We start from the raw sequence: 72,089 nt of genomic DNA on the forward strand, positions 1-72,089 counted from the left end.
CTGACACCTGGTGGTCTGGACAGTTTTCAGATTTGTGTTCAGTACTATCACAGAACAGGCAGTTTTGTGTCTTCTGGCTGGCAGTGTGTAGTGCAGCTGTGGATGTCATGCTTGGTTTCTTTAGTTTCATGTCACTGGCTGAGTATGATTGGCTGCATGTTTTGTTAGTAGAATGGTTCCCTCTCTGGTTATATGATCTCATCATCTGCAACGCTCTCTCTTGGCTCTGAACCTCCTTCTGCAGGAACTTGAGCACATTAGGCACCTTCCACTCATTATCATCCCCCCTCTGACGGCTGTACTCAAGAGCCATTTCCTCTGGCATCATCTGGAGCAGTATTGGGCATAACATACCTCCATAGGTGTCTGATACCACTCCCAGCGACTCTAGGCTTCTGATCTGAATTTCACAGTCATCATATAACTGCCTCAATGCACTGACATCAGATGCTTTCTTCACAGGAGTGAGATTCAGTAGCTTTGACATGTGTGCGTTTACAATGAGATCCTTCCTTCCAAATCTGCTTTGGAGTATATCAACTGCAGCATCATAGTTACTGTCTGTCAGTGTGAATCCTGCTACTGCCCTTGCAGCTGTTCCAGTGAGGTAGGTTTTCAGGTAGGTAAACTTCTCTCTTTTGCAAAGGGCATCATTGCTATGAATAGCAGTCTCAAACTGGTTCCAAAACTCCTGCCATAAACTTACATCTCCATTGAATTTCTTGATCATCAGTTTCAGCAGTCTCACAGTCGGGTTGCTGTGCTGTGAGCCGGCGGCGTTTGTGCTAGCATCACTTAGCCGAGCGGGCCGGGGGTTGTCATTGCTCACAGTCTCATGTGCTCTGATCACTCGGTGAGCCCGCGTCTTCATGCCGATGATGCGGTCTCTGTATTCCTCCCCGAGTTCGACCTCTGCCTCCACGTCTTCCAGCGAAGTGTTTTCCTCCACTACGCGGTCAAACTCATGCAAGCTGTCCTCCTTTGCTGACAACACGGCTCTTCCAGGTCTTCCTTTGATAATTCAACATCAATCTGATTCAGCAGTCTCGTGGTGGAACTCCGTATTGTCCAACGCTTTCTTTTTAACCTTTCAGTACGGTGTTCCCCACTGTCCAGTTGCTCCTCGTGGTCTCTATCTTCGTCAGCCATAGTCTCCTGCTTCCCGGGTTTCACCAAAAAATGTTGCAGATTCAACTTATTACTAAAAAATGACGAAGCGAGACTCTTGATTCAAATTAGACGTTCTTTAGTGAATAAAAAAAAAGGAAACATACATTTAGCGTGTCGCGTCCACACTTTTTCCTAGAGCATCCTGGGTACTGAAGTCCATTACATCTAAGTCTAAATCAAATGAACTGAAAAAATGCAGTCCCTTATTAAACTACATTCTAACTGCTTATGAATATTAACAGTAACTTATATTTTAACTTATTTATCCTTACAAATAATATGTTCCCTCAAAATAAATTCTCAACATCCCCCTAGATAAAAGGTCACCATTATTCCATAGTGGGGATGATTTACACCAAACACTTTTAGCTTTGAGGAATTTTTCTGCCGCTTTAAACACTTGTAGCATATGAGTTAAAATCGGATGTATTCTCTTCTTGGGCTGGCAGTAGTGATCTTGGGGCACTGCAGACCCGATGGTCTGCAAGATGCAGTGTCTGGACAGGAATGTTAGCATCAATTTGTAGCACAATTAGCCACAACTTCAGCATCTTTTTTTTTTTTTTTTTTTTTTTTTTTAATCGATATAGTGAAACTCTCAACTGCACTCAGGGACAACCAACTCCACTCTGACCGGCTCTCAGTCATGGTTCCTTTGTTTTCTTCTGGCAACACACTAAGATCCCATGAGATTTTGTCACACACAGCCTGGAGCAAGTGAAGGTTAAGAGATGTGCTTTGCATGCTGTTAACCGAGTTTACACTGGTGATCTGAGCTGGTCTGTGGTGGAAAAAAAGCACTTTCAATGCATGAACTTTTACAGGAGGCATTTACCCCCATATATACTGTTGTAACTTGTTTCGTGACTGCTGGCTGCATCTGCATCCCTCAATACTGGACCAATTTCAAAATGAGTTGTCCCCATCAATCATACACACACATACACATGGGGAAATTAGACCCAGGCTGAAAAATACTGAAGTTATCCTTTAAGAACTGAATACTTTGTAAGCCTAATTGTACTTCCTGTGTCCATGAATGCCATTTTGTGAGCCTGGCAGATGTGGGCATCCAGTGGAAATGAAATCAACTGTATCACCATGTAAGACTGTGAAAGCACTGTAATTGTGTGATCACTCTGCTGATGGAAAGTTGTAACAGACCAAAGTCTCCCTGTTATGATCACTTTAATTTCTGGCATCATAGTGTTATTGTTATTGTTGTTAAGGAAGATTTATCAGCCTTGTCTAGTTTTATTTTATCTTGTAAAGTACTTGGTAACATTAAAAAAGTGGTACATAAAAAAAAAAGTTGATCATTATTATTGTTACATGAGCATGTCTCTCATGAGATCGACCACAAATGTTATCCCCGCACAGTCCAATCCATAGCGTTTTACTAACTCACTGTCACTCATCAGTTCTTTGTCATGTTCTCCTCTGCTTAAGAAACAGTTAAGCCTCCTCCCTACTCTGACTGGAATCAAACCAGGGCCGCTGCAGTAAGGATGCAGTGTTTGCATATGTAACATGTGTAATTACAGTTGAGCTAATGAGGAATCCGAACATAGATTGACTTGAGATTCTTTTCAAATCTATTCTGGACATGCAAAATTTAAAATATATCTCCTAACAGTGAGATAAGCTGGTATAAAGCACTTCATTTTCCACTCAGGGGTTAGAAGCTAGTTTCCACATTACAGACATTAAAAATCATGTCTTATGTATTGAATAACATTACAGCTTGATTTTTTTGGCTTTAATAACAGGGCAGACTGAAGAATGTGATAGGAAAGGTGGCAGAGAGAGAACAGATGACATGCAGGGCAGACTGAAGAATGTCATAGGACAGGTGGCAGAGAGAGAACAGATGACATGCAGCACATGTCCAAGGGCTGGAATGAAACCCTCTGCAGCAAGGAGTCCGCCTTTGCAAATAAGGCATGTGTTCTACCAGGTGAGCAACCAGATCTTGATCTTGAAGAGGGGTCTATGTATCATCCCTCCCAAACTGTATTTAACTTTGATAATTAGGATAAACAAATATACAATATATCATTATATATCGATATGTCAAACAAACAACCAACCAACCAAACAAAAAATAATAACAATGAAAAATCCACTTGCTTTTTGGTCCATGTCCTCAAATCAGCAATTGAAATAGAAGTTAAACCAAAACCAGAAATGACTTTATTGTCACTTTAATTGTGTTATCTCTATTTTCTGATATGTTCAGGCATTGCTTATTCTGTTTCATTTCATTATAGCTAAAGGCACTGCTAAGATTAAACATATATCATTTGTTGAATTATGAATAAAACTATAGGCTAGATATTTATTTACATATTTTTTTTAAATTAATGAGTCTAAAAACTTTTCACCACTCCACTTGTGCCACAGACCCCTGTTTGAGAACCACTGCCCCAGAATATCTATACGAATGAAAAAAAAAAATCAATTCCTCTAAAACTTTGTAGGTGGCAGGAAATGGTAGCTGTATCTGTCTGACCCTTGAATAAAGAATTCTTATTTTTTTTTCTTTTCATGGTTGGTATTCTGCAAAAAAGCCAGAGTTTGCAGTGTTTTTATACATTTCTGCCCAGCCTTTCTTTTATAGCACCACATCATAAGGTGTGTGATGTATGTAATTCCTTGAGCTCATTAAACATATACTCCCTCTTGTGGCATAAAGGGACAACAACTTCTGTCTTAAGATGTGCTGTGCCTCAGGTTATTTATGTATTTACTGGGTAAAAATTACAGATTTATTTTTTAACTTATTTTTAATTTATTCTAGTTAACTCAGCTACACTGTAAGAAAACAATCTGTAGAGTAATGAATGATGTCCTGGCAAAAAATTATCAGTACATATTCTGTTAGGTTTGTGGACATTTCTTTCAACCCTAAAATGGAAAATTCTGTAGATTTACAGTATATCCCCTGGGCCGTTCATGGACACTTCTGTTAATCCTTAAGTAGACATTTCTGTAAAATAAAAGCACATCTAGAGCAGCATTTGCTGAAAATTTCTTCACCGCTTTAAAGTTCTAATCAAATATCAAATCTGTACAATTTTTATGGGCAGTTTCTTTGAAAGTGAAACGTAAATGGTGACTTACAACCACTTACATTTTCTGGTAAATACAATTGTATTTTCTTCCACGTTTTAGACCAACATCATGTTCTAATAATCTAAAATGAAAGACACCAGATTCGACCACCACAACAGAGTTCAAGGTCACTTGCTAGACTCTTCCATTCTGGTGGAACGATTGTCAGAGTCTCTCAGTCAGACTTGAACTTTGCTTCATGGGACTTATTCGTGTTGTTCTCTCATGACTAGATCCTTGCTTGTGTGTTGTATCAGCTCTCAGATGTACGTGACTTTAGATAAAAATGTCTGCTAAATTAAATTGTAAATTGTAAGTTGTGATGAAATAAATCTTTACACAGCGAATACAGCATCATGGTCCAATAAATCCACCACAATATAAAAATATTTTATGTCTACATCTGCTAGTGGGCCATCACAACGACATGAGGAAAGATAATATATTAGTTCAGTCCAAGAGAATCTTGATATTGCCAACAAACTGCCAACTATTTTGATAATCTGTTAATTGCTTTGAGTAATTTTTTAAGAGAAAAAAAGTCAAAATTCTCTGATGCACTTTCTCAAATGTGAGAGTTGTTGTTGTGGTTTCTTTAACCCTTTATTACAGTTTACTAAATATCTTTGGGTTGTGGACAAAATAAAACATTTGACACCATAATTGTGCACTTCGGGAGACACTAAACAAAACCCTTTTTTTTCACCATTTTCTGGCATTTCACAGACAAAACAACTACTTGATTAATTGAGAAGATATAATCAGCATTAATCAACAGTGGAAATAAGCGTTAGTTGCAACCCTAGTTTTAAACTTTGAAACAAGTGGAACTGTCTAAATGGAAAGAAAAACAACCGTGCAAGCATGAGACTATTTACACCATCACTACAGAACATTTCAGTGTTAGTGCCATTTTCTTGAACAGGACATGTAATGTTCTCTAGTTGGGCTATCTTATTCATTCAAGTGCTAAGTAATGGTTGTGGGACAAACTTAAATTGGCATGTTTCTGCAGCAATCCTTTCTTGTATCTTGCATTCATACATGACAACAATATTTCATGTAAAACTACAAAGAAAATGGCATAATCAGAGTTTGAGGGAAGAAGAAGGTGAAGAGGCAGAGCTCTATGCATGCTTGTGTGTGTGCTCCTGATACCTCTCTCGGTGTGAGCAAGGTACTGAGTACAGCCTTCTGTCTAACAGTCATGGAGGAATGTATTGTTGTTTCATCCCCTTATCACAGCTCTGTTGCATGTTTGGAAGATGGATGTATGGATGTATGGATGTATGGATGTATGTATGTATGTATAATATATATATTTGTAGTGGAGCCCCAGTATAAAGTGTTTGCAGGCCAAGATGATGTCTAAATTGAATCCATATTTTAATACTGGAGGACACTATCATAGTATAACAGTCAGTATAACAAGAAATAGAAGAATACAAGGGTGAGTACAGGAAGGGTTTCAATGATACCGGGTGAAAAGAATTTGACTCCAAAATCAACCATGACGGAGGGCCCTCAATATCCCCATATTTGACCCAATAGTTCAAATTTCTTATGTTTGTTGCCTAATAATAGTACAGAAAGTTTGGTAACACCATTCCGCCCTGAGCTTTGGGCCTCTGTAAAACTTGTCGACGTAACCTTGGAGACTTCTTATTCCAAACAAAACCGAGAATAAGACTGTCCATTTTATGGAAAAATGAAAGAGGAAGAAATATCGGAATACATTGGAATAAGTATAAAAAGTGCGGGAAAACATTCATTTTAATTGCATTGATTCTGGCAGCTACAGAAAGATTTAGTAGGGAGCACCGCTCAAAATCCTGTTTAATTTGTGTGAGCAGCAAGAACTTATATATATGCAACATTCTATATACTGTCTATTTGTCTGAGCCAGGAAAATATAACTCATAGCACATAAATTAAGCACATATGAAGACAAAGAGTTGTTGTCCGTTTATGACACGTTTATGAAATATACCCTTAAGTGTGCCCTTTCTATATTTTAAACCAAAATTGAAAAAAGGTCATTTTTACATCTAAATTACTTGAAAGATTACATTCTAATTAAATCTGAATCTGAATCTGAAATAATTTATATGAAAATTCTTACTACTAGTCCAACACGCATAAACCATTATAAACCAGCATAAGCGAGTATTTTGTTTCGATATAATGTAAATATCTTTAATACATGTGTTTGTAATCTCCAAACATTAACTCTGTGTTTACCTTCATAGTTCAAAAAATAGTATTTTGTCTCTTATAATGTGTCCTGAAAACTGAAGAAACTCAGCAACTCATGTCTTCATATATGCTATGCCTGAGTTCAATTCTCCTGGCTCTTATTTTGATAGAGCTTATTTAACTTCCGGGTCAACTGTCTGCCTTTCTGCTGTTTTCAAGTCAACAAGTAAGAAATAAAATTACACTGAAACTGATCCCTTTTTTTAGTATCATTATTTAGATTTTTACTCTTGTTTTTATGTCTGCTGGCAAAAAAAAAAGAAAATTAGCTCTCTTTACCCATTTTTGTTTTCTGGTTCAAAGCACTAACTTGAGGGTATACTCCCTCTTGTGGCAAAAACAGGCAATAACTCAGGGTTTCATCTGTACAATGTGTGAGTATACCTATGAATTGCTGGCTAAAAATTACACATTTATTTTTCAGAGAGGAAACTGGTGCCCAGTGACTGTTTAGCTATCTCTGTTACATCTGAACATAAAACAATAAGTCCCTGAGTAAATGGGACAACACAACCTTCAAATACTATTTCTGTATTTGCTTTTAACTAATATCTTGCCTTTAACTTATAATATTTGTGCCTTTAGTGATGCTTTGCCTAACTGACACAAGCGATATATATATTATATATATTGATATCTTGTTTATTTAATGTAATTTCACTGTAGTTGAAGGCAAACACAGAATTAATGTTTGAAGGTTGCAATGTCCTGTTTGCTAAAACATACATGTATTGTTTTCCATTGTGATATGACTGACGGGAAGACTTGACACAGAAGTTAAAGTAACTTTATGAAAAAAAAATATATTTATATATATATATATATATATATATATATATATATATATATATATAAATATAATAAATATTCATTGGATATTGGTTAAAGGCAAATACAAAATTAATATTTGAAGGTTGTAATGTCCTAAAGCAGTAGTTCCCCCAAAAATGAAAATTCACTGAGTGAAGATCTCCAGTTCACAAAACACTCCCGGGGTTTCTGTGGAAAACAGTGTTGCAGCCAAATCCAGTACAATTGAAGTGACCAATTTTAAAATGTTAAAAGAGTACACACAAAACCCCCCACAAAATGTCTCATACTGCTCATGTGGTGTAATCCAAGTGTCCGTAAGTCGCGACATTAAAATTTGACCCAAAAAGACGCCATTTACACCATGTTTTTAGCCTAAATGTCAAGTGTAGCCTCTCAGACTGTAGCTGCTTGCACAGAGATAACTGAACAGTCATTGGATACCAGATTCCTCCTTGAAAAATAAATATGTAATTTTTAACCAGTAATTCATAGGTCTACTCACACAATGTACAGATGAAACCCCAAATTGTTGCCTATTTCTGCCACAAGAGGTAGTATACCCTCAAGTTAGTGCTTTTAAGCCAACAAAGAAAAATTGGTAAAGGGAGCTAATTTTCTATTTTTACTGGCAGAAATAAAAACAAAAACAAATCCAAATAATTATTGTAAATCATACTGGTGTTATCTTATTTCTTACTTGTTGACTTGAAAACCGTTGAAAGGCAAACATCTGACCTGGAAGTTAAATTAGTTCTATCAAAATAAGAGCCAGGAGAATCGAGCTTATGAAGAGAAGAATGTTGCTCCTCAATACTACAGGAGGGAATATATGCTTCAAAGTGTGCCCTTTTTGGGTTTTAGCTTTAAACCTATGGAGCTATATTGGGGCCAAATGTTTTGAACTTGAAAAATAAAATTTGAAACTGTTTTGATCTTGAATTTTGAAAAATACATCAGTGTATTCAAAATAAGTGTTCAAAAAGTTTTTTTCAGGTTAAATATAATTATGATTCACTCTGGTAATTATTTTGAATAAATTATTTTTATTTTTCACTTTCATATATTTAGATATTTGAGATCCTATTTCTTTCAGTTACAAATTTTATCTTTTCAGATTCGAATCTTATTTTTTATAGTTTCAAATCTTTTTTTCACTTTCGGATCTTTCTGTTTCAGTTTCAGATCTTTTCTTTTCAGTTTCAGAATTTGGTATGTACTCCTTACAGCAGTGGTTCCCAACCTTGGGTCAGGACCTCAAAATGGGTTTGACAGATACTTAAATAAATAATTGCTAAATTAAAATTAAGGAGGAACTGATGCTCTGTGTTACCTGTTCTCACAGTGACATGACGTCTCTGTGGGTCAGACTTGTGGCTCTGTGCTTTTTCACTCACAAAAACAAGCCCTCCCTCCTCCCTCTCCTGTGTCTCCTCTTCATTTGCTCATAACAGACGGTGCTGAAAACAGTGACAGAATTGACATTGTACCGCGTTGCATCACCAAACTTTCATAAGACTCAAGTGTAGAATAAGTTTGGGTTTTATAAGAAAGATGAGAAATGCTGCTGCAAATCATTTATGCAAAACATGAAAGTAACCGTATATTAAAAAATAAAGCCAGTAGGACATAGTATTCATTGGATTTTAGTCAAAAGCAAATACAGAATTAATGTTTTAAGGTTGTAATATCCCGTTAACTCAAAAACGTATTGCTTTACTCCCTGAAAAATCAATAATTAATTTTCTACCAGTAATGCATAGGTATACTCAGACATTACACACATGAAACCCTGAGTTGTTGCCAAACCATGCCACAAGAGGGAGTATGCCTTTAAGTGAGTGCTTTTTTTTTTTTTTTTTTTTTTGTGGTTTAAACCAAAAAAGAAAAATGGGTAAAGAGAGCAGTTTTTATTTTTTGCTGGCAGAAATAAAAACAAGACAGGTTTGTAAGTTTACATTCATGAATATGGAATTTACACAGTAGTAATATTAGATTAATAAAAAAAAAAAAGCATCTTTTTCTCTATACTCAACACTTCCTAATATAATATTCCTCTCCTCAAGAGCAAAACCTCATCTTGTCTACTATATAGTCATACCAGAAAGATGTGAGTTTTGGACAAGACCAGAAAAGATGGCCTAGAGTACCATCACCTGACTTACACTTATCACAAGTAGAAGAGACAGAATGAATGACTTTAAACTGAATGAGTTGAAGTCTAACATTGATAGAACATGCTTTAATCCTGCCCAGCCCTTTTGCCCATAACTTGTTTGAAATGTCTACAACAGTGTCCTTAATCCATGCCTCTTTAATGTGGAGAGAGGAGGTTGCCGATGAGAAAAGACCTACAAATTGTGAAATTAAATGTTTGGAGGTAGGGGTTTTAGTTGTAAGCTCATAAAAAATGTGTTATTTGGGGATCATATCAAAGTGAGGGAGTGACTGTCTGACAAAATTTCTAATTTGCAAATAGCGAAAGAAGTGACCAGGAGGCAGATTAAATTTCACCTGAAGTTACGCAAAAGAAGCAAGATAGTTGTTAATATAGAGATCCTTAATAGTGGACAGTCCCTTATCTGACCAGTGTGAAAAAACAACATCCATCTGGCCTGGCTTAAAAGGGGTTCTGACATATAGAAGCATAGATGGACAAATCTGGGAGGCTCAGCACACCTTTGATTTGTTTTAGGATCTTAAATGAGTTACGCAAAATAAAGTAATCCTTTAGCCATTTGATAATTGGATTTGGCTTCGAAAATAAAAAGGCCATTAAAGAGGCTCCAGTGAGTAAGACTGCATTACAAGACTCAATCTCAGGCCATCTGAGACAGGTACTGCTCTCCTGTCTAGCAGCAGAATGATGAGAAAACCCATGATCTGGCATTGCAGGCCCAGTAATAATGTTGGAAGACAAGAAAGCCCTGGCCACCTTCGTTAGCCCAAATGAAGGGCATATTTTAAAGAACGAAGATGTAAGAAAAATCGGGACATGTTGAAAGAGAGAAATAAATTTGGGGAGTACTAGCATCTTAATAATATTAACGCATCCGATTAAAGAAAGAGAGAGAAATTTCCTTACTTAAACAAAACTTTACTTAAAAAAAATATGCAAACTTGCTGCCTCACAAAAAGTAATTTATGTTGACTTAGATAAATTACATTGGATTTACTTAATTATTATGACTGTGCAGTACTTAAATTAACCTAAATAAGTGGATTATAGTAACTTGTTTATTTAGAGTTTGCAGTTCTCAAATTATTCTAAATAATTGGATTATAGTAACTTGCTTATTTTGAGTTTGCAGTACTCAAATTATCCTAAATAATTGGATTATAGTAACTTGCTTATTTTGAGTTTGCAGTACTCAAATTGGATTATAGTAACTTGTTTATTTTTAGTATGGAGTACTCAAATTAACTTGAATGAATTAGATTACAGTAACTTATTTATTGTGAGCTTCCAGTACTCAAGTGATAGCTTAATTCGCTTTAGTGTTGCTCATCCATCATATTCAGGTCAACTTAATGTAATCTAACTTTGTGAGAGCCACACTTGGCCACTGTACTCAGGTTCAACTCAAGGAGCGAGGGAAGGATTAGTGTAAAAAGTAAACACATGGGCCTGGTTTTGGTGTTGACGAGGCTAGTTCAGCTAGTTGGCTGAGGTCATAAAAATAAAGCGTTTAGCTTCTCAAAACAGTATGCGTTCAAGAGTGAAACATTGGCATCACAAAACCATTGTCCATGAAAAAGTCTGACCTCACAATCGCTTGGCACTATTTTCTCTGAGAGAGAGGAGAGAGAGAGAGAGAGAGAGAGAGAGAGAGAGGTGATCCAAGCTGAAGTTGGACCCACAACTGTCTCTCATGGCTACAGCTGTGGGTCCAACTTCAGCTTGGACCACTTCTCTGTCCTTCCTCTCTCTCTGCCCGTTCCAACTCCGTCTGATGAAGTTCGGCATCTGTTTATTCAGGTTCATAAAGGTATCCCTGGCTCTGTGCTAAAAGTTTCTTGACCTAAAAGAATTACAACAGCACATGTTAATTTCATTAAAAAAAAACACACACAATGAAGGGAGAACACTTAATGGATTAACTCAGTGGAATTAAAATTTATTTTAAAATGCTCAACAATGCATTTAACAGAAGACATTGGCTCTTGACAGGCTGAAGAGTGTTTTGTTAATGCTCAGTATAAAAGTGAACAATCAATAGTTTGATTACAAACCTACTTAACATTCTTTTATGAATTTTTATTCATCAAACTATTCAATCCAGGTGTGCCTTGCTGCAACAGCCAACAGATGTCAACATACGAGGCAGTATAATCGAAAACGACAACTTCTCAGCCGAACAAGTCAGTTTTGAGTCTCCACTACATTTTTTGAATAAACATTAGCTCAAACAATCGAACTACCTGGGAATATGTTCCAGTTTTAGACAAGAAAAATATCAAAGAAATAGCCTCTCAACAAAAATGCACAACATATAAAAAAATTATGTTCCTGAAATAATTGCAAGAGAGAATATTCTTATTAAGAACTAAACCCTTTCAGAGAATCTTTCTGAACTAATCATTTTTAGTTCTGTAGCTTAGGGTTATCTTGGGTGCCTATACTTTTTGAAGACCAAAGTAACAACCTGAAACATGACGAATGCACATTAACAACAAATATTTCCTGTTCTTCCTCTCTTCAAAATAAGAGTCCTGGATGTGTTGGCATTACTTGTACAAAAGCACATACATTTATTTAAAAAAAGGTTACAATTCTTTCTTGGTATGAGACACAGGAAACTATTGATATTACTAAAACAATAATATTGGTGCATTTTAAATTATTGGGATTATTATCTTGCAGGAGCTGTAAGTGAAGCGAGATGCCTGTGCAGTGTGGACATACTAATATTGCTGATATTTCCGTGTCTCCTATTGAGAATGAAATATAATCTTTTTGTTAAGTTGCTCACACCAAATGGGTTTGGGTAAATTTAAGTCAATTTTCTTTTATACAGGTAATGCTGGGACATCTGGGACTCTATTTTGAAGAGGGGAAAAAGTTTTTGCACTGTATCAACTTGCCTACCCCAGTAGTTTGTTTTTCAAACTAAGCAGTTTTGGAGGGAGTGTTTTGCTTCCCAATCCAAGCATGACTGCTTGAATGAATCTTGAGTGTGTTCGCCATGCATTTTGGGTAATCTAAGTGAAGAGCATACATAAGTCCAAACATGAGGCAGACTGCCTGGGGAAAGTCTCTAACATTGTCCATGACAGTACTTCCCTCAAGTATGATGGCAGTGGAAATGGGCTGGAGGTGCACTGCATTTAGACCCTGCTGCTGAGCATCTTCGTTGACCACGGTCAGCACCCCAACTGTCACTGAGGCAAGTGCTTCTTCCTTCGCTGTATCCTGCAAAAGAAGCACACACAACTACCTTTTGAATCTGGTCTTCTTTTGGGAAATTCTGTAGACTGGAAGTGTGAGATTGGGGAATTCACATCCTTAATTTAATTACATTATGTACTAATTTAGGGATTCTGATCATTTATGAGTGAGATTAGAATCCACCTGATTCTGATCAACTGAAAATAAGTGTATTTTAAATAGGGCTGTCAAACGATTAAAAATTTTAATCGAGTTAATTACAGTTTAAAAATTAATTAATCGTAATTAATCACAATTCAAATTATCCCCAAAATATGTCATATTTTTCTGTAAATTATTGTTAGAATGGAAAGAAATGACACAAGGCGGATATATACTGTACAGCAACATACTGTATTTGTTCATTACAACCATAAATCCACACTGAATGGCATTAATATTGTTCAAGAACATTATTTATTTCTTAGACAGTATTCTTTTTTTCTCTTCAAAATCAACAAGACTTTTTCTTTCTTTCTTTCAGTAACAGGACAGTATTTTCCCCCTCTTCAAACTAGCACAACAGGGCCACTCTTTTTTTTTTCTAATTAAAAATTCAAAACCAGAACATCAGGCTAAATCTACCTGCTTTGAGCTTCACCATATAAATCAAATGTTTCTTCTGCTGTGTCTCTCTCTCTCTCTCTGTGTGTGTGTGTGTGTGTGTGTGTGTGTGTGTGTGTGTGTGTGTGTGTGTGTGTGTGTGTGTGTGTGTGTGTGTGTGTGTGTGTGTACATTTGAATGTGGCCCTCTTCTCTACTCATCCTCTAGCCCAGGGGTGTCAAACTCAATCACAGAAGGGGCCAAAGTTTAAAACACAGTCTAAGTCGCGGGCCAAACAAGATTAACATTTATTAAACTGTCTAAAACTGATTATGTTTAATTCAGAAATATGAATTTGAACAGCCAGACTGCAACAACTTTTTCCTCAATAAAATAAATAAGATTTAAAATTTTTTTTTTTTCTTCAACAATAACAAAGGAAAACGAGAATATTTCAGCTCAGAATATTTCAACTCACATATCCAGGTGGGGGTTACATTTGAAAATGCTTGCTTTTTGTCTGCACACAAGATATCGCACACTTTAATCATGCAACCCCTCAATGGCACTGCATTTGGCATAAAAGTCTGCTCATATAATAATATTACAAACCCATCAGTCCATCAGGTACAGATGAACATATTGACCTGCTCAATTTAACATTAAGGCCAAAACGCACTGAGAACTTCAACAGAAAAGTCAACTGTAGCTTCTATGGTGCACTGCAGGCTTCAGATTTAAAATGTAACACCACAGAACCAGCAGTATTTTAGGAAAAGGTTAAACTGCACACTGACAAGACAGAGTCTGTCCTCTTCATCATGACTTACAATAATGCAGCAATTAAGTATTTAAAAGTACACAAATCAGACTTGGAGTAAAAAAAAAAAAAATCGCGCACCACATAAGTGTACATTAATATTATGATTCATGATCATAAAAAGTTTTTTTTTATCTCTCTCCCTCTCCCTCTCTCTGCTGTGGGTCAGTCTTATTTTTATTTTTACCTGGTTTCAGGTGAAGCTGCAGCTCATCTCCCTCCTCATATACTTGTGTTTCTTTGCACTGAGTCAGTTGCCTAAACAGACAAACCTGTTTACATTGTCGTACTATCTGCTTATTTATTGTTCCATCTGTATTCTTTTTAAACTGAAATTCCCCATCCAGAGGGCCAACCTGCTCTTCCTCCATGTTTACATTCACCGCACGCATGCATCCGCTCTGCTCACTGCGCGTCACTGCACTTCTGAGTGGTATTATGGGATGTATGAGGCGGGTCATTCTGCGCATGCGTCAAATTCGTGAAAATTTTTAACGGCACTAATTCTAAAAATTAATTATCGCCCGCTAACGCGATAATTTTGACAGCAGTAATTTTAAATATTTGACAACACTATCAAACGTATCAAATATGATTTGTCAGTAACTTGAGATCAATATGTTTCTTTCTTCTTTCAATATGTTACTTACAAAGCAAGTCTTGTAGACCTCACTGGAGTCATCACCAAGCACAATAGGAGGGCCTCTGAGGACAACAGAGCGAAGTGCCGTCACATCTGGCGACTAAAAATACAGAGAGAGAATAGATACAAGTTAAGAACTTCATAGCATTTTGAGGGGTGGGGTGGGGGGTATGTGTTGATATACTTTTCTATATTTTCTCTAATAGTTCATAGCCTCATAATAGAGACAGGGCTTTAAGTTTTATTAGTATAATTGGTAACATTTAAATACCTAATTTTACACATCCCAATTTCCATGTAAACATTTTCTTTGTTTTTATACAAACTCAACATTTCAATTAAATTTAAAATAAAATGCCCTTGTGCATGCATTTCATTGAGCACTCACTTGAAATGTGCAAACTACCATACTGTTGGATTTCTTGTTACGAAGAATGACAGACTGAGAGACACATAAAAACCTGTTGAAATTGAACAAAAACATGTTGAGATGAGTAGTCCACAACAACTGGTATCGGTGTTGTGAAAGGATTTTAAAAAACATGATTTAATTGTTGAAGTGATTTAGTTAGTGTATTTATGGGTACACATCACTGGTACGGTCACCAAGGGTACATCTGTCTCGCTTGCTCTCCACAGCAGCATGCAGCAACACAGCAGAGAGGAAGGCAGTGTGAATGGTATGTGAAACAGGCCTCAGGTGCATTGCCACCACCCGTTATTACTGGAGTGTAAATTACAAAATCCTTACCAGGCAGTTGATGTGCTGGATCAAGTCTGTCAGTTTTTGTCCTGTAGTTCCTTTTTTGGACTTGAAAAGCTCGATGAAGCGTGGGGTGTGTTGGTCTAGGGCTTCATAAAGGTCTCCTTCAAGGTTCCTACTGGCGACGCGATTAAACTCAGCAAAGACCTGAAAAAATGGAGAGTGGAAGGAGGGAGAGGGATAGCAACATTAAACTGACTGTCATTCAATTAATACTGTAGAAAATTAAAGAGCTTAACATATGAAACTATGGTGAATAATACATTACTACTTATATTATTAAACAAATAACATTAGTACACATACTGACATTGAAAACATTTTACTGATTTGTATATAGTACAAGAGTAATTTTTTGAGGATGATGTGTTTTAATATTCCACCTCACAGCATTGATATGTTCTGACTGACATTTAATCTGCTGGAAACTTAATGGGGGAAGGCAGGCCAAAACGAACAAGTAGCTTACCTGTCTCTCAGTGAAAAGTGCTGGCCAACGTTCAACCGTGCTCTGCACAGCAGGCTCCTGTGTCACTATCTCCCTTCTGCACAGTGGGAATGTTTGGTCCATCATTTGCGAGACTAGAGTGGCATTGGGTTTTTTTTTCTTCATTTCCTCGATGACAATCTTCCTGGCATTTTCAAGGCTTGTTTCATCATGTCCGTCAGGTAAATTAAGCAAATAATTGGCTTCACCTCTTTTTGGTCGCTTGACATTCTTGCTGGATGATTCTCCATCTGGATTAAGTTTACTTCTTTTACCCCCATTTATCATTACATCATCACATCCTGCTTTTCGTAGCTTTGTACGATAGTTTGCCATCTTGAATTTTATGCTATTTTTCCAGCCATACCACCCTGGCTGGGGACCAGGTTCAGTGAGACTGGGGTGCTTACTTATCAGTGATTTTGCGACACTGCTGAAGTCGTCATCGTTCGGGTACGCCTTGAAACTGTACATTGTTTTGGCGAGCTTCTCAAGTATGTCATGTTTCATGTCTTGTGATGGAGTAATTGGGAGACGGTCTTTCATGAATGAAAGGTCTGCCTGTCTCAGCCTGTACTCTACATCCACTGAGAAATTGGGTATGTCGAAGAACTCTGGCCACTGTTTTCTAAGCGAAGGTGACAATTCAGCAGGGGACAAGATCTCAGTGTCTACTGTGCTGCAGTCTGATTCTTCGGTGGGTGAAAACAGGGCGGTCAACTCGAGAGTCACAAGAGGAATTACTTTCAGCGTAGCTCTTGCAGGCAAATCTGTTACTTCAGTCAAATTGCATAGCGCATTACTGAAATCTGGATCTTCATATTGGAGTTTGAAGTCATACTGCAGTGACAGCTTATCCCGCAGCTGTGTTTTTAGTTCTTCAATGGAATCCGGTCTATCATTTAGGGTCAGCTTCCTTATATCATCTTCATCAATGACAACTCGGAGCATCAATCTTTGGTCCATCTCGATGTCACCTCCTCCCAAATGTACCGTTTGAGTGTAACAAGCTGTTTGCCATGAACTCTGTAAAGTGACAGAGGAAACACATCATTCAAATCTGACAACTGGGTGACTGAGAAGATGGGCAAATGGCTGCTGCAGAGGTCATACAATCTAAGATGCTCATCATACCATGAGGTCATCAGTCTGCAGACAAATGCTACATCTGTGTTTATAACAACAATCTTTGAGATTTGTCTGAACTCTGGGAGCCCTGCGCAAGATCCAACAGAAATGACCATGTCAGAACTGTACTTGATGCCATCAATGATGACAGAGGAAGCTACAAAGACTGTGTTCAGCTGGTTGTTTCTTTGATTGAGCCAGTTCTGCACATTTTCTGGAAATGAGGAAACCATCACAGACTTCACTTTGTGAATTTCAGTAGATGGCTTAAAAAAAAGTTGTGGCAGCTAGATGGAAGGCCATCATTTTCTGATGTCTGTTTGCTAAAGTCAGGGGAATGTTTTTAAAGTTGTGAGAGTGATGCACAACTTTCTTGAAGAACTTGTGTTTCCCCTCAAAACGCATTGTCCACACATCAGATAGAGGACCAAAGGTTTGAATGAGCTGAGGGTAATGCTCAACGTAGTGGTCCTTTGGTCGTAGCTTTTCACCCGGGAAAACCTTCTGAAACAAGTGTCTATTGTCAGAGATTTTGCTATCAAGAAAGCACAAAGACTCTTCTGTAAAGCTTGTGGACATTGCCAATTCCACCACATCTTTTAAGGTTATTAAAACCTCCCAGGTTTCATCACCGTCTGGAATGTGTTGACCATTTTATAATGGTAGAAGTCGGAGAAGAGTCCAATTTTCGTGACCATTTCCTCCAATTGTTGACTTTGAGGAGAAGGTCTTTGGAATGAGTTGGGGTTGATTTGCTCTGTCTGCAAATGTGTATGGGAACTGTTTAATAGCATCATTCAGGGCCTCAAGGGAGATAGTTCCCTTCGATATCAGTGCCTTTAAGCACAGAGCCAACTCTACTGGAACAATACCCTCCAGAAGATCATGTAGAATGTCTGGAAGGTAACCATCAACGACATGAAAATGTTGCAAGCTTTCAGTAAGTGGACAGCTTCCTTTCACACCGTATTGTTGAGCCTTGGATCCTGTGACACCTCTTGCACATGTTTGTCATGGTTTTCTTTTGTTCTTTGTTGAAATAAGCCTGTCCGTACTTCTTTGTCCTGCATTTCCTCCCGCTTGGCCATACAGAATCAACAAACTTGGGTAACTCTGAAGCTTTCAAAGAACCCTCCCAAAGAGTGGGCAGCCAGATTGTCTGCTGCAACAAATAACACTGTGCCCTTAACAGTGGCTCCCAACTGTTCAACATATATGCCTTGTTGCTCAAGAAAAACAAGGTCCTGAATAAGAGGGTGAAGAATTTTGGCATAACCCTGGTCTTTGATGTCATTGGCCTTGCAAAGCAGAGCAAGCTGAATGGAATGAAGAGACGAGCGATATTTAGGGTGTAAATTGCCAAGTGTCCAGTAGATGGCAGTTTGTTTGTGCTTTTTTCTGGAGGTTCTCAAGGGGTTAGCCACCTCAAAATCATCAATATACAGTCGGAGAGCGATCCTGAATTCTTCCTCATTCAAGAAAGCACTGTCTTTGAAGCGGGCACCATCTCTGTAAGATTGGTATTTCTCTGACAAAGTTGCCTCATGTGACATGGTCTTTTCCAGAATTTCTCTATTGCTCAGTAATGTTTGCAGCATTTTTAGTATGGGGACATACACAACATTCTGCTTGTTTTCTAGGACAAATTCAACTGGCATAACCAAAGAGAATTCCCTTGAAATGTATGATTTTCGCCTGTTAGCAGTTGACAACGATCCCTCATCAGAAGTGAATTTGAGGAATACATTATTCTCAATGACCACTTGAGCTATCTCATTCACTAAAGCATCATCAACATTTGCACAATGCGTATGTAGAATTTTTCGAGTAGAAGAATGTAGCAATGGCTGTGATAACAAATAAATTTGGTTGATCTGATCTATGACCTCTTGCAGGGCAGTTTCAGAGATGTTAAGAATTGATGACATTTTCAGGAAAAGAGCAGCTACATTGCGTTCCAACTGATTCTCTAAGTCCTCCACATCTTCATTTTGCTCAGCAACTTCACAGTCAATATCATCAACTTCAGGGTCACTCTCCTCTAGCTGAACACTCGTATTTTTTGGAAGTTCTTCAACTACATTTTTTGAAACAATTTCCTGTTTTAATGGTGTCTTGTTGTGCATCTGATGCTCTTTGCTTTTGTGTGCAGTAAAGGTAGAATAAACACTACTCTGAAAGTTACAGTCCTGATATGGGCAGGCAACCATTTGCCTCAGCTTAAGATGTCTTCGCAAATGGGTAAAGAAGTCTGCTTCTGTGCAAGGCTCCACAAAGTCGCACAACAGTGAAATGCAGTTTCTCCACTTTTGCCTGCATCCTTTTGAGTGTGCCATGTTGAAAGGTGTACTTTGAGTGCATTAAAAGATTTAAATGTGCAGAGGCATTCCTTATGAAGGCATGGGAGTGGGGATGTCCGAGTGTGAAATCCATGTTTTAAGCGGTAATGCTTAAGCAAGTAGCCTCTCTTTTCAGCAAAAAATGTGCAGTACTTACAAGTCCACTGCATTAGGGAGCACTGCTCTGGTTGACCTGAAAAGACATGATAATTTCAGCATTAAGCACTTATTTTAAAAAAAAAGTTTCATTTTTTTCCTAAATAGTCACAAATTAAAATGTACAATTAATTGTTTTAAACACAAATTAAAAATCTGCAATGAATCATTTTAACATTGACAAACTAAAATGTGCAATAAATTATTTTTAAATGAAATGAAAGATTTTTTAAATAGTGAAATTGAAATATACAATGAATTTTTTAGTCACAAACCAAAAATGTGCTTTGAATTATTTTTTTAAACAGTCATAAATAAAGATGTACAATTAATTATTTTTTAACAGTCAAGTCGAAGTGTGCGATGAACAGTCACAAACTGCCATGTACAATGATTTATTTTAAACAGTCCAAAATTGGAATAAATTAACTTGATCCGTTTAACAATGGAATTGGTTTTATCATAATCCCACTGTAGTAACATTAATGTATTTCTGTTACCCAAACCCATGGAACTAATACAAATATTGAATGATTATTGTATTGTATGAAGCATTAGGTAAATACCTTTAATTGCTGAGAGCGGAGTAAGTGTGGACAGTTGACCATCTGCTTCAGCCTGAATGGAGGACAGTGAAAAAACACACAATTAAGGCAACAATTTCAAAATATAGACACATAAATCAACACACCAGGTTGTTATAATATCACTCTTGTTAACTGTATTCCTATATTGAGCTTTAAATTCAGTGGCAAAGGAGAAATCCTTTAGAAAATACAGAGATAAGGACCCCGACTCTCGTTACATTGTCAAAATAAATTAAATCTGTGTGGATCCTTAGGTGTAGTTCACATCAGTGGCGCCGGGATCGCTCGCGCTCTGCAGCGATCGTTTCGGCGTATGGTCTGTTTTGGGCGCGAGCCGCGAGCGATCGCGTCAATCTTGGCAGGAAGTCACACATGAAACAACGAGAGAATCCAGTCAATTTTCTAAATTAAATCAATTTTCAAAATAAAACACAGAGATTGACAAATACCATAGCCCTCTCCGTGTGCGTTTGTTGCCTATTTGTGTTTATTTATCTAAACAGAACGCGACAGAGATGAAAACACACACACATCGACACACATATATACACAAAGGGTACCCACACACACACCGACACACCTTAGGTGTATATAGATGACCTATATACGTTCAGGGTACACATAGCCTACACCGACAGACACACACACACACACACCGACACAGGCTACACATACACAGCTGAGGGGCAGAGGCCTTGTCAACCGGCGCAGAGAAATGAGCATCTGGTGTGAACTGGAAGGCTGCGGCTAGCGCGCGATTTTTGAGGGCGAGCCGCTTTGCACGCTTCGGCGTCCGGTGTGAACCGGCTGAAACTAACTTCCCTGTGCGGGTCGGAACACCGTGGTCCCGGTACCGAAGCTCCGCCACACCCACAACAACGCCAAACGGCCGACCTTCTCTCCCACACTACATAAACTGTAGTCTACATTTGTTTAAAAAATGGTAATGTTACTGTGCTAGTGGTGATATTTGAATTTGATTTTGTTTACTCCTCCCTGGCAAGCACACAGCACTACACTACAACAAGACAACGCGACGGTTTACAAAAGAGTAAAATATTTACTTACCAAATCAATGTGCTAAACACAAGTAGGCTAGGTTAAGATGTTGAAGGGAGCTCCTGGTTGACCATGCGGTTGACGTGGACATGTGTAGGAAAGTTCTGGTTGCGCGAAGTAGATGAGGCAGGTCTGAGCATGTCCAATAAAATGCCCAAAGCACACTGGGTACAATAAATTATTCTTTCTAATTTGACTTAACTGGGATAAATCAAGTTAAGCATGTTTTCCAACCCCAAAGTACTACTTACTTATTTAAAATTAGTGTTCATAACAGGTTGATGAAAACTGAGTTTGGTTCACTTATCATATTTAATTAATTTGTATTTGCATTTGCAGTGTAGTGATATTAATCCCGAGATACACAAGGTGTTCAGTGGAAAGTCTGAAGGGTAGATTACCAAGAAAGCCAGCGTCGAGACCATGAGAGAAGGGCATGAACAAACTTTTTCCCCAGTTAACACTAAAAGATCTAAGAACATCCCTGTCTTCCCTTTTTGATATAATAAACAGCTTTGGGCAGCTTTCTGGGTTTAGAGACAAGATTATATCATCTGTGTACAGACCAATGGTACAATGAGATGTGCCGCAACCAGAGGCTCGAGAGTCAGCGCAAAGAGCATTGGGGAGAGGCAGCAACCCTGCCTGGTTTCATGGTGCAGTGAGAAAGGGGGAGACCTGTCATGATTAGTCAAAACGGAGGATTTGGGGCAAGAATAGTAGCAAACATGTACTTCCATTCAATTTGATCAAATGCCTGTTGGGCATCCAGGGAGATAACTGCCAAGTAAGGCAATTTAGTAGAGTAAATTATATTCAATGAACGCTGGGTGGTTAGAAAAGGAAAATCTATTTGGAATAAACTCTGTTTCAGTACCGTTGGAATTACTGTTGGTGGCTGAAAACAGCCACTAACAAAAACCGCTGTAAAAATATATCAGATAAATATTTTTTCAACTTTTTTTGCATAAATATGTTAATTAGCCTCACTTCTGGTCAAAACTACTAAATATTTAAATATTTTTAGAATTTTAAGATTTTAAATGCCAATTCTATAAGCACTGTCACCGACACCAACAAAATGAAACAGAAAACCAACCATGCACCCTCAATATGCATTTGGTTTTCTGAGTTTTGTTTTTTCAGGGAAAATGAAAACTAGTATTACTGAAGCATTTAGAATTTTTTTCATACTTGCTTTATGACCAGCATTTCATTCATAGGCCTATAGTGGGTAAATTGTGTCATGAGGTGGTCAACAATTAAAAATGACTAATTTGACCTCTTCCCTACAGACCAGAATGCATCTTTTTATACTGTAATGGCTGTGCGATCAAAACATGTGGTTATAATGGAAGTCGATGGGGAAATTTCATCCACCAACAGTATGAAAGGGAGAAAAAGTTCAAATCTGATGGTGCACAAAAACTAATAATGCATCAAAGTCAATGTTGTACTTATTCATGTACATTATGCATGATGCTGGACAAATAGTTTTATTACTTTGTGAAAGCATTAAAACTTACAATAACACACAACATTTTTCACTTTTATTTCATTTATTATTTTGCAGGAAAAGATTAAAAATAACGTAATAAAATCAGAATTAAACAGCTCTGACTCACTTAAAACTGGTTTACAGCTAATTTCTGTTCTGCATTACATAAAAGACAAAATCATATAACAAAACAGAACACACAAAAGATCCAGTACCACAGAAATTACTACGTACTTTGTTGAATCAATTCAAAGATTTCATGAGATGATCACAAAGTAACGATGGGTTTGTCCTTTGCCAGTGGTTATTTCTCTGTGTTTTTTGAATGTTTTTTTTTTATTCCAAAGGAATTATAAAATTGCTTGTCCTATATTATGTTTTTGGCATGCAGTGTTTTGTGTCACCATGTTTTTCACTTTAACACTCAGTGTGTATACTTGTGTTACAGGACTTTGCTGCTGGATGTAAAATACAGAGTGGCAAGTGCGTTGTCACTATTAAGGTAAGTATTGGTTCTTTCTTTGTCAGACCTGGCTATTGGCAATGTATGCTCAGGCCTGGAATGAAGTCATTTTTAGGAGAAGTCACTTTGGCCTATGATGAATTCGCATTTATTTGAGCTTTCTGGACAAACTGTATGGCACAAAAGTGCACAAACAATAGGTAATAATTACACTGTATGAAGAAAGGAAACAGAAACAGTTTTAGCTGATAATTAGCCAGATGAGCTCCTGTAAGTAATCAATACAAACACACATCATTAGACTGTAAACCATTATTCAAACCAATAAATAAATGCAGTCAATCAGACAACGTAAAAGCTCATTTTATATTTCACTATTATAAAAATATTGGGTTTTTATTGTGTTGTGTACTTTCAGTAGTGAGTGACAGATAAACACACACAAAGGGCAACCATTTATTGCATACTACAGTTAGAAACTGACAATAATTAGCTGATAATTAACTTGATCAGCCACAAAGTAATTGATACACAAATTATTAAACCATTAACCAACCAACATTATTAGACCAACTGTATGATTAGAATTGTATAGATTGCAGTGTCCATGGCCAATTCCATTCTATTTAAAGTCTGACCTTTGCTAATTCAAATTTTCTTTCTTTGTAAGACCTGTATACGGCAGTATACAAAAACATTTTTGGAAAATTGAATTGTACATTAACATTAACATCTTCAAATGGCTCTTAATAAACACAGTATTTTTTTCGGACAGTGTTTAACATTATAAATCAATAAATTCTACTACATTTTAGCAGCTTTCTGAGTGTTTTCTTAGTGTTAGACCAGTCGATTAATCTAAATTCAATTTTGCCTTAATCGACAGGGAAATTAGTCACCAGGAACATCCCTAATGGTGACTAGGGATGTAACAATACATTCAACTCAAGATTCGATACAATTTCTGATACTGGCTTAATGATACTATTTTTTTTTAACATAATGAGATTGCAGACAAATTATGACTAAAAAATATTCTTGTAATTATTTCTCAGATAAAAAACACAACATTTCTGAGGTAGGGTGTAGCTGCAAAACACAAACTATGCGATGAATGTATATTTAATAGGGCTGTCAAAGTTAACACGTTAATGCTTTAATGTAAATTCCTTTTAACAGCACAATTTTTTTTTTAAACTTTATTTTTATTATTTTCTTTTAAACAAAAACAGAACTTAAAACAGACAAGGTCATCACAGGTGTAGAGAAATGCTAAACATACAGAATGAGGATTGAATGAACCTGCGTTACATTCATTGTCGAAAAAGTCCTTTATGTCCATGAGTGTTATTTGAGGTCCAAAAAGTTTTTATGATCCTTGGCTCCATTTAATGCTAGTTGTCAGTGTTTCCTTCAAAGTGAGATGTCTCCCATTCTTTCTTAACTTAAAAGTCTACTCTGTTTGTGCAAAGGAAAAATACATTACATTGTTTCTCCAACCAAACACGTATAAAGAAATCACTACAGTTTCAAATAGGACAAATAGGACATTTTTTCCAGTATTTTTCACATTTCTTGGTAGCATGTCTCAGGGAAAAGGTCAATCGTTCCATAGTATAAATGTCATTAATTATTTCTATCCACTCAAGGATTGTAGGAGGTTCTATGCTCAACCATTTTCTGGTTATTGCTTTTTTTTACTACCTGCTAGTAGTATTTGTAACAGGTATCTGTCCTGTTTTTTCAGGACAGTTGATACATTTCCCAAATATATAACACTGAAATTAAAATCAAGCTCTGAGCTGATTATAGATCTGATCTCTGTCACCACATCTGTCCAGTAAGAAAAGATTTTAGGGCACTCCCAAAAAATGTGAAAATGACCAGCAGACATTTTACCACACATTCTCCAGCACCGACCTTGTTCGGGGTTGTGACTTTGTGATTTTTTAACCTTTGGAGTTATAGGTGTCCAGGTGTATTCCCTCCATAAATCTGAACTTGAAGTTGTAGACATTGTCCTACAAATATTTAACCAGTCATCTTCAGTCAGTGTTATGTTAGCTTCTTTCTCCCACCTTGATTTAACATACAGAGTGGAAAAACCCCTGTCCAGTTGTAAAGATGAGTAAGTCTTTGAGATCAATTTCCTATTAGAGTTACCTTTGTATGCATCAGTGAATATCTTAATCAATCTCAGTCCCTTCTCTCCAATAGTTTTAATATTTGTGTCAAAATAATGTCTCAGTTGAAGGTACCTGTTACAGTGATGATTATTGTGGGAATAAGAAGAAAGAAGAGATGACACAGGTGTACCCAAAAAAAATGTTCAATACGAGCTCGGGTTCTTCCACATCATACAGCATACAGAGTAAGAAGGAATGAACCAAGAACACTCCAACAGTTACAGCTTATATAGGGTTGTCTGACTATACATAACCGGTTTATTTTTGGACCATGCAAATATGCCAACAATGGACAGAGTCTTGTCCACCAGACTTTCTGGCACCCTGCCAGCCATATATCTGTCACCATACACGTCATGTCGGAGTGTAAAACATACCACACCGGTCACAGAAATACATCCTGACAGTACTTAAAGAAATTGCATTTCTCTACATTATATGTTTTTGAAAGACTGCATTTGTCCAGGATTTCAATCTGTTGTCAAATTTAGGCGGTGTTGCCAGCGTAATATTCGTGCATTCCTCTCGAAGTTCAGGTCTTTAAATTCTTTATGCCAAATGTTTAAGGGGACTGCAGTCCATTTAGATAATTTGTCTAAATATTTCTTCTGAAGGGATTTTTCCCCAAGTACAGATTGAAGAGGTATGTTTGTTTGAGTTTGTTCTATGTCTTTCCATTTCGCATCATATGTAGGATCACACCAGCAAACCAGAAAACGTTAACTGTGCTGCTTTGTAATAATCTTCTAAGCAGAGTGAAGCCCTTCCTCTTCTGTCCTTGGGCAATTGTAATGTCTGAAATCGAATCCTAGGTCTTTGCTTTCCCCAAATGAAGGATGAAATCATTCAGCTCCACTCACTGAATTGCTTGGGAGGGACATCAACAGGCAATGACTGAAAAAGGTAGAGCAGCCTGGGTAATATATTTATCTTTATAACGTCTATTCGATTATACATATTCATTGGTAATAATGACCAGCGATTTAAATCGGCCTTAATATCCGCTGTTATATGAGTATAGTTATGTTCATAGATGGCAGTTAGATCTCTAGGTATTTGTACTCCCAGGTATTTAATTATGTCACCCTTCCATTTAAAATGACATAATCTGTAAACTTTTTCTTGTGGTTCATAGTTAAAAGTAAGAGTTTGGGTTTTCTGTAAGTTCAATTTGTACCCGGAGTATGAACCAAATACTTTAAGAAGAGACAGTAATTTAGGCAAGCTTTCATTAGGGTTGGTAAGCGTCACAAGAATGTCATCTGCGTACAGACAGGTCTTGTGTTGTGTGTCTCCAATCAATATGCCTGTTATGTCATTATCTTCTCTGATTGCCTGTGCTAGTGGCTCAATAAAGAGGGCGAAAAGTGTAGGGCTGAGGGGGCATCCCTGACGACATCCCCTCTCAAGAGACACTGTTTTAGATAAATTCCCTTTTATTTTAATTCTGGCTGTGGGAGAGCAATGAAGGTAAAGATTTCAGGCATCCAACTACCTGGCTGTTAAAACCAAATCGTCTAAGAACCAACCAGTTTGGTTTGTATCTATCAAATCCAGGATTATATTTTCCATTCGTTTTGTGAGTATTAATGCAAATAATCTGTAGTCCATATTTAAAACAGATATGGGTCTGTAAGAACTAGACTCTGTCCTATCTTTACCCATGTTAGGAATGACTAAAATTACTGCTTGTGTCCAGGACGATGGAGTCTCCCCCCCTCGAAGAACATAATTAAAACATTCCTCAAGAACTGGTATTGTAATCTCTCTAAAGGTTTTATACCATTCCGATGGGTAGCCATCTGCACCTGGCATTTTATTCGTTTTTAATCTTGATATAGCCTTGTTTATTTCTTCTTCTATTATCTCCTGAGTTATTATTTTATTCTGCTCTGTTCCTACAGATGGTGAGTCTAAAGACATTAGAAAATTTGATATGGCCATTGACTCAGCTGCCTGAGGCTGAGCAAAATAATATAATTTTGTGTAGTATTTTTCAAAGGAAATTTGTATGTCATCCAGTGTATGATACATCTTATTGGTTTGCGGGTCTCACTTTATGTATAAATCTCTCGGCCTGCTGTTTGTGTATTCTCCAAGCAAGTAGTTTTTTTTTATTTAGAACCATTCTCATAAAAAATTTGTTTAATTAATTTAGCTCTCTTCTCTATTTGATTTTCATATACTTTGTTTAAAGTCTGTTTTATATCCTGAATCTGGTTTAGAACATCAATGTCATTATATTCCATATGTTTATTCTCCAAAGACTTCAAGTTTTCAGTCAAATCCTTGTTTCTCTTTTTCCTTCTTCTTCTGAGCTGACCACATGATAAGTTTACCTCCTGATCTGTGAGGAGAGCTGGAAGTTTACCTTGTTTGAAATTAGTATCGCTACAGTGCAGTGCGCCATAGAAGCTTCAATTGACTTAACTATTGAAGTTTCTAGTGCATTTTGGCCTTAATGTTAAATTGAGCAGGTCAGTGCTCATCTGTGCCTGATGGACTTTGTCATGTAATTATTTGAGCATGTATTTTTATGCCAAATGCAGTGCCTCTGAGGGTTTCTGGGCATATTTGTCATTTAGGTTAATGTATTTGATTTAATAAAGTTACATTTGAATTACACTTTAAACACTTGAAAAATATCCCTTTAACCCTTGTGGCAGCCTTAAAAAAAACTATATACTTTTTTCCCAAAGGCCAAAACACATTGCAGGGTTCAGAAAAATGCAGTGAAGTGACAAACATTTCATGGAGGAGCCGAGCATCGGTCTGTTTCAGACAGATATTTTAATCTGATTTAATCTGATGCTGTGGATGTGGGCCCTCAATTCTGCAGTGTCTCTTGACTGGTCCTGCCATATGATAGCCAGAATACTTTTGACTGCGGTCTGGTGTTTGCTGAGTGTCCTGTATCTCAATGCAGTTGTCTGGATGCGGGCCCTCAATTCCAGTGGTGGACAAAGTACTCAACCCCAGTACTTGAGTCAAAGTATAGATACTCCTGGTCAAATATTACTCAACTACAAGTGAAAGTTGCTCAGTCAAAATTTTACTTGATTTAAAGTACTAGAGTACTTGGTTTTGAAAATACTTAAGTATTCAGAAGTACACGTTTATAAAAATACTTAAGTATTTAAAAGTACAAATTACAAAGTACATTTTCTAATATCAATACATGCTGTATTGTTTTCATGATGCATTTACAGAAGCTTGTAACTCTCTGAAACCATCTAATGATGCACTGACCTGCTTGTAGAACCACTCTGCTACACAAAGCCTATAGAAACACCTATAAACACTTCAGCATAGAAATACAATCAAAACCAAAAAGGACAGCTGTTGTCATGTTCTGATGTAACTGTATTAAAATCACCACATAAAATTAGATTGAAGCTAACTGTAAGGAGTTCTCCAAGTCTGTTAAATAACTGAGATTTCTTTCTGTCTTCAGAGGCAGTATATATACATGAATTATGTGGTATTTTTCACCCCGATTAAAACAATCCAACTTTAAAAGCTACCTGGAACAATTAATAATTATAATAACATCTTGAGATTTCATTTTGTCTTTCTCCTGCTGTCACCATTACTGCTTTTTGTTTGAATGACAGAGGGACAACTTGCTTGTTCTGGGTTATGGGTCCTGGATGATGTATTTCCACTTTTACATCAATCCAGAGGAGCTACTGTGATTGGTTTTCTTTTGTGAGGAACACAGCATGTGACCAACTGCATTTTAGAAAAGAAAAACACCAACAGCTGACTTCAAAGCTCAGTCGAAAAGTAACAACAACCTTCCTAGAAATGTAGTGTAGTCAAAAGTACAATATTTGTTTTTGAAATGTAGTGGAGTGAAAGTAATACGTTTCCAAAAAAACAAATACTCAAGTAAAGTACAGATACTCAAAAATGTACTTAAGTACAGTACTCAAGTAAATGTACTTTGTTACTGTCCACCACTGTTTAGGTGTAAATCTGGAACAAATAAGTAATGCGAGTTTAATATTTAAGAAATTGAGTGACTCGAACTTAAACTAACATCATTTAAACAATTTTTGATTTAAGAGCTAAGTTGATTCCAAGTTTTAGAAAACTAAATCTGGTAAATTCCCTAAGGATTCTCTAGGAGAGAGGAGGCACCATGGTAGGTTTGTGAGGCTCGTGCAAACTGCTTCTTGTAACCGGCGCCAAAAGTAAAAGACTGTGCGCCTTAGGGAGCCTTCAACGAGCTTCATGGTCAGGCCAATGGGTAGAATAAGAGGGCCCACCTTCATCCCTCTCCCCTTTCCCATAGCTTTAATGCCTTGGGGTTCATACGTTGTCTCAAGCCAGAAACGAGGCCAGTGAACAGAGGTCAAGTTGTGCAGGGGACCCACGGTGGCAACCGGACAAAGGACGGAGCCATAGCCGTAATTTTTCTGGGGGCTAAGACCCGCTAGTACAGTCCACTGATCCATGAGTGCTGCAGGCAGCAGATTAATGAACATGCTGTCGCCTGCAGGAAAGTCTCAGTTTGTGGGTCTTGATGACACAAGATGAAAATCGCCAAAACTGCCCAATCAAGGGATACACCAGTGTATCCTCAGTCTGAGCTCCTCCCAGTAAATTGCACTGCTCTCTGTTCAGCGTAAATGAAAAGAAACTAAACTTAATTGATATGTTTTTTTTTTGTTGTTGTTGCTTTTTCTGCATTTTACTGTGACACACCTAGTTTTCATACTGAAAATTATTCAGCTCTTGCAGTGAGCAAGGTGAACGAAAATTTAGAGTTGCATGTGTTGAAAATATCTGTTTGCTTAATCAATTTTAATTTTCACTGTAATCAAAGAGTACATCTAACACTTATTCCAAAATTTTAAGCACTGATAACCCTGAACTTTTGAGTTTATTGGCTCAAAAAAAAGTTAGCTTTACTCTAGTACTTGCCTAACTTACTCAGGTTTACAGTGAATAAATATTAAATAATAACAACAACAACAACAACAACAACAATAATAATAATAATAATAAATAATAAATAATAAACAACCAGCCAAAAAGCTGGTATTTCTTTTTCCTTTTTTTGTAATTTTTTTTCATAGCACCTGTTCATAGAAGCAAAAAAGAAAAGACATTTGAGGAAAGTATCTTTATCCCTGAATTGCACCTCAGTGGCGAACCGTGACAATTAGAGCTGGGACTTCAGTTCAGCCAAAACTTTGCCAGACACCAAAAATGCAGCAAAATGGAAAAGGATTTTGCTGGAATAAGGGGGAGGCCGCAGTTAGCTCATGACATGTTTGTACTATATACAAACCATGCCATACGTGTCATATACGTGCCATATATAAACTCCACTTGAGGGCAGCAAACACCGCACAATAATAGCTGAACAAGAGTTTTCTGTACTAAAACTTTACTGCTGTTACTGTTACTATTGTTTGGGTAAGTTATAATTAAGTTTGTGTTTAATATTAAGAGCTGTACTAATGGATAAGGATCATGAGTCTCCAGTTTTATTTTTTCTGTCTACTAACACAGCTCTGTCTGCTGTCCTGTGCTGTGCTGTTAGGAGAAACTTTAATGAAGAAAATTCAAGTGTCTGAAAATTCTTTTCTAACAGACACCGGGATGAGCGCAATTTCAGTCCCGGACATGCAGATCCTCCACTACACCACGAAAGTCTGCCTTAAACAAGTCAGTACTATCAAGTCAGCCACCGAGCAACAGCGTTGGTCTCGATGGCTTAGTCACCAGCAAGATATCACTGACCTTCAAGAAGGCCTAAGGCAGGGGTCAGCAAACCCATGGCTCTGGAGCTGCAAGCAGCTCTTCAGCCTCCTTGTAGTGGCTCCCTCTGGCTTTGACAGAAAAAAAAGAAAAGAAAGCAAATGAATAACAGTTATTTCTTAATTTAACTTTGATTTATTTCATTTTTATTTATTTTGTTGCACAGTTATCTTGGAGTTTGAGGTGATACTAATTTTAAAAAGTTTTAATAATCTGTCAACTAAAATATGCATCACATCCACGTCTATCCACGCCTTTACCTGCAGGGGGCTTCTTGAGTGTGCGATCCCCGCCCTCGGTAAGCCAACCATGAATAAATCCAAAAAAAGAAAAGTCTCAGAGGAAAATAGAGAGTTTAATTCTGCGTGGACATATTCCTTTGCCTTAACTGCCAGCGATGCTGGCTTACCTGTGTGCTTGATATGTGGCGAGAAATTAGCAAACCAAAAAAAATGTAACGTTGAAAGACATTTTCAGAGCAAGCATTTGCTGAAAAGTACAAAACAGGAAATTGTTCAGAAAATTAAAGAAGTGCCTCTCTCTGCGAAGACCGTCAAGGACAGGGCCATTAAAATGGCATCAAACATCACCAGTAAGCAAATTAATGACATCAATTCAGCTCAAGCATATTCAATTGCCTGTGATGAGTCAAGTGATGTAACAGCACTGTTATGCAGATGTGTAAACTCTGATGGGTTGCAGGAAGAACTGATTGAACTTATAACGCTAAAAGGCCAAACATGGGGGGAGGACATTTGTGAGGCTGTTGTGAGTTGCCTAAAAGCCAAAGGAAAAAAAAAACACTCACCTGGTGTCAGTGGCAACTGACAGTAGTATGAGAGGAGCACAGAAGGGCTTTGTGAATTTACTTCAGAAGTCACTGGATCGAAAGCTGCTGACGTTTCACTGCATCTTGCACCCAGAAGCACTGTGTGCTCAAACAGCATTTGGGGAAAGATTCAGCGAGTTCAGAAAGGGAAAAAAACACTCTGTCCTTCCCTGTCACACCCCTGGACATGGACCCATCCCTGCTGAACATTTCTGCATTCGCAAGAGTAATTCAGCCTGATCTTGAAATTGAACTGGCCGACATAGCGGATAAAGACTTATGGGTGTCCAAGTTCAAAAGCCTGACAGCGGATCTTGAAAAAGTCATCTGTCAGAAGGCCGTTCTCGCTAAAGAGCACTAATGGAGTGATATTGAAACCCCCCCCAAACCCGACAAACTTGTTTTTGAAACATGAAATGCCATTCCTGACACTTATATGAACATGAAAAACAATTTGAAGTCCTGTCCATCTTTGGCTCAACATACTTATGTGAGCATGAAGCATGAACTTCATAAATTCCAAATATCGCTCCCACCTCACAGATGAAAATCAAGTCACATTAAATAGGTGAGAACACTAGCATTTAATAGGTTATTGCTTTTCAGAAAAACATTTATTTTAGACCCGGAGCTGATGTAGTTTTGTTTGTATGTTCAGGTGCTTTGGTGCTGATTGCTGTACGTGGCTGAGGAAAACAAAAACAGAAAAGGATGACAGCACACTGAAATGGACTTCACTATGTTTTATTTATATTAAAGTGGGCTAGTTTTTATTTTATTAATTTTACACAAATAGGCACGCATAGTTCAGTGTTTAATTCATTTCAAAGTAGGCCTACACATGCACACTAAACTTCTGTTTGGGGTTTTCCTTCATTATAACAGGTAAAAATAGAAAAAGAATAAAATTTATAAAATTTTATAAGCTGTGTATATATATATATATATATATATAATCACTCTTTAAAAAACTGCCGCTTACACAACAATTTCTCGTTTGTTAAAAGTGCAGTAATCCATATTAGTGAATTATTACAAAGTAAAAAATTATCACCACTTAATTAATCAACACTTTTTAACCTTCTTTTAACTGATTGTTCTGATTTTCTAGATGGCAAACTCAGATCTCACCCTCAGTGTCATCAACCCAGGTTCTAGCAACAGCAGGCAGCTATTCAGTTTTCAGTGAAAAGGCTGTGATAAATTCACTGTACACTACCTACCTAGCACCAAACAGCAGAAATTTGGTGCAGACCAAAACACAAATAAAGTGAATACAAAGTGATATTTGTCAGGTGGACCCCACCACCACCAACACCTGTCAGGACAAGCAGTTGTGGATGGATGGAATACTTTTTCTGAATCTAACTACTTCAAATTGGTATTTCTAAAGTGTTATATCATGACAGAATTTAAGTACAGGCCCTCACACTAAGAGCTGAAATGATTTGGTTAATCATATATGAAATGTCAGACATTTGTGAAAATACTCCTTAGATTATATTTCTTTATATTTGTGTATATATGCTGTATGTGTGTGTAGCCCTGTGTTGTTCAATCATAAAAAATGGCATTGATACTTTTTAAATATTTTGTTGATCTTATTTTATCACACTGAAAATAATTAAAATGCTATTACTGGTGTTACGGTTCTCAATTCCTTTTGTCAGACAGTTACTTGATGTTGCGCAGTTGCCTATTTACGTCACAGGGTGGTACTGTTGCGCTGCCTGTTCTGCAGTTGATCTGGTGATTCGCTCTGTTTATCCCTTCCAGGGCACCGTAGTGTTGGGATTTGCTCCGTGTAGGACGCCATGTTTTTCAAAGTTTATTTTCGCTTGCTCCGCAAGGTAAGCATTGGATCAGTATCCTACATTATGTCTAAACGTTAGCACTAAAACCACCCATCCTGTTCACTGGTTCATGTGTACATGTTGGGTGAAAGTCCGCCATGTGTTTCAGTGATAATTGGCCGTGTTTTTAACAGTTTGTGAGTGAGTTTGTGACACAGTGAGGTGTGGCTATGAACGTGGCTAGCATGCTGTATATGAGTAGACAATTGACTGTAATCTAGACAGGATGGAGCATTCATTTTTTGTGTCTACCTAGTTATTAAGTTGAGAATGTAATGTTATGTTGGTCATTTGTTCTTTTCAGAATGCTGTATGTAATTAAATTAGACTGATATTTATTTTCATGTGACGTATAATTTTTTCTATTTTTTGCTGGGTAAGAAATTGTAAAATAAAACCACTTGATGATATGGTAAAGACTGGCTTTGTAGACAGGGGATACATATTTTGGCAGACTGAAAATACAGCCTGACAGAATGTGTGTCCCCGCATGATGGGTGATACATATTTTGACAGACTGACTGAACAAGTCTTCATAATGAAAACATGTCCTTAACGAAGAAAGGAAAACATATTATTGCATTCGTGCAATAAACCTTGACAACAAGCACTGAAGAATAAAAACATTTATTTTGATACATGAGCCATGTAAAACTTTTTAAAGTCTCCTTGAGAGAACAGCAGTAATCACACGACAAATTATACAATCCACATATTGCTATATTTCATTATATCATTGAGCATAGTAACGTCCATCTTTACTGTACTCTACTGTTCACCTTTACTGTTTACAGTTCAAATTAAACAGCCCTGACTCATTTAATACTGGTTTACAGCTAAATCCTGTTCTGTATCACATAAAAGACAGAAGCACGTGACAAAACAGAACAAACAGAAGATACAGTAACACACAAATTACTACGTACTTTGCTGTATCAATTCAAAGATTTCATGAGATGATCACAAAGCAACGATGGGCTTGTCCTTTGCCACAACTCGTTGCATTCATGCCAAATTTGCCAGTGAGACTAAACTATCAGGTTATTTCTGTGTTTTTGGAATGTTTCTTTTTTTTCATCCCAGAGGAATTATACATTTGCTTGTCCTATATTATGTTTTTGCCACGCAATGTTTTGTGTCACCGTGTTTTTCACTTTAACACTTTGTGTGCATACTTATGTTCCAGGAGTTTGCTGCTGCGTGTAAAATACAGAGTGGCAAGTGTGTTATCACCATTAAGGTAAGCTGCTTCCATGTGATGTAGCTTAAGTATGACTATAAAAATATTGGTTCTTTCTTTGTCAGAACAGGCTATTGGCATCATATACTCAGGCCTAGAATGAGGTCATTTTTAGGAGAAGTCACTTTGGCCTATGATGAATTCAAATTTATTGGGGCTTTCTGGCCAAATTGTAGGGCACAAAAGTGCACAAACAGTAGGTGGTAATTACACTGTATATAGATGAAACAGTTTTAGCTGATAATTAGCTAGATGAGCTACTGTAAATAACCAACACAAACACCCATTATTAGACTGTAAACCATTAATCAAACCAATGAATAAATGCAGTCAATCAGACAATTTAAAGGCTAATTTTATGTTTCACTAGTATAAAAGTATCAGTTCTTTTTGTTGTGTTGTGTACCTTCAGTAGTGAGTGACAGGTAAACACACACAAAGGGCAACCATTTATTGCATACTGCAGTTAGAAACTGACAATAATTAGCTGATAATTAACCTGATCAGCCACAAAGTAATTGATACACAAATTATTAAACCATTAACCAACCAACATGATTAGACCAACTGTATGATTAGAATTGTGTCGATTGCAGTGTCCATGGCCAATTCCACTCTGTTTAAAGTCTGACCTTTGCAACATCTCAGTGAAAGCCATGTATCTCTCCTCTGAATATCTGGAGCGGTACTCACAAACATTCTAAAAAATGAAAAAAAAAGGAGGGACAGAAATTTTTATCTTGGTGAGGAGGTGTGGTTGACGCTGTTGCTGGGTATGACTTATTCTTTTAAAAGGTGTGATTGGTTAATCCAAAAAATAGGACAGATAGAATTTAGTCTCTATTAGGGCTGAACAATTAATCAAAATTTTGTCACAATTTCAATATGTTCTGCTGCAATTTTCAAATCACAGGATGCACAACATTTTTTAAAGGCAAAATTAAGGTCAAAATACCATTTTAAATAAATATTGTGGTGCTGCAGAGGTGTACTGGCCAACACATCATTCTCTAGTTTAGTGCAGATCCCTGAAAATAACACACCATAATCATTTTAATGTGTTTTTCAACTGAGAATAATGTAAAAAATATCCTTTCTTTCAATATTACAAATCCTTTTGCAATAGCAAAATCAATCAAAATAATTGCAACTAGATATTTCTTAAAATTTGTTCAGCCCTAGCCCCTATTAAGACATGGCGTAATTATGAACACTATTTAACCCTCAATAACACCCATGGACATTTTTTTCCTTTTGGATTTTAATTTTTCCATCATTTTGGCTGTGTTAATGCATATTGCATACACTTTGGTCAGGTTGTGTATTTTTGTGTTAATTTAGACACTTAAACTTCATATGCTATGATATCTCTAAAATAAACTGTGTAATGAAAATGTTCCCCAATTTACATCCAGAAGATATTTTTGTCCCCTTGACTAGTGGCAAAACTGCGATTTTTGATCCCATTGCCATTGGAGCATAAAAGCATGTTTGGGTTTTTTTTTTGGCTCTCATCCTGCAGTCTTCAAAGTTGTTTTTGTATGTCTGCTGTTAACTATACTTGATGTGAATGTGGACTTAGAGAAATTAAATGTGAGCTTTGAGCTTTACTTGTAGTAAAGTTCAAAGTCCCTCAATAATCCACAGTCAAACATTCACTCATTCATCTCATTCATGTAAACAGACAGCTGCATGAAGGACACAGGTGCAAGAAAAACAGAAAAACACAAAGTCTGAGAGTCCATGAGTTTACACACACACACAAAGTCTCTCTCTCTCTCTCTCTCTCTCTCTCTCTCTCTCTCTCTCTCTCTCTCTCTCTCTCTCTCTCTCTCTGTCTCTCTGACTCTCTCTGTGTGTGTAGCTGTTATCAGCGGTCAGTTTGTCTGCTGCGCACATGACGTGACCATCGTGCAGAACTCGTGTGTGACAATGACGGGCACAGAATCAGATATGTGACGCTGACCGGCCAGTCACCGGTCAGGGCAGGTCATGCTGAAAACCGGCCAGTTCTGGTCGATCGGTGCATCCCTAATATGTGCTGTACTTATTAAGGAATGCACAAGGGTTAAGATAATATCTTTTGAATAAATTGTAAGCCATACTGTAAAAGTAGCTTACAAAATATAGCAGTAGCTATTAGGGATGGGCATCAAGACCCGGTTTTACTTTAGAACCAGTTCCAAAATTACGATTACTCCAGAATCATTAAGAATTGAGATTTCCAATTCCACTATTGATTCCCATGTGCAAATTTAATGCATCTGAAGTCACAGACTCAAACTTTTCCCAACTTGGTTTTTGTTTTCTCTGCACCTGGGTCCTTGATACACATGTATGCATTACACGGAGTGCACGTGTGATTGATGTTATCGAGTGGCTTTGAACTTACCTACATCAGCATTAAGCTCACATTGTATTTCTGTGGTTCACATCCACATGAAGCAGAGTGAATGCAAACATGCAATGAGGACCACTAACTCATATAGTTTTACCCCTACAAAGATGCACACATGTACACACACTCACGCACACACACCACATAGCGGGTGAGGGAGGTACCCATCACCTGTTCAGGCCCAGATTCTTTAACTTGCTGATGAGCCTGAAGGGCCCTATGGTGTTACACCCTGAACTGTAGTCCACAAACAGCACTCTCACATATGTAATATGATAATTTTCTTTTTTTTCAATAACAGGACAAGCTGTGGCATGTAGCAAGAACAAAGCACAGAAGAGGGGGCTATGCACCAGGGGCTATGCAGTAAGGACTTTAGTGTTGCATATGGGGCATGTGCACTACCAGGTAAGCAACTCGAGAGCCCCAAGATAAGGGATGGGCCTTGACACCCTGTTAACCCACTTAAGAACCAATTCCAAAAGTACAATTCCATCAATGGCTTTACACATATGCGTATATTTTTGGCCCAAACCTACTGCTACATAGCCTTTCTCTACAATGTTGAACACAAATTGAAGCATTGCTATTACTTCTTAAGCGAATATAAAGAAATGGTAAAATAAAGCAGTGACCTAAAAGTATAAACAGCATCACAGGTGAGAAACTAAACTTGAATCCACAGTCATTCATTTAGAGGTTAGAAAGTATTGAGAGCCTAAGGTGATAGTTTACCCACAAATTAAATTTCTCCTGATATCTACTCATCCCTGTGCTGATGTGAGGATGGGTGAAGATCTCCAGTTCACAAAACACTCCTGGAGCTTCAGTGGAAAACAGTGTTGCGGCCAAACTTAGTACAATGGTAGTGAATGGTGACCAGTTTTAAAATGTAGAAAAAGAACACAAAAAACCCCACAAAATGTCTCCATACTCTTTGTGTGGTGTAGCCCAAGTGTCCGTAAGCTGCAACCTTAAAATTTGACCCAAAAAGACGCCATATTTTTAGACTAAATGTCAACTGTAACCTCTCAGACCGGAGTTGCTTGCACACGCCTAAAGTGGGTACACAAGCTCTTGCCCAAGCGGTGCAACACGAGATATACAAGGTCTTGCGATACTTTCATACCTGTGTTTACATGCTACCTGGAAGCAACTCAGACAGAGCGAGATCTTCTCAGAAATAGTTACTTGTTATGCGTACAGTTGACTTTGCAAACTCTCAACCAAAAAGAAAATGTCCAAGGACCGATATAGAAGAGGAACATCATTTCTTTGCTGCAGCTACACCACTTGGGCAAGAGCTTGTGTACCTGCTTCAGGTGTGTGCACAGTTCCGGGCTGAGAGGCTACAGATGAAATTTAGGCTAAAAACGTGGTGTAAATGGCATGAGTGAAATTTCATTTTTGGGTGAACTATCACTTTAACACACACACTTCTTCAGACCACTGTCTCTGCTCTCATGCACAGACAGGAGCTCAGTCTGACAACACACGCTAGCTTGAGGGCAAAGATGGGGGGTCAGAGATGCTGAGGTCGAGATATATTCCAAGCACAGTGTCTTGGACGAGAGTGATGCAGCGTGGCCCGGTGTGTTTTAGCCTTTAGTGATAATGGCCATAGAATGGTCAGAAAATTTCATAGAATGTAGTCTCCATCAAGACATGGTGTAATTATGAGTGAGTATTAAAGGACAACTTTGGAAATTTTCAACCTTAGCCTTGATTGAGACAGCTCGTTTTGAAATTGGTCCAGTATTGAGGAAGGCAGATGCAGCTGGCAGCTGCAAAATAAGTACAACAGTATACATTGGACAAATGCGCCCCGTGCATTGAAAGTGCTTTTTTTCACCACAGACCTGCTCAGATCGCCAGTTTTATCTCTGTCAACAGCATGCGAAGCGTCTGTCTTACCCTTCACTTGCTCCGGGCTGTGTGTAACAAAATCTCACGGGATCTTTGCTTGTTACCGGAAAAAAACAGAGGAGCCATGACTTGTAAAAGTCAGTTGGTTGTCCCATAGTACAGGTGAGAGTTTACTAGGCCGATTGAAGTGTCATGGCTAAATATTTACCTGATTTGGAGAATGTAGATGAGACCTTTGATTTCAGTGGCTGCCAGTACTTATTTGAGCCCGAGTATACGGATGAGGAGTTTGAGTTCCTACAAAGAAAGAGCGGATGAGGATAGAGAGAGAGGGGCAACGGGCAGATGAGGGTGAAGCAGCTGCTGCATGTCTGTGAATCTGTGAAGACTGGTTGTGCTCCTGTGAATGCTGTGACTCTATACCCACATGTCTGTGTTGTAACAAGTGGGACCTGTTGCCCAGTATTTATGGTCTTGATGTGTCCGGGGATGATAGAGAAATTAGTCAACGCTGTGTAACCACTGTGGTGGGAAAATTATTCACCAAACTGGTCACTGTTGTTCCTCTTAGTTATTTCTGATGTTCTGTCAGGCACTAACTGGTTACTCGTCCTTGGACACACAGTTGTTCTCCATTTGGAAGAACAACTTCTGATAACACAATCACATCCCGACTCTCCCGATAAGCACTTCAGGTCCATCCTGACCCAACCTCCTTCATCTCCTAACCCTGTAAAACAGATTTACATTCTTGACTCATTATCAGTTCCTTTTTCACTTTGTGTGTGACTGTGTACTGATCCTTTGCAAAGCTCGATTAAAACACCAGAAAGACAATCTTGGTCATTGGGGTCTGTCTTAATTTTCAGATTTTCCACCAATCCACCTTACAGGATTTCCGCCCTCTGACCAGCAGGGCAGTGCTGGATACCTTCTTTCATGTGCCCAAAATAAATTGGAGGCAACCAAAACCACATCGACCAAATGATTAGCTATCCATTGAGTAAGTATAAATAATATGTCTTCATGCATGTAATATCTGTACCTAGAATTATTTGACAGATGCGCCTTTTCTGTTGCATGCATTAGTTTGCCCTCAGACATTTCTAAATCATCTTAACCCTTTCCTTTCGTCCAGCCAGTACAGACTTGCAGCCTATCATGTGGTGCTGGAGTGGGCTGTCAGAGAATGTCTTGTTTATGGTAACAGAAGAGTGCTGCCAAGCTGGATCATCACTGCTATCAGAAGCAAGTACCCATTACCCACTGGCACTTACAGCAGGTTCAAGGAGGCACATGTTCAGAACACATCTACTGATGAATGACTTTTCAATAATTGTACTCTTGACTGCACTGCTGAGCAGTCTACAAACTGTTCCAGTCTTTAGAGACACTAGCAGATCCTGCATAAATCTTGCACACTGTAAGTATTTACAGTACAAAATCATCCCCTCCATATATGCAGGGGTGGACAGTAAGAAAGTACATTTACTTGAGTACTGTACTTCACTTGAGTATTTGTTTTTCTGGAAACAAATATCGTACTCTTGTACGATTGTACCACATTTCTAGAAAGGTTGTCATTACTTTGAAGTCAGCTGTTGTTGTTTCTTCTTTTCTAAAATGCGACTGGCCCCATGCTGTGTTCCTCACAGAAGGAAACCAAGTACAGTACCCACTCTTAACTGGGATTGATGCAAAAGCAGAAATGCGTCATCCAGGCACTCTGTAACAAGCCCAAGCAAGCACTCCCTCTTTCATTCCAACAAAACTCAGTAATGATGACGGCAGGAGAAAGACAAAATTAAATCTCAAGATGTTGTTAGAATTAGAAAAAGATAAATAATTTCAGGTAGGCTTTTAATGTTGGATTGTTTTTATTTGGGTGAAAAATACCACACAATTATACTGCCCCTGAAGCCAGAAAGAAATCTCAGTTATATAACAGACTTGGAGAACTTCCTTGGCTTCAATCTGATTTTATGCTGTGATTTTAACAGTTACATCAGAAAAAATGACAATAGCTGTCCTTTTTGTTTTTGATTGCATTTCTATGCTGAAGTTTTTATAGTGTTTCATCATGGTCAGAGCACCATTGTGGTGGTTTTAGAGAGTTTCAAGGTTCAAACAATAAGCAGTGTATATAGAAATGAACTTTGTAATGTGTACTTTTGGATACTTAAGGTTTTTTTATCATTATTTTTTTATTGGAACAATAACAAATAGGCTAAAAGCCAGTCCAGCAAATTGCCATTTTACATTTTAGGTTTATGTACCCCCAGCCCTCAACCTCTTTCCCTATCCCTTCTTGCCCCCTACCCCAGCTCCCCTCTAGCAACCAACAGGATAGATCAGAGCAGTCCTATTTAGACAGAAAGTCTTTCAAGTCAGATATCAGATTCATCCACATTAAAATTGTGTTTGGTCCTGCATCAATAATCCTTGCTGATGGTAGTTCAGGTAAGGAATGTCCAAAAAGCTCCAGAGCCAATTAATATTTGAGATATTGTGAGGAAGTTTCCAGCACTGGACTACAATCTTCTTGGCTGCAGTTAGGCCCGCAAGCCAGATTTTGCGTGCTTTAGCCGTGAGGGAGAGACAGGAATCGTCATTTAGAAGATGTACAGCAGGATGTACAGCATTGGTAATACCACCCCAATTAGTCTTGCCAGGGTATTAACAACTTTTGCCCAGAAATCTAGAATCCCTGCACATTTTCATACAACATGAATAAAGGAGCCAACAGTTCTATGGGAACAGAAAGAACAGTATGGGTCAGGGGCTAGTCCTATTTGATGCCTAATTCTCGGTTTAAAAGGGAACTATTATGCTTTTCCTCTTTTTTGACCTATAAATGTTGTCACAATGTCGGATACTCATGTTAAACGATTCCAAAGCGTCAGATAATGAGGTTCATGCATTTGGAAGTGAGCCCTGCAAGCTGTTTTGGATGGCTCTGCACGCTGTGTTTTACTGTCTTTTTTAACGATCTAGTAACATTGATGTTAATGCATGCCAGACTTACTTATATGGTCATACCCCGGCATATGCTCAAGGCCTGCCCGCTCCCCCGCTCTGCTTCGGAAGTTACATCGCTGTGCGCTGCTCTGCTGTCTACAACGATTTCACAGTGTTAGCACGTTGAGCAATGGCTCCTAGAAAATGTTTGTTCGGGTGTGAGGGAAAATTACCTTTGTTTAGCTTTCCTAAAGAGGCAAGCACCAGGCAGAAGTGGATAGAGTTGTTTTTTCCCGGCCAGCAAAAGAAAAATACCTCCTTTTTTTCTCTGTCTACAGTATGTCACAGGGGACTGTTTTGTCAACATGGGCCAGTATGAAGCTGGATTAGCCGGTAGCCGGGCTCGGCAGCGCTCGCCAGCCCTTCGGAAGTCCTCGGGAGTGCGACCAATCACAGTGGAGTGGGCTCGGCGGGAGGCGTACATGGAGCAGGGCCGGGGGGGTGGAGTAAATTACAAAGACCGTTTTCGCGGGACGCAGAAAATACAAGGAAGAGATGCAGTGAGAGGCACTGCGTCCCGAAGATCTACAAAGCTTTCTGTGCGGGCGATCGTGTGTAGCTGCTCTATAGGAGTCCAGAAATCAAATACAAAGGCCCGAAAATGAATATAATAGGTCCCCTTTAAGGTATGCTCTACGACAAAATTTCAAATGTATATATACTGATGGTTTGGGTTTTAGGAGGCATCAGGAACGTTATTCCAAATTACAACCCATTTCAGTTTTTGTTCCATCTCAGCTATGTCTCCCCCCCAAGCCAAGTAAGATTAATTTGTCATATATATAAGCCACTATTCATCTGGAGCACACTGTATCCAACTTACAATAGGATGTTCTTGTAAGGCTGATTCCCACTGAACTTTATAGGCTTTACAAACTGACCCTAAAAGAGAATGTTTGTCAATATTGTATGGAATTTAAGGATTGTGCTTGCCCCATTAATATCTTGTTGTAATACCTTTATCTTCCCAGGCTTTGTTAGTAAAAGGTTTCCCCCTAGATAAAAGGTGACCATTATTCCATAGTGGGGATGATTTACACCAAACATTTTTAACTTTGAGGAATTTTTCTGCCACTTTAAAGACTTGTAGCATATGAGTTAAAATCAGATGTATTCTCTTCTTGGGCTGGCAGTAGTGATCTTGGGAAAAGTGTACACTGCAGACCCGATGGTCTGCAAGATGCAGTGTCTGGACAGGAATGTTAGCATCAATTTGTAGCACAATTAGACTTCAGCATCTTTTTTTTTTTTTTTTTTTTTTTTGTAATCGATATAGTGAAACTCTCAACTGCACTCAGGGACAACCAACTCCACTCTGACCGGCTCTCAGTCATGGTTCCTTTGTTTTCTTCTGGCAACACGCTAAGATCCCATGAGATTTTGTCACAGAGATGTGCTTTGCATGCTGTTAACAGAGTTAACAGAGTTTACACTGGTGATCTGAGCTGGTCTGTGGTGAAAAAAAAGCACTTTCAATGCATGAAATTTTACAGGAGGCATTTGCCCCCATATATATTGTTGCAACTTGTTTCGCGACTGCTGGCTGCATCTGCATCCCTCAATACTGGACCAATTTCAAAATGAGTTGTCCCCATCAATCATGCACACACATACACATGGGGAAATTGGACCCAGGTTGAAAAATACTGAAGTTATCCTTTAAGAACTGAATACTTTGTAAGCCTAATTGTACTTCCTGTGTCCATGAATGCCATTTTGTGAGCCTGGCAGATGTGGGCATCCAGTGGAAATGAAATCAACTGTATCACCATGTAAGACTGTGAAAGCACTGTAATTGTGTGATCACTCTGCTGATGGAAAGTTGTAACAGACCAAAGTCTCCCTGTTATGATCACTTTCATTTCTGGCATTGTTGTTATGGAAGATTTATCAGCCTTGTCTAGTTTTATTTTATCTTGTAAAGTACTTGGTAACATTAAAAAAAGTGGTACATAAAAAAGTTGATCATTATTATTGTTACATGAGCACATCTCTCATGAGATCGACCACAAATGTTATCCCCGCACAGTCCAATCCATAGTGTTTTACTAACTCACTGTCTGTCATCAGTTCTTTGTCATGTTCTCCTCTGCTTAAGAAATACTTAAGCCTCCTCCCTACTCTGACTGGAATCAAACCAGGGCCACTGCAGTAAGGATGCAGTTTTTGCATATGGAACATGCGTAATTACAGTTGAGCTAATGAGGAATCCGAACATAGATTGACTTGAGATTCTTTTCAAATCTATTCTAGACATGCAAAATTTAAAATATATCTCCTAACAGTGAGATAAGCTGGTATAAAGCACTTCATTTTCCACTCAGGGGTTAGAAGCTAGTTTCCACATTACAGACATTAAAAATCATGTCTTATGTATTGAATAACATTACAGCTTGATTTTTTTGGCTTCAATAACAGGGCAGACTGAAGAATGTGATAGGACAGGTGGCAGAGAGAGAACAGATGACATGCAGCACATGTCCAAGGGCTGGAATGAAACCATCTGCACAAGGAGTCCGCCTTTGCAAATGAGGCATGTGTTCTACCAGGTGAGCGACCGGATCTTGATCTTGAAGAGGGGTCTATGTATCATCCCTCCCAAACTGTATTTAACTTTGATAATTAGGATAAACAAATATACAATATATCATTATATATCGATATATCAAACAAACAAACAAACAAACAAACAAAAAATAATAACAATGAAAAATCCACTTGCTTTTTTGGTCCATGTCCTCGAATCAGCAATTGGAATAGAAGTTCTACCAAAACCAGAAATGACTTTATTGTCACTTCAGGCATTGCTTATTCTGTCTCATTTCATTATAGCTAAAGGCATTGCTAAGATTTAACATATATTATTTGTTGAATTATGAATACAACTATAGGCTAGATATTTATTTACATATTCTTTTTTAATTAATGAGTCTAAAAACTTTTCACCAATCCACTTGTGCCACAGACCCCTGTTTGAGAACCACTGCCCCAGAATATCTATACGAATTAAAAAAAAATCCATTCCTCTAAAACTTTGTAGGTGGCAGGAAATGGTAGCTGTATCTGTCTGACCCTTGAATAAAGAATTCTTATCTTTTTTTCCTTTACATGGTTGGTATTCTGCAAAAAAGCCAGAGTTTGCAGTGTTTTTATACATTTCTGCCCAGCCTTTCTTTTATAGCACCACAGCATAAGGTGTGTGATGTATGTAATTCCTTGAGCTCATTAAACATATACTCCCTCTTGTGGCATAAAGGGACAACAACTTCTGTCTTAAGATGTGCTGTGCCTCAGGTTATTTATATATTTACTGGGTAAAAATTACAGATTTATCTTTTAGAGAAGAAATGGACACTTCTGTTAATCCTTAAGTAGACATTTCTGTAAAATTAAAGCACATCTAGAGCAGCATTTGCTGAAAATTTCTTAACCGCTTTAAAGTTCTAATCAAATATCAAATCTGTACAATTTTTATGGGCAGTTTCTTTGAAAGTGAAACGTAAATGGTGACTAACAACCACTTACATTTTCTGGTAAATACAATTGTATTTTCTTCCACGTTTTAGACCAACATCATGTTCTAATAATCTAAAATGAAAGACACCAGATTCGACCACCACAACAGAGTTCAAGGTCACTTGCTAGACTCTTCCATTCTGGTGGAACGATTGTCAGAGTCTCTCAGTCAGACTTGAACTTTGCTTCATGGGACTTATTCGTGTTGTTCTCTCATGACTAGATCCTTGCTTGTGTGTTGTATCAGCTCTCAGATGTACGTGACTTTAGATAAAAATGTCTGCTAAATTAAATTGTAAATTGTAAGTTGTGATGAAATAAATCTTTATACAGCGAATACAGCATCATGGTCCAATAAATCCACCACAATATAAAAATATTTTATGTCTACATCTGCTAGTGGGCCATCACAACGAGATGAGGAAAGATAATATATTAGTTCAGTCCAAGAGAATCTTGATATTGCCAACAACTGCCAACTATTTTGATAATCTGTTAATTGCTTTGAGTAATTTTTAAGAAAAAAAAAGTCAGATTTCTCTGATGCACTTTCTCAAATGTGAGAGTTGTTGTTGTGGTTTCTTTAACCCTTTATTACAGTTTACTAAATATCTTTGGGTTGTGGACAAAATAAAACATATGAGAGCATAATTGTGCACTTCGGGAGACACTAAACAAAAACCTTTTTTTTTCACCATTTTGTGGCATTTCATAGACAAAACAACTACTTGATTAATTGAGAAGATATAATCAGCATTAATCAACAGTGGAAATAACCTTTAGTTGCAACCCTAGTTTTAAACTTTGAAACAAGTGGAACTGTCAAAACGGAAAGAAAAACAACAGTGCAAGCATGAGACTATTTACACCATTACTACAGAACATCTCGGTGTTAGTGCCATTTTCTTGAACAGGACATGTAATGTTCTTTGAGTTGGGTCATCTTATTCATTCAAGTGCTAAGTAATGGTTGTGGGACAAACTTAAATTGGCATGTTTCTGCAGCAATCCTTTCTTGTATCTTGCATTCATACATGACAATAATATTTCATGTAAAACTACAAAGAAATTGGTATAATCAGAGGTTGAGGGAAGAAGAAGAAGAAGAGGCAGAGCTCTATGCATGCTTGTGTGTGCGCTCCTGATACCTCTCTCGGTGTGAGCAAGGTACTGAGTACAGCCTTCTGTCTAACAGCCATGGAGGAATGTATTGCTGTTTCATCCCCTTATCACGGCTCTGTTGCATGTTTGGAAAAGGTAGTAATTCAACCAAAGCCTTTCATTCATGTTTAAAACCTAGTTGACATCAACATTTAAAGTTGTTTTGTCACTGTGTGAGATGTACTGCTTGAAATGTTTAGCTGTTTTTTTCTCCATGACAGTTAACCCTGGAAATGTTAATTTGAATACAAAATCTCTCTTTCTACTTTTTGTTTACGCTGACTGGCTACTGTACAGCATTTCCAGTTTTGTCAAGCTAAATGCCATGATGTATCACACTGAACTGTTTAGACTTAGATTTCAACATTAGTAGGTAAACTTTAGTGGAAAAAGTTAATGCCGCACAATATTGTATGTATATATATTTATATTTATATTTTTATATATATATATATATGTATAAATGTATATATATATATATATATATATATATATATATATATATATATATATATATATACATATATATATATATACACATATATGTATATTTCTAGTGGAGCCCCAGTATAAAGTGTTTGCAGGCCAAGATGATGTCTAAATTGAATCCATATTTTAATACTGGAGGACACTATCATAGTATAACAGTCAGTATAACAAGAAATAGAAGAATACAAGGGTGAGTACAGGAAGGCTTTTAGTGATACCGGGTGAACAGAATTTGACTCCAAAATCAACCATGACGGAGGGACCTCAGTATCCCCATATTTGACCCAGTAGTTCAAATTTCATATGTTTGTTGCCCAATAGTACAGGAAGTTTGGTAACACCATTCCGCCCTGAGCTTTGGGCCTCTGTAAAACTTGTCGACGTAACCTTGGAGACTTCTTATTCCAAACAAAACCGAGAATAAGACTGTCCACTTTATGGAAAAATGAAAGAGGAAGAAATATTGGAATACATTGGAATAACTATAAAATGTGCGGGAAAACATTTATTTTAATTGCATTGATTCTGGCAGCTACAGAAAGATTTAGTAGGGAGCACCGCTCAAAATCCTGTTTAATTTGTGTGAGCAGCAAGAACTTATATATATGCAACATTCTATATACTGTCTATTTGTCTGAGCCAGGAAAATATAACTCATAGCACATAAATTAAGCACATATGAAGACAAAGAGTTGTTGCCCGTTTATGACACGTTTATGAAATATACCCTTAAGTGTGCCCTTTCTATATTTTAAACCAAAATTGAAAAAAGGTCATTTTTACATCTAAAATACTTGAAAGATTACATTCTAGTTAAAGAATCGATGAATCTGAAATAATTTATATGAAAATTCTTACTACTAGTCCAACACGCATAAACCAGTATAAACCAGCATAAGCGAGTATTTTGTTTCGATATGATGTAAATATCTTTAATACGTGTGTTTGTAATCTCCAAACATTAACTCTGTGTTTACCTTCATAGTTCAAAAAATAGTATTTTGTCTCTTATAATGTGTCCTGAAAACTGAAGAAACTCAGCCCTTTGCCTTTATATTTATCAAAGTTCATAGATTGCTTAGGATGGTTGGTTAGGATGTAATCTATAAAATTATTTTGGATTTAAAGATGAGCAATTTCACATTTTGGTTTATTATTTATAGGATATATTCCCTACTATGGTATGAAGGGGCAACACTCATGTCTTCATATATGCTATGCCTGAGTTTGATTCTCCTGGCTCTTATTTTGATAGAGCTTATTTAACTTCCGGGTCAACTGTCTGCCTTTCTGCTGTTTTCAAGTCAACAAGTAAGAAATAAAATTACACCAAAACTGATCCCTTTTTTTAGTATCATTATTTAGATTTTTACTCTTGTTTTTATGTCTGCTGGCAAAAAAAAAAGAAAATTAGCTCTCTTTACCCATTTTTGTTTTCTGGTTCAAAGCACTAACTTGAGGGTATACTCCCTCTTGTGGCAAAAACAGGCAATAACTCAGGGTTTCATCTGTACAATGTGTGAGTATACCTATGAATTGCTGGCTAAAAATTACACATTTATTTTTCAGAGAGGAAACTAGTGCCCAGTGACTGTTTAGCTATCTCTGTTACATCTGAACATAAAACAATAAGTCCCTGAGTAAATGGGACAACACAACCTTCAAATACTATTTCTGTATTTGCTTTTAACTAATATCTTGCCTTTAACTTATAATATTTGTGCCTTTAGTGATGCTTTCCTTCATTGCCTAACTGACACAAGCCATATATATTATATATATTGATATATTGTTTATTTAATGTAATTTCATTGTAGTTGAAGGCAAACACAGAATTAATGTTTGAAGGTTGCAATGTCCTGTTTGCTAAAACGTACATGTATTGTTTTCCATTTTGATATGACTGACAGGAAGACTTGACACAGAAGTTAAAGTAACTTTATGAAAATTAAAAATATATATCAATATAATAAATATTCATTGGATATTGTTTAAAGGCAAATACAAAATTAATATTTGAAGGTTGTAATGTCCTAAAGCAGTAGTTCCCCCAAAAATGAAAATTCACTGAGTGAAGATCTCCAGTTCACAAAACACTCCCGGGGTTTCTGTGGAAAACAGTGTTGCAGCCAAATCCAGTACAATTGAAGTGAACAGTGACCAATTTTAAAATGTTAAAAGAATACACACAAAAACCCCCACAAAATGTCTCATACTGCTCATGTGGTGTAATCCAAGTGTCCGTAAATTGCGACATTAAAATTTGACCCAAAAAGACGCCATTTACACCATGTTTTTAGCCTAAATGTCAAGTGTAGCCTCTCAGACTGTAGCTGCTTGCACAGAGATAACTGAACAGTCATTGGACACCAGATTCCTCCTTGAAAAATAAATATGTAATTTTTAACCAGTAATTCATAGGTATACTCACACAATGTACAGATGAAACCCCAAATTGTTGCCTATTTATGCCACAAGAGGGAGTATACCCTCAAGTTAGTGCTTTTAAGCCAGCAAAGAAAAATTGGTAAAGGGAGCTAATTTTCTATTTTTACTGGCAGAAATAAAAACAAGAGAGAAATCCAAATAATTATTGTAAATTATACTGGTGTTATCTTATTTCTTACTTGTTGACTTGAAAACCGTTGAAAGGCAGACATCTGACCTGGAAGTTAAATTAGTTCTATCAAAATAAGAGCCAGGAGAATCGAGCTTATGAAGAGAAGAGTGTTGCCCCTCAATACTACAGGAGGGAATATATGCTTCAAAGTGTGCCCTTTTTGGGTTTTAGCTTTAAACCTATGGAGCTATATTGGGGCCAAATGTTTTGAACTTGAAAAATAAAATTATTAAATAAATAATAAATAAATAATTGCTAAATTAAAATTAAATTAATCTTTATAATGTTAAAAACACAACCTCAGCTGCTCAATTAAATATGGTGGGTTAAAAGAGAGCATTATAATATATGTTTTAACCAGATATTGCCTATATTTGATCACGAGCCAAAGAAGCCTGGGAACCACTGCTGTAAGGAGTACTATTCACAAACACTAGCTGATAGCATCAGGCCTAGGGGTGTGAATCTCACTGACTGAGACGATTCGATACGTATCTCGATACATGTTCAACAATACGATATATTTTATAAATCTTTAAGCGGCCAGCGATTCGGTTCGATACGATTCAATTCTGATACGATACGATACGATACGATACGATACGATACGATACGATACGATACGACGCAATACAAGACAATGCAATGTGTCAGTCTTTACATTTTGATTCAATTAATGCTATGTTTGTAGAGTGCTGTTAGTTGCCAAAAAATCCTGATAGTTTTACTAAATATAGTAACAGTAGAGACAGAGAGGGAGACTTTACAGTGATGTTTATATCTTATTATGAGTCTCATGTGTAAGTGAGGTAAATGAGAAACTTTGGAACTGTTTAAAATATCAGTATTTTTGCAGTAAGATGATCTGCTGCTCTGTTTCATTTGAAGAGTGGTGTGGTTTTGATTAGTGTGGAGGAACAGTGATGCTCTGTGTTACCTGTTCTCACAGTGACATGACGTCTCTGTGGGTCAGACTCGTGGCTCTGTGCTTTTTCACTCACAAAAACAAGCGCTCCCTCCTCCCTCTCCTGTGGCTCCTCTTCATTTGCTCATAACAGACGGTGCTGAAAACAGTGACAGAATTGACATTGTACCGCGTTGCATCACCAAACTTTCATAAGACTCAAGTGTAGAATAAGTTTGGGATTTATAAGAAAGATGAGAAATGCTGCTGCAAATCATTTATGCAAAATGTGAAAGTAACCGTATATTAAAAAATAAAGCCAGTAGGACATAGTATTCATTGGATTTTAGTCAAAAGCAGATACAGAATTAATATTTTAAGATTGTAATATCCCGTTAACTCAAAAACGTATTGCTTTACTCCCTGAAAAATCAATAATTAATTTCCTACCAGTAATTCATAGGTGTATTCAGACATTGCACACATGTAACCCTGAGTTGTTGCCAATCCATGCCACAAGAGGGAGTATGCCTTTAAGTGAGTGCTTTTTTTTTTTTTTTTTTTTTTTTTAAAACCAAAAAAGAAAAATGGGTAAAGAGAGCAGTTTTTATTTTTTGCTGGCAGAAATAAAAACAAGACAGGTTTGTAAGTTTACATTCATGAATATGGAATTTACACAGTAGTAATATTAGATTAATAAAAAAATCTTTTTCTCTATACTCAACACGTCCTCACCATCACCTGTCTTACACTTATCACAAGTAGAAGAGACAGAATGAATGACTTTAAACTGAATAATATACAAAAAAAATAAAGTCATCCTTTAGAAATTTGATAGGTGGATTTGGCTTTGAAAATAAAAAGGCCATTAAAGAGGCTCCAGTGATTAAGACTGCATTACAAGACTCAATCTCAGGCCATCTGATACAGACACTGCTCTTCTGTCTAGCAGCAGAATGATGAGAAAACCCATGAACTGGCATTGCAGGCCCAGTAATAATGTTGGAAGACAAGAAGGCCCTGGCCACCTTCGTTAGCCCAAATGAAGGGCATATTTTAAAGAACGAAGATGTAAGAAAAATCGGGACATGTTGAAAGAGAGAAATAAATTTGGGGAGTACTAGCATCCTAATAATATTAACGCATCCGATTAAAGAAAGAACGAGAAATTTCCATTTATCTATCATAGTTTTAGTCCCCAAATCCAAAAAATTAAGTTTAAAAAGAAATTTAGGGTTTCTAGTGATATTAATCCCGAGATACACAAGGTGTTCAGTGGAAAGTCTGAGGGTAGATTGCCGAGAAAGCCAGCGTCGAGACCATGAGAGAAGGGCATGAACAAACTTTTTCCCCAGTTAACACTAAAAGATCTAAAAACATCCCTGTTTCCCGTTTTTGATATAATAAACAGCTTTTGGCAGCTTTCTGGGTTTAGAGACAAGATTATATCACCTGCGTACAGACCAATGGTACAATGAGATGTGCCGCAACTTATACCAGTGATTTGGGGACTGGCTCTAATAGAAATGGCCAGAGGCTCGAGAGTCAGCGCAAAGAGCATTGGGGAGAGGCAGCAACCCTGCCTGGGGGAGACCTGTCATGATTAGTCAAAATGGAGGATTTGGGGCAAGAATAGTAGCAAACATGTACTTCCATTCAATTTGATCAAATGCCTGTTGGGCGTCCAGGGAGATAACTGCCAAGTAAGGCAACTTAGTAGAGTAAATTATATCTATCTGGAATAAACTCTGTTTCAGTACTGTTGGAATTACTGTTGGTAAATATGTTAATTAACCTCAGTTCTGGTCAAAACTACTAAATATTTAAATATTTTTAGAATTGTAATATTTTAAATGCCAATTTTATAAGCTCTGTCACCGACGCCAACAAAATGAAACAGAAAACCAACCATGCACCCTCAATATGCATTTGGTTTTCTGAGTTTTTTTTTTTAGGGAAAATGAAAACTAGTATTACTGAAACATTTAGAATTTTTTTCATACTTGCTTTATGACGAGCATTTCATTCATAGGCCTATAGTGGGTAAATGGTGTCATGAGGTGGTCAACATTAGAAACTAATTTGACCTCTTCCCTACAGACCAGAATGCATCTTTTTATACTGTAATGGCTGTGCGATCAAAAAATGTGGTTATAATGGAAGTCAATGGGGAAATTTCATCCACCAACAGTATGAAAAGGAGAAAAAGTTCAAATCTGATGGTGCATAAAAACTAATAATGCATCAAAGTCAATGTTGTACTTATCTCATCTTATGTACATTATGCATGATGCTGCACAAATAGTTTTATTACTTTGTGAAAGCCTTAAAACTTACAATAACACACAACATTTTTCACTTTTATTTCATTTATTATTTGTAGGAAAAGATTAAAAATAATGTAATAAAATCAGTTAGAATTAAACAGCTCTGACTCACTTAAAACTGGTTTACAGCTAATTCCTGTTCTGCATCACATAAAAGACAAAATCATATAACAAAACGGAACAAACAAAAGATCCACTACCACAGAAATTACTACGTACTTTGTTGTATCAATTCAAAGATTTCATTAGATGATCACAAAGTAACGATGGGATTGTCCTTTGCCAGTGGTTATTTCTCTGTGTTTTTTGAATGTTTTTTTTTTTTTTATTATTATTCCAGAGGAATTATACAATTGCTTGTCCTATATTATGTTTTTGGCATGCAGTGTTTTGTGTCACCATGTTTTTCACTTTAACACTCAGTGTGTATACTGGTGTTAGAAGACTTTGCTGCTGGGTGTAAAATACAGAGTGGCAAGTGCGTTATCACTATTAAGGTAAGCTGCTTCCATGTGGTATAGCGTAATAGGAGTATGACTATAAAAGTATTGGTTCTTTCTTTGTCAGACCTGGGCCCCGTTTCCCAGAGCCTTCGTAGCGCTACGTGCATCGTAAGTTGTATTTCAAGGTCTCCCTTAAGGTTGTCCCAACTCTGGGAAACAGCCCGTAACCTTAAACCATTAATCAAACCACTAAATAAATGCAGTCAATCAGACAACGTAAAAACTCATTTTATATTTCACTATTATAAAAATATCGGGTTTTTATTGTGTTGTGTACTTTCAGTAGTGAGTGACAGGTAAACACACACAAAGGGCAACCATTTATTGCATACTGCAGTTAGAAACTGACAATAATTAGCTGATAATTAACCTGATCAGCCACAAAGTAATTGATACACAAATTATTAAACCATTAACCAACCAACATTATTAGACCAACTGTATGATTAGAATTGTATAGATTGCAGTGTCCATTGCCAATTCCTTTCTATTTAAAGTCTGACCTTTGCTAATTCAAATTTTCTTTCTTTGTAAGACCTGTAATCGGCAGTATACAAAAACATTTTTGGAAAATTGAATTGTACATTCATAATAAATCACTGCCAATGAAATCTTTTACATTTTCTTCAAAAGTGCTCCGGGTCACTCTTAGCCTCAGTCTTATCAAGTTTATATACCAGAGGAAGCGCAATCTCTTGTGATGGTAGGCAGATGTAAACAAAACAGAGGCTGACTTCATGCAACAGTTTGCTGTAGTAATGCTTAGCAGTGAGAAAAAAAAAACAAAAGAAGAAACCTGAAGAAGTCTGGATGATGTTTGGGGATGTTTGCTGATATAAACATCCAGAGTTGCAAAGTCGGACAGATGAATGTAAAACTGTGACAGAATAAGCTGATATGTATTCACTCGACTGGAGAAATGTGCCCACATTAAGAACTTACACGGACATAAATCTGCAAGCCAAACTGCTGCTGCTAGCATTACTAACATTAGCCACATTGTGTGTCAGGCTGGCAGCTAACATTAGCTCTGGGTCCTTTACCCGCAGACACTGTGACCCTCTGGTCTGAAAAGGTGTTTAGTGAGTTGTTGTCATGTTTTGTACAGCAATGTGTGAGGCTTGTATTGCACAGCGCAAAATAACGCGCATTTCAGCGGCATTTAAAGTACGATTTTGCGATTGTAGACTGTGATTAACGTCTTCAAATGGCTCTTAATAAACACAGTATTTTTTTCGGACAGTGTTTAACATTATAAATCAATAAATTCTACTACATTTTAGCAGCTTTCTGAGTGTTTTCTTAGTGTTAGACCAGTCGATTAGTCTAAATTCAATTTTGCCTTAATCGACAGGGAAATTAGTCACCAGGAACATCCCTAATGGTGACTAGGGATGTAACAATACATTCAACTCACGATTCGATACAATTTCTGATACTGGCTTAATGATACAATTTTTTTTTTTTCACATAATGAGATTGCAGACAAATTATGACTAAAAAATATTCCTGTAATTATTTGTCAAACAAAAAACACAACATTTCTGAGGTAGGGTGTAGCTGCAAAACACAAACTATGCGATGAATGTATATTTAATAGGGCCGTCAAAGTTAACGCGTTAATGCTTTAATGTGAATTCCTTTTTTGACAACACAATTTTTTTTTTAAACTTTATTTTTATTATTTTCTTTTAAACAAAAACAGAACTTAAAACAGACAGGGTCATCACAGGTGTAGAGAAATGCTAAACATACAGAATGAGGATTGAATGAACCCGGGTTACATTCATTGTCGAAAAAGTCCTTTATGTCCATGAGTGTTATTTGAGGTCCAAAAAGTTTTTATGATCCTTGGCTCCATTTAATGCTAGTCCTCAGTGTTTCCTTCAAAGTGAGATGTCTCCCATTCTTTTTTAACTTAAAAGTCTGCTCTGTTTGTGCATAGGAAAAATACATTACATTGTTTCTCCAACCAAACATGTATAAAGAAATCACTACAGTTTCAAATAGGACTTCCATTTTTTTCAGGGAAAAGGTCAATCGTTCCATAGTATAAATGTCATTAACTATTTCTATCCACTCAAAGGTTTTAGGAGGTTCTATGCTCAACCATTTTCTGGTTATTGCTTTTCTTTACTACGTTATATGTTTTTGAAAGTTGTTGAAAGGTATCTAAGCCTCTATTGTAGGATATCATACAGTATGAGGTCATGCCTGCATTTGTCCAGAGTTTAAATCTGTTTTCAAATTTAGCCGGTGTGAATTCTGTGTCATACGCCACCCAGTGTAATATTTGTGCATTCCTCTCAAAGTTCAGGTCTTTAAATTCTTTATGCCAAATGTTTAAGGGGACTGCAGTCCATTTAGATAATTTTGTCTAAAAATTTCTTCTGAAGGGATTTTTCCCCAAATATAGATTGAAGAGGTATGTTTGTTTGAGTTTGTTCTATGTCTTTCCGTTGCGCATCATATGTAGGATCACACAGAAAACGTAACTGTGCTGCTTTGTAATAATCTTCTAAGCAGGCTGAAGCCCTTCCTCCTCTGTCCTTGGGCAATTGTAATGTTTGAAATCGAATCCTGGGTCTTTGCTTTCCCCAAATGAAGGTTGAAATCATTCTGTTCCACTCACTGAATTGCTTGGGAGGGACATCAACAGGCAATGACTGAAAAAGGTAGAGCAGCCTGGGTAATATATTCATCTTTATAACGTCTATTCGATTATACGTGTTCATTGGTAATAATGACCAGCGATTTAAATCGGCCTTAATATCCACTGTTATATGAGTATAGTTATGTTCATAGATGGCAGTTAGATCTCTAGGTATTTGTACTCCCAGGTATTTAATTATGTCACCCTTCCATTTAAAATGACATAATCTGTAAACTTTTTCTTGTGGTTCATAGTAAAAAGTTTGGGTTTTCTGTAAGTTCAATTTGTACCCGGAGTATGAACCAAATACTTTAAGAAGAGATAGTAATTTAGGCAAGCTTTCATTAGGGTTGGTAAGCGTCACAAGAATGTCATCTGCGTACAGACAGGTCTTGTGTTGTGTATCTCCAAACAATATGCCTGTTACGTCATTATCTTCTCTGATTTCCTGTGCTAGTGGCTCAATAAAGAGGGCGAAAAGTGTAGGACTGAGGGGGCATCCCTGACGACATCCCCTCTCAAGAGACGCTGTTTTAGATAAATTCCCATTTATTTTAATTCTGGCTGTGGGAGAGCAATGAAGGTAAAGATTTCAGGCATCCAACTACCTGGCTGTTAAAACCAAATCGTCTAAGAACCAAGTATAAATATTCCCATCGAACAGAATCAAAAGCTTTCTCGGCAATAGATTCTCTATCCACTGTTTCTCATATACTCAATGAGGTGGAAGCCCGCCTCACATTGTCCTGGGTCTGCCTGTTTTTTACAAAACCAGTTTGGTCTGTATCTGTCAAATCCAGGATTATATTTTCCTCCATATTTAAAACAGATATGGGTCTGTAAGAACTAGACTTATCTTTACCCGTGTTAGGAATGACTAAAATTACTGCTTGTGTCCAGGACGATGGAGTCTCCCCCCCTCGAAGAACATAATTAAAACATTCCTTAAGAACTGGTATTATAATCTCTCTAAAGGGTTAATACCATTCCAATGGGTGTTTATTCTCCAAAGACTTTAAGTTTTCAGTCAAATCCTTGTTTCTCTTTTTCTTTCTTCTTCTGAGCTGACCACATGATAAGTTTACCTCTTATAACAGCTTTTGCAGCGTCCCACAGTGTACTGGGAGACACTGTGCCATTGTCATTATGGGTCATGTATTCTTGAAATTCTCCCTTTTTGTATTTCTGACATTGAGGATCATTCAAAAGATTAGTGTTAAATCTCCATAATGTGTCTTTGGGCTTGCTGTCAAAATGCAGTGTTAAATATACCCCTGCATGATCAGAGATGCCCCTTACCCCAATGTTACATTTGGTAATCCTGTGGTGATCTGAATTAAACATAAAAAAATAATCAATTCTTGAATATACAGAATGAGCATGAGAAAAAAAAAGTAAAGCATCTATCAAGTGGGTGTAGCTCCCTCCACACATCTAGCATACCAATTATTTAAGCAATGTTTTGATGTCTACTGCTTCAGGTCTTATTATTTTTTTGTTTTGTTTTTTGTTGCACCTGTCCATGGAGGGATAAAGTTGGATATTCCAGTCTCCCCCACATACCAACACACCTGACACTATATCACACACCAGATATAAGATTAAAAACTTTTTTGATCAGCTGTTTATTATTTCCTGGTGGTCTATAAACATTCAATAATGTAACTTGTTTGTGGTCAATTAAACCTTTGACCATTAAGTAGTGCCCTTCTTTATCGTTGATCTGTGAGGAGAGCTGGAAGTTTACCTTGTTTGAAATTAGTATCGCTACAGTGCAGTGCGCTATTAGAAGCTTCATTTGACTTAACTATTGAAGTTTTTAGTGCGTTTTGGCCTTAATGTTAAATTGAGCAGGTCAGTATGCTCATCTGTGCCTGATGGACTTGGGTTTGTCATGTAATTATTTGAGCATGTATTTTCATGCCAAATGCAGTGCCTCTGAGGGTTTCTCGGCATATTTGTCATTTAGGTTAATGTATTTGATTTAATAAAGTTACATTTGAATTACACTTTAAACACTTGAAAAATATCCCTTTAACCCTTGAGGCAGCCTTAAAAAAAACTATACACTTTTTTCCGAAAGGCCAAAACACACTGCAGGCTTCAGAATAATGCAGTGAAGTGACAAACATTTCATAGAGTAGCCGAGCATCTGTCTGTTTCAGACAGATATTTTAATCAGATAACTGTTCAGTACCATCAGGATTTATCATCAAACAAGTTTTCTATCAGTCGGCACTTCACACACGATCCCCCTCCCTCCCTCCTCTCTGCTGTCCCTCTCTAGATCTTCGTAGCTTTTTTGCTTTGGGAGTGGGGCACCTGGGCTGGAATGAGCGTGGTCCATCTGTCCTTGCAGGACCCTCTCGTCAAAGGACCCCATTACCATGACTACAGAGCATTTGGACCTGAAAGGCTACAGATGACATTTAGCAGGGCTGTACACTTACTTTTTTAGGTGGTAGCACTGGTGCTAGCAAGTTAAAAATTTTAATAGCACAAAGAAAAATTTAGTAGCACACACAGTTGGACAGTTAGTTAACGTGTTTATTGGCTAAATTCGATACTGATCAAATGTTAACCCCCTGGCTTCGTCTTAATTTCCATCCTAATTGGTTGTTAAGGACAAAAATGTCCACCTCCATAAAAACTACATTAAAAAAAGTACAGATTCATATTTTTTCTACTTTTTTCTGCATAAATCTCTCAAACAACTTCAGTCCTGCCCCCAAAACTAAACATTCAATCATTTTGAGAAGTTTAACCCTTTAAATGCCTGTTTGATTACTCGATATCACTGTTATTATTCATGAAAAAAAGCAAATAAATTTAGATATTTTCCATACAACAAATGTTGGGTGGCTGGGGCATTTTTTTTTTTTATCAGTCTTGGATATGTCAAGGATTAACCAAAATATTGACTTTGATGCATTTATACTTTTTGTGTAGCATCAGATTTAGACGTTAAGGACAATTAACTCCCATTCAAACCATATTTTTTTATCTCAAAGTTGCTGATTATAATCATGCATTCTGTAATGTTAGGGTTTCATCTTTGAGAAAAATAGTAAAATTAGTCATTTTTACTGTTCAACACTAAAATCTGCCATTTACTCATCATAGGCCTATGCATACAAATCTTGTTATTTCTTAGTGATAAAATACTGCAGTAACACTATTTCCACTTTTTTTCCACGTTTCCACTGAAATTATTTTTAAATCAGCAGCAGATCTTTCAATTCTTATTTATTTTACGTACTTGAACATTCAAATTGAACACTCAAAACAGAACAATATGTTACAAAAAAACTTGACTTGAGGCGAGGTGAGCATCTCTACAGGCGATGTGTCACTTTGTAATACTGTGTTTATAAACGTTGTCACGTTTAAAGATTGTACTCCCTGTGATGTATGGCATATTCCCTGCCATCAGTTCACCTGCCGCCACACAATATTTACAAAACAGTGCTTTTTTGGTTTGTTTACCCGGAAATGTAGTTCTTTTGTATTCGGATTGAGAAGGACCGTACACACTTAGAACTACAACTCCCGTGAAGCATTGCTACAACAACTGACGTATAGGACAAGAGACAGCCTATAGCAGGGGTGTCAAACTCAAACACAGAAAGGGCCAAAATTTAAAACACAGTCTAAGTCGCGGGCCAAACAGGATTAACATTTATTGAACTGTCTAAAACTGACTATGTTTTACTCAGAAATATGAATTTGAACAGCCAGACTGCAACAACTTTTTCCTCAATAAAATAAATAAGATTTAAAATATTTTTTTTCTTCAACAATAACAAAAGAAAACGAGAATATTTCAGCTCAGAATATTTCAGCTCACATATCCAGGTAGGGGTTACATTTGAAAATGCTTGCTTTTTGTCTGCACACAAGATATCGCACACTTTAATCATGCAAACCCTCAATGGCACTGCATTTGGCATAAAAATATGCTCATATAATAATATTACAAACCCATCAGCCCATCAGGTACAGATGAACATATTGACCTGCTCAATTTAACATTAAGGCCAAAACGCACTGAGAACTTCAACAGAAAAGTCAACTGTAGCTTCTATGGTGCACTGCAGGCTTCAGATTTAAAATGTAACACCACAGAACCAGCAGTATTTTAGGAAAAGGTTAAACTGCACACTGACACACACTGAGGAGATGAAGAGGAGAGACAGAGTCTGGACTCTTCATCATGACTTACAATAACGCAGCAATTAAGTATTTAAAAGTAGACAGATCAGACTTGGAGTAAAAAAAAAATCACGCACCACATAAGTGTACATTAATATTATGATTCATGATCATAAAAAGTTTTTTATATCAAGTCGACACATCTATCCATATTGACTCTCTCTCTCTCTCTCTCTCTCTCTGCTGTGGGTCAGTCTTATTTTTATTTTTACCTGGTTTCAGGTGGAGCTGCAGTTCATCTCCCTCCTCATATACTTGTGTTTCTTTGCACTGAGTCAGTTGCCTAAACAGACAAACCTGTTTACATTGTCGTTTGACAGAAGCTCGCGTCTTCGCGACTGCGAGCTGATTTATTTCTCGAGTTGCGCGGCAGCTGACGCAGTGCATTGTGGGACTTGTAGTATGAGTGGTGGGAGTGCTATTTACCGATGGGCCATTCATAACAGACACGTGAAATTATCTCGCGGGCCATAAGTGGCCTATAGCCTTGTTTTCCCTACTATTGTTTTTTAGACATGATACCAGCGCAACTCCTTCACACTTGTGCGAGTGGACACGTATTTCTCTTCACACAGAATGATTTTTATTAGCAAATGCGATGAAAATTGTCGCACTGTACAGCCCTGTTTAGGCTAAAAACATGGCGTAAATGGCATGAGTGGAATTTCATTTTTGGGTGAACTATCACTTTAATACACAGACACTTCTTCAGACCACTGCCTCTGCTCTCCTGCACAGACAGGAGCTCAGTCTCACAACACACGCTAGCTTGAGGGCAAAGATGGAGGGTCAGAGATGCTGAGGTCGAGATATATTCCAAGCACACTGTCTTGGACGAGAGTGATGCAGCGTGGCCCGGTGTGTTTTAGCCTTTAGTGATAATGGCCATAGAATGGTCAGAAAACTTCATAGAATGTAGTCTCCATCAAGACATGGTGAAATTATGAGTGAGTATTAAAGGACAACTTTGGAAATTTTCAACCTTGGCCTTGATTGAGACAGCTCATTTTGAAATTGGTCCAGTATTGAGGAAGGCAGATGCAGCTGGCAGCTGCGAAATAAGTACAACAGTATACACTGGACAAATGTGTCCCGTACAAGTTCTTGCATTGAAAGTGCTTTTTTTCACCACAGACCCGCTCAGATTGCCAGTTTTATCTCTGTCAACAGCATGCGAAGCGTCTGTCTTACCCTTCACTTGCTCCGGGCTGTGTGTGACAAAATCTCACGGGATCTTTGCTTGTTACTGGAAGAAAACAGAGGAGCCATGACTTGTAAAAGTCAGTTGGTTGTCCCATAGTACAGGTGAGAGTTTACTAGGCCGATTGAAGTGTCATGGCTAAATATTTACCTGATTTGGAGAATGTAGATGAGACCTTTGATTTCAGTGGCTGCCAGTACTTATTTGAGCCCGAGTATACGGATGAGGAGTTTGAGTTCCTACAAACAAAGAGCGGATGAGGATAGAGAGAGAGGGGCAACGGGCAGATGAGGGTGAAGCAGCTGCTGCATGTCTGTGAATCTGTGAAGACCGGTTGTGCTCCTGTGAATGCTGTGACTCTATGCCCACAGAGGAAGAATGTCTGTGTTGTAACGAGTGGGACCTGTTGCCCAGTATTTATGGTCTTGATGTGTCCAGGGATGATAGAGAAATTACCCAACGCTGTGTAACCACTGTGGTGGGAAAATTATTCACCAAACTGGTCACTGTTGTTCCTCTTAGTTATTTCTCATGTTCTGTCAGGCACTAACTGGTTACTGGTCCTTGAACACACAGCTGTTTTCCCTTTGGAAGAACAACTTCTGATAACACAGTCACATCCCGACTCTCCCGATAAGCAGTTCAGGTCCATCCTGACCCAACCTCCTTCATCTCCTAACCCTGTAAGACAGATTTACATTCTTGACTTGATTATCAGTTCCTTTTACACTTTGAGTGTGACTGTGTACTGATCCTTTGCAAAGCTCGATTAAAACACCACAAAGACAATCTTGGTCATGGGGTCATGGTCTTAATTTTCAGATTTTCAATTTACAATTTGGTGTCAGAAGTGGGATCGCTTGTGTGAGGGTTTCTGCAGGGTCGACGGTGGTAGTGCACACCCTGAGGAGATATTCCCTTCAACCACAACCTCTCCACAAAGACGGGTGAGAAGGAGGGCCTTAGACCCGAGACCAGACTCACTCAGCGCTGCGATTCAACAATTCTGATTGGTGAGAATCTGAAAATTTATTTAATTGATTTTTAGAAAAATAAAAAAGGGGGAAAAATCAGGTTACTAAAGATGTCAAGATATAAGAGTTGAGATGGGAAAGAGTCCCGACAGTTTTTAACCAAGGTTTAGTAGAAACCTGGAGGTGCACTGACGAGTCCAACTTAAAAGAGTTTACTAAGACCACAATACTGTATGGGAAAAATTATCACTGGTTAATTGTCGTATTGTGCAAAGTAAGACTCAGTGTTTACTAAAACCACAATAGTGTATGGAAAAATCATTACTGGGTAATAATTATATTGTGTGAAGTAAGACTCCAAAAAGCATGCGTAGAAGAGTAGAGAATTCCTCTGTACTAATTAATTTTGATTATCTTGTGAGAAAAAGAAAAAAAAGGGGTGAGAGAATTTAATAAGAAACAGCAATGCATTGAAATCAGTTATATTATTTTGAGCATACTAATATTGATCAGTTCTGATACTTTTGTATTGGATCGTGGAAATAAGTTGAGGACACAACTATCTTCTAATTTTTTGTCGTTATTCTTCAGTTTACCAAAAATGGGTATTTGTAACAGCAAAAATCAAACCAAAAAATAAATAAATAAATAAACAGGATAATGTGGATTTGTCTGCTCCAAACATAAATTACATGAACGTGAACTATGGTGATTCATTTGTGAAACAGATACATTTTTGGGTGACTGAATGTAACTTTTTGAGCACAGAAGCAATTGACTCCATGTCTTTCCCTATTTGTCTCAGAGATCATCCAGCATCATGAAGTGTTTTAATGTGTACTCTTTGATTTTCACTGCAGTCTCAACGTTTTACCATTGTGAACAGGAATGAGGAATTTCAAACTGAATTCACCTTTTTGTACCCAAATTTGAGCTGGCTCACTGGGCTTCTCTGAGAAGTCAGAAATTAATCAAGCATAGCATTCAACCACTAAAACATTTTTTTCTGTTCAGGAATGCAAGTAAATAACTATAATTTGACATCTTAATCAAGAAATAATAATGTGCTTTACTATGTTTTCTGGGTTTTTTTTTTTGTAAACAGTAAATTTGAAAATTCATGGATAACAATAATAATTACATTTTAGCATTAGAAATATTTTGGTTAAATTCCCTCTACATACTGGTGTATTAACCATTACAGAAACATAAAAAAATGATTTGGGTATTTCCCAATGCTGTTAATTTAGGATACCTGTGGCATAAACCTTACATTCCATCCTTACCAGAACCTGTTTGCCATACATTTAAAATATTTTCACACTGCCACTCTAAAAACAAATCCAGCCCCCACACTGGGGTACATTAGGTTTGAGGAGGCAGAAGATAATCCTCTGAATTATTTTTTATATTTGAATTCAATTTTAATTCAGAGGATGTTCTTGCCCTACTTGATTTTTGTTACTGTGCATTTTTATATATTGATACTGACATTCTAATATTCCATCATATACAATGATAGAAATACTCATACTGATAACTGCATACGCATATCAATTATATTGTATACAAATATATGACCTTTTTTCTTTAATTTCAGGCCGTCAAGTGATGGGCACAGAGCAATGAACCAACCTGAAGTTTCTGGTCCGGCTGAGGAAAAATCTGTCACAAACTGACACAACCCGCTAATCCCTACCCGACTCATAGCTCACACAGCACACTAAGTCCTGTTACTTTTTGACACACCTCCTAAAAAACATACACATTAAACAATCTATGAAATTTGATAATCATATATTGTAAAATTGTATATATTGTAAAATCTCCCTGTGTTGTGAGTGTTTGTTTGAAAATACCCCTCTGTTGTGATTGGCTGTCATGAAGAACATCTGTGCTGTGATTAGCTGTTGCAAAATCCCCCTTTATTCAGATTGGCTGTTTGAAAATAACCTTGTATTGTGATTGGATGTCATGAAAAACATCTGTGCTGTGATTGGCTATTGTAAAATCACCCTGTATTGTGATTGGCTGTTGTAAAATCCCCCTGTAATGTTTTTGGCTGTTGAGAAGTACCTCTTCATTCTGATTGGTTGCTGGAAAATCCCCTGCATTGTGATTGGCTGTTGCAAAATCCCCCTGTATTCTGATTGGCCGTTGCAAAAAACCCCTGCATTCTGATTGGTTGTTTGAAAATGACCCCGTATTGTGATTGGCTGTCGTGAAAAACATCTGTGCTGTGATTGGCTATTGTAAAATCCCACTGTAATGTGATTGGGTGTTGAGAAATACCTCTTTATTCTGATTGGTTGCTGGAAAATCCCCCTGTATTGTGATTGGCTGTTGTAAAATCCCACTGTAATGTGATTGGCTGTTGAGAAGTACCTCTTTATTCTGATTGGTTACTGGAAATTCCCCCTGTATTGTGATTGGCTGTTGCAAAATCCCACTGTAATGTGATTGGCTGTTGAGAAATATCTCTTTATTCTGATTGGTTGCTAGAAAATCCCCCTATATTCTGATTGGTTGTTTGAAAATAACCCTGTATTGTGATTGGCTGTCATGAAAAACATCCGTGCTGTGATTGGCTGTTTTAAAATCCCCCTGCATTGTGATTGGCTGTTGTAAAATTCCCCTGTATTCTGATTGGCTATTGTAAAATCCCCCTGTATTGTGATTGGCTGTTGTAAAATCCCCCTGCATTCTGATTGGCTGTTGGAAAATCACCCTGTGCTGTGATAGGATGTTGTAAAATCCCACTGCATTGTGATTGGCTGTTGTAAAATTCCCCTGTATTCTGATTGGCTGTTTGAAAATCACCCTGTTTTGTGATTGTCTGTTGTAAAATCCTCCTGTATTCTGATTGGCTATTGGAAAAAACCCCTGTATTCTGATTGGCTGTTGTAAAATCACTCTGTAATGTGATTGGCTGTTGAGAAATACCTCTTTATTCTGATTGGTTACTGGAAAATCCCCCTGTATTCTGATTGGCTGTTTGAAAATCCCTCTGTATTCTGATTGGCTGTTGCAAAATCCCCCTGCATTCTGATTGGCTGTTTGAAAATCCCACTGCAATGTGATTGGTTGTTGTAAAATCCCCCTGCATTGTGATTGGTTGTTGGAAAATCCCACTGCACTGTGATTGGTTGTTGTAAAATCCCCCTGCATTGTGATTGGCTGTTGGAAAATCCCACTGCACTGTGATTGGCTGTTGGAAAATCCCACTTTAATGTGATTAGCTGTTGAGAAGTACCTCTTTATTCTGATTGGTTGCTGGAAAATCCCCCTGTATTCTAATTGGCTGTTGGAAAATCCCCCTGTATTGTAACTGGCTGTTGTAAAATGCCCCTATATTCTGATTGGCTGTTGGCAAAAATCCCCTGCATTCTGATTGGTTGTTTGAAAATGACCCCATATTGTGACTGGATGTCATGAAAAACATCTGTGCTGTGATTCGATATTGTAAAATCCCCCTGCATTCTGATTGGCTGTTGGAAAATCACCCTTGGTTGTGATTGGCTGTTGTAAAATCCCACTGCATTGTGATTGGCTGTTGTAAAATTCCCCTGTATTCTGATTGGCTGTTTGAAAATCACCCTGTTTTGTGATTGGCTGTTGTAAAATCCCCATGTATTCTGATTGGCAATTGGAAAATCCCCCTGTATTCTGATTGGCTGTTGGAAAATCCCACTGTAATGTGATTGGCTGTTGAGAAATACCTCTTTATTCTGATTGGTTGCTGGAAAATCCCCCTGTATTGTGATTGGCTGTTGTAAAATCTCCCTATATTCTGATTGGCCGTTGCAAAACAACCCTGCATTCTGATTGGTTGTTTGAAAATGACTCCGTATTGTGACTGGCTGTCATGAAAAACATCTGTGCTGTGATTGGATGTTGTAAAATCTACACTTGCACCGATTTCAACTTTCTTAGCCGATTCCGATTTCCGATTTTTGAGGGGTCTGACCTACCGATTCCGATTTTGGCCGGTTCCAATTTTCAGTCTTTCTAAGAACTGTGATTGACAGCATTCACAAACATTTTTGCAACTTTTCTTGTAAATGTGTTCATAATAAGACACTGACTATTAAATATTCATTTAATACTTTCTCCAAAATCATCCAGATTACAACCAGGCCTCATTATAATTTTATATTAAGATTCTGAATTGGGTGAATGTGATCTCGCGAGATCATCTCGCGGGATTTCGTGGTACGCAATTTCACGTGATCTTTTGTGGAAGCGGATGTAAACAAACCGGAGACTGACGTGGTGCAACAGTTTGAAGTAAAACTTTGCCGTGAGAAAAACAAACACAGAAGTTAAACGAGTCTGGATGAGAAAATGTTTGAGGAGACACATCAACACAGGTTGTTTATTCTTCAGCCAGAACAGGAGGTGAGATTTTAACTGTCCCTCTGTGAACAGCAGTCTGCTGCTAGCTTGCTAGCATTAGCCTGAAGTGCGAGAGAGTTTACGGCTGTTTTGCGACATTGTCAGCTGCTCTGTCTCGTTGTAGACTGTCTGTCTTCTCTTTATCCTGTTCTTGGAATCTGTCGCTGACACCAGCTTCATGCAGACGTGTGTCTGAGTGTGTAGCTGTTATCAGTGCTGTGTTGACGTCACGGTCAGTTTGTCTGCTGCGCGCATGACGTGACCATCGTGCAGAACATGTGTGTAACAATGACGGGCACAGAACCGGATTTGTGACGCTGACCGGCTAGTCACCGGTCAAGGCCAGTCACGTGAAAACCGGCCCGATTCCGAGCATTGCCGATTAATCGGTGCAAGTCTAGTAAAATCCCCCTGTATTGTAAGTGGCTGTTGGAAAATCCCACTGTAATGTGATTGGCTGTTGAGAAGTACCTCTTTATTCTGATTGGTTACTGGAAATTCCCCCTGTATTGTGATTGGCTGTTGTAAAATCCCACTGTAATGTGATTGGCTGTTGAGAAGTACCTCTTTATTCTGATTGGTTACTGGAAATTCCCCCTGTATTGTGATTGGCTGTTGTAAAATCCCACTGTAATGTGATTGGCTGTTGAGAAATACCTCTTTATTCTGATTGGTTGCTGGTAAATCCCCCTATATTCTGATTGGTTGTTTGAAAATAACCCTGTATTGTGATTGGCTGTCATGAAAAACATCCGTGCTGTGATTGGCTGTTTTAAAATCCCCCTGCATTGTGATTGGCTGTTGTAAAATTCCCCTGTATTCTGATTGGCTGTTGTAAAATCACTCTGTAATGTGATTGGCTGTTGAGAAATACCTCTTTATTCTGATTGGTTACTGGAAAACCCCCCTGTGTTCTGATTGGCTGTTGGAAAGTCCCTCTGTATTCTGATTGGCTGTTTGAAAATCCCACTGTAATGTGATTGGTTGTTGTAAAATCCCCCTGCATTGTGATTGGTTGTTGGAAAATCCCACTGCACTGTGATTGGTTGTTGTAAAATCCCCCTGCATTGTGATTGGCTGTTGGAAAATCCCCCTGTATTGTAATTGGCTGTTGGAAAATCCCACTTTAATGTGATTAGCTGTTGAGAAGTACCTCTTTATTCTGATTGGTTGCTGGAAAATCCCCCTGTATTCTAATTGGCTGTTGGAAAATCCCCCTGTATTGTAACTGGCTGTTGTAAAATGCCCCTATATTCTGATTGGCTGTTGGCAAAAAACCCCTGCATTCTGATTGGTTGTTTGAAAATGACCCCATATTGTGACTGGCTGTCATGAAAAACATCTGTGCTGTGATTGGATGTTGTAAAATCCCCCTGCATTCTGATTGGCTGTTGGAAAATCACCCTTTGCTGTGATTGGCTGTTGTAAAATCCCACTGCATTGTGATTGGCTGTTGTAAAATTCCCCTGTATTCTGATTAGCTGTTTGAAAATCACCCTGTTTTGTGATCGGCTGTTGTAAAATCCCCCTGTTTTCTGATTGGCTGTTGGAAAATCCCACTGTAATGTGATTGGCTGTTGAGAAATACCTCTTTATTCTGATTGGTTGCTGGAAAATCCCCCTGTATTGTGATTGGCTGTTGTAAAATCTCCCTATATTCTGATTGGCCGTTGCAAAACAACCCTGCATTCTGATTGGTTGTTTGAAAATGACTCTGTATTGTGACTGGCTGTCATGAAAAACATCTGTGCTGTGATTGGCTGTTGTTAAATCCCCCTGCATTGTGATTGGCTGTTGTAAAACCCCCCTTTATTCTGATTGGCTGTTGTAAAATCCCCCTGTATTCTGATTGGCTATTGGAAAATCCCCCTGTATTCTGATTGGCTGTTGGAAAATCCCACTGTAATGTGATTGGCTGTTGAGAATTACCTCTTTATTCTGATTGGTTGATGGAAAATCCCCCTGTATTGTGACTGGCTGTTGTAAAGTATCCCTATATTCTGATTGGCCGTTGCAAAACAACCCTGCATTCTGATTGGTTGTTTGAAAATGACTCCGTATTGTGACTGGCTGTCATGAAAAACATCTGTGCTGTGATTGGATGTTGTAAAATCTAGACTTGCACCGATTTCAACTTTCTTAGCCGATTCTAAATTTCCGATTTTTGAGGGGTCTGACCTACCAATTCCGATTTTGGCCGGTTCCGATTTTCAGTCTTTGTAAGAACTGTGATTGACAGCATTCACAAACATTTTTGCAACTTTTCTTGTAAATATGTTCATAATAAGACACTGACTATTAAATATTCATTTAATACTTTCTCCAAAATCATCCAGATTACAACCAGGCCTTATTATAATTTTATATTAAGATTCTGAATGGGGTGAATGTGATCTCGCGAGATCATCTCGCGGGATTTCGTGGTACGCGATTTCACGTGATCTTTTGTGGAAGCGGATGTAAACAAACCGGAGACTAATGCGGTGCAACAGTTTGAAGTAAAACTTTGCCGTGAGAAAAACAAACACAGAAGTTAAACGAGTCTGGATGAGAAAATGTTTGAGGAGAAACATCAACACAGGTTGTTTATTCTTCAGCCAGAACAGGAGGTGAGATTTGAACTGTCAGTCTGTGAACAGCAGTCTGCTGCTAGCTTGCTAGCATTAGCCTGAAGTGCGAGAGCGTTTACGGCTGTTTTGCGACATTGTCAGCTGCTCTGTCTCGTTGTAGTCTGTCTTCTCTTTATCCTGTTCTTGGAATCTGTCGCTGACACCATCTTCAAGCAGACGTGTCAGAGTGTGTAGCTGTTATCAGCGCTGTGTTGACGTCACGGTCAGTTTGTCTGCTGCGCGACGTGACCATCGTGCAGAACATGTGTGTAACAATGACGGGCACAGAACCGGATTTGTGACGCTGACCGGCCGGTCACCGGTCAAGGCCAGTCACGTGAAAACCGGCCCGATTCCGAGCATTGCCGATTAATCGGTGCAAGTCTAGTAAAATCCCCCTGTATTGTAAGTGGCTGTTGGAAAATCCCACTGTAATGTGATTGGCTGTTGAGAAATACCTCTTTATTCTGATTGGTTGCTGGAAAATCCCCCTGTATTGTGATTGGCTGTTATAAAATCCCACTGTAATGTGATTGGCTATTGAGAAATACCTCTTTATTCCGATTGGTTGCTGGAAAATCCCCCTTTATTGTGATTGGCTGTTGGAAAATCCCACTGTAATGTGATTGGCTGTTGAGAAATACCTCTTTATTCTGATTGGTTGCTGGAAAATCCCCCTGTATTCTGATTGGCTGTTGTAAAATCTCCCTATATTCTGATTGGCTGTCAAAAAAACACATCTGTGCTTTCATTGGTTGTTGGAAAAATTACTTGTATTTCATTGGCTGTTACGTACTGTGACAGGCCTAATGAAAACCCATCCTTTCATGTTCAGTAAGCCCTCTTAACTGTCCGTAACTCAAAAACACTAACTTAAAACTTAAAAAAGATGTTTTTCTGTGTCATACAATATTATTTATGTATAAAGGAAGAGTGCTGAGAAATGTACTCAAAAAAGTGAGGCAGTCAGTTTCAGTAATTTTTTATTTCTTTTTTTATCCTAAAAGAACATTATAATTGCAGAGAAACACATTTGGCCATCTGTAAACCGTGTAGCAACTCAAAGCCTCTGGAAATCTGGTTTAAAATAAAGTATCTATCAACGTCATGTAACTAACAATATCAGGAAAGTGTGCAAAAACTATATCTTTAACTACAATATTTCATATTTGTATTAAAACTAATTTCTAACATTTTTCAGGTGTTTATACAGAACCTAGGTTGTATGAGACACTGACTTACCTGCAGTCTATGGATGTTGACACGCCTCCAATTTTGTAGAAGCAAAGACGCGTACCAGCACAGAAGCGTAGCAATGCACTGTTGAGGAAAGGGTCAGCAACAACATATAACATATTTTAACCACTTACAAAAATTTGTATCAGTTTAAATGTACATTATATTTTGAAGATTTTCTCAGCTTCACCTTTCTACCAGGCAGCCTTTTCTCATGGTATACTGCTGTTATATAAGCCAAATATCGCGCTCTCCAAACCAACCGTGTATTAAGTAAGTAGTGCTTCTGCTAAGACTCGAGTGGCTTTGGAGATATGATATTTGGCTTGTATAAAGGTGAGATCCTGTTGGAAAGGCTGGCTGACAGGAAGGTAAAGCAGTGAAAATATTTGAAATATTGCATAAAGTTAAATACTTTTTTGTTGGGAAGAACACTTTCAAGTGGTTAAAATATTTTGCTGCTAACCCTGTCTAAAGCAGTATACTGTTTAGCTCATCTACATCGGTACTCCTGCTGCTTCTCCAAACCAGAAGCAGGCAACTAACATCTACTGTGGGCAATACACTGACTATGGATAAGTACCCTATACAAACACACTTCGAATAACAGGAACCATCCTTTTAACAGTTATGAAGGTACTGTGTGGCATACTTCTGACCATTTAGTGTAAACCTAGCAACTATAAAGGCGCATTATGCAGTTTTGGAAAAGAAATTCAAACTCAGAAAAGTAATAATACAAACGCAAATATTGATATATTTTCATAACTGAATAAATAAGGGATCCTAAGAGGGAAATGAGGTCCCTAAAACACTGTCTGAAGCCAGAAAGTTGGGTCCCTGCAAAGAAAAGAAACAATATG

Source organism: Lutjanus erythropterus, chromosome 1, assembly GCF_056507025.1.
Source record: "Lutjanus erythropterus isolate fLutEry1 chromosome 1, fLutEry1.hap2, whole genome shotgun sequence".
Taxonomy (NCBI): domain Eukaryota; kingdom Metazoa; phylum Chordata; class Actinopteri; order Lutjaniformes; family Lutjanidae; genus Lutjanus; species Lutjanus erythropterus.